The sequence below is a fragment of the Bufo bufo genome, chromosome 9 (assembly GCF_905171765.1).
Source record: "Bufo bufo chromosome 9, aBufBuf1.1, whole genome shotgun sequence".
NCBI classification, from domain to species: Eukaryota; Metazoa; Chordata; class Amphibia; order Anura; family Bufonidae; genus Bufo; species Bufo bufo.
This window is the reverse complement of record NC_053397.1, coordinates 164,380,449-164,452,537: the sequence shown is the minus strand read 5'-3', so window position 1 is coordinate 164,452,537 and position 72,089 is coordinate 164,380,449. Positions and strand designations below refer to the sequence as shown.

Here is a 72,089-nt window from a genome sequence, read left to right as displayed (position 1 = left end):
CCACCTATTATCCAAAAGATCAAGGGAGACTTGCAGAGGTGGATGCAATCGCTGCTGTCCTTAGGAGGTAGAGTACAATTAATAAAAATGATGTGCACTCCAAAGCTTCTATATCCGATGCAAACGATCCCCATCTTGATCAAACATAAGGATGTATTGGAATTGGAGTCAGCATTCAGAGCTTTTATTTGGAGGGGACGCAAACCCCGCATTGCTTTTCCGAAACTCCAGCTGCCAAAAGGATCAGGGGGAATGGCATTACCTGACTTACGGTCATATAACTTGGCCAGCCTATTAAGACACTGTATTGATTGGATCTTCAGATCCAACTTCTACACTAATACACAGCTGGAGTCCCAATTAGCTAGACCATGGTCCTTGGGAGCACTTCTCCACATAAAATTCTCCGCTCTACCTATTGTGGCAAAGCAAAGCACTCTGTTGACAGACACTATTGCGGCCTGGAAGGGGGTGCAGAAAATTTTCAAGCTCCCATTCATGATTTCAAAACTTATGCCAGTCTGGGGACACCCGGAATTCCCTGCAGGCACCGAAGCAAAACACTTTGACTCATGGAAGCGAGGTGGTGTGAGGAGGGTTCAAGACTTCTGGGATAGGCAAACTAATACCTATTTGTCTTTTACTGAGTTACAAAATAGATTCCCACAAGTCAAACCACAGCACTTTCTGGCGCATGCTCAACTGATGAGCTTTCTCAGACCTAGAGTGAAAAACATGGTTGGGGAGTTTTCAGTCAATGCTTTTGATCGTTTGGTGGGAGATGGATCCAAAAAAAGATCACTTTCAGAGCTATATTACGAGTTGCGGGATAGCAAACAAAAGTGTCTGGCTGACAAGGTTTTCTCCCATTGGAAAAAAATATTCCCCTCTCTAGATGCAGATACGTTAGTACTTCAAGGATGGAATATAGTCAATAAAGTGATAATTAACCAAGTCTGGAGGGAATCTCACTTTAGATTAATCCATAAGGCTATCTATGGGTTCCAATTCTCTTCACCCCTCCTATCCTCAGATAGGTTAACTAAATGCCCTATAGGTCTGATTTGAGCCATGGAATGTGGTCCTGTCCAGCCTCTCAGAAATTTTGGAAACTAGTTAGATCTCAGATTAAAAGATATCTGAAAATCTCAATTCCTTTGTCTCCTGATTTGATGCTCTTCCATGCCCAGGTGAACGGGACCAGTGTACAACCAGTTATCCACATCTTACTACTGGCAGCCAAACGCTGTATCCTTAAGCATTGGCTCAAACCTCAATTACCATCAATGATGGAGGTCCTCAACCATGCTAAACTTTGCCTGGATATGGAGAGGGTTGAAGCGGAGCAAATGGGGGGGGAGATTCATAAACTCCTTTTTCAGGAGATGGGACTCTTTTATAGGAGTGGTATATTCAGACAGAGATATGCGCACTTTAATGTCCCCATTCATTCTGTCAGAATGGTACTTAAAGAAAAAATTAAGCCAAACCTTGGGGAGACTTCAGATTGACTGATAGCAATGTTGGGTGCATTTGAGAAGTAGAAAGAGAGGGAGGGGGGAGGGGGGGTGAAATGGTGTTCCAGGAGGGGGGAAGGGAGGGGGGGGGTGGGTAGAGGAATTGAATTTATTATATTGTACTGTTTATGAATATTGTGCATACTGTCCCTTTTGTGGAGACGAAAAAAGCTGTATTGATGCTGTACAATTGTCTAATTAATTGAAAAACTCAATAAAAATTATATTACAAAAAAAAAAAATGTGAATTTACGCACTTTGACTTTCTGAGCACCTGTCATGTTTCCTGAGGTTCTACAATGCCCAGACAGTAGAAACACCCCACAAATGACCCCATTTCGGAAAATAGACACCCTAAGGTATTCGCTGATGGGCATAGTGAGCTCATGGAAGTTTTTATTTTTTGTCACAAGTTAGCAGAAAATGATTTTATTTTCTTTTTTTATTTTCTTTCTTACAAAGTCTCATATTCCACTAACGTGACAAAAAATAAAATTTTACATGAACTCGCCATGCCACTCACGAAATACCTTGGGGTGTCTTCTTTCCAAAATGGGGTCACATGTGGGGTTTTTATACTGCCCTGGCATTTTAGGGGCCCTAAAGCGTGAGAAGAAGTCTGGAATATATATAAATGTCTAAAAAAAAATTCTGCATTTGGATTCCGTGAGGGGTATGGTGAGTTCATGTGAGATTTTATTTTTTGTCACAAGTTAGTGGAATATGAGACTTTGTAATAAAAAATAAAAAAATAAAAAATTTCCACTAACTTGTGGCAAAAAAAAAATCTTCTATGAACTCACCATGCCCCTCAAAAGTGATCTTTATAGCGCCGCAGCGATTTTAAAGTGTTTTTGCAGTGATCAGAAAAAAAAATATTTCTGTCACTGCGGTGGGGCGGACTGAACGCAAGTGTGCGCACAAGATCAGGCCTGATCGGGCGAACACTGCGTTTTTTGTAGAGCCTATAGAACATGTCCTATTCTTGTCCGCAATTGCGGACAAGAAAAGGCATTTTCTATATAGTTCTGGCAATGTGCGGATCCGCAAAATGCGGAAAGCACATTGCCGGTGTCCGTGTTTTGCGGATTCGCGGATCCGCAAAACACATACGGACTACTGAATGGAGCCTTACAGGGGGGTGATCAATGACAGGGGGGTGATCAGGGGTTAATAAGTGACAGGGGGTGGTGTAGTGTACTGTGGTGATTGGTGCTACTTTACAGAGCTGCCTGTGTCCTCTGGTGGTCGATCCAAGCAAAAGGGACCACCAGAGGAGCAGGTAGCAGGTATATCAGACGCTGTTAACAAAACAGCGTCTGATATACCTTTCAGGGGTTAAAAAAAATCGCATCTACAGCCTGCCAGCGAACGATCGCCGCTGGCAGACTGTAGATCAACTCGTTTATCTTGCGATCCTGTGAACGCGCGCTCCTGTGTGCGCGCGTTCACAGGAAATCTCGCGTCTCGCGAGATGACGCGCCGATGCGTCAAGGAGGAACAAACCGACCGCCCGCAGGATGCATCCCTGCGTTAGGCGGTCGGGAGAAGGTTAAAGCACATCTTGTTCGTTTCATTTCAAATCCATTGTGGTGGTGTATAGAGCCAAAAATGTTAGAATTGTGTAGATTTCCCAATATTTATGGACCTGACTGTAGCTCAGGGTCAGAATGGAGATCAGGCAGAGGTCAGGCAGCAAAAGGTCAGTCCTGGAAATAAGCAAAAGTGAGTACGCAGACAGATAAACAAAGAGATAGCACAGACCGGACGTTTAGCGTCTCCCACTCCCGCACCACCTCCTCGTCTCATTCCCTCTCTGTTGGTGTCCCACAAGGCTCTGTCCTAGGACCCCTGCTCTTCTCTATCTACACTTTTGGCCTGGGACATCTCATAGAGTCCCATGGCTTTCAGTATCACTTTTATGCTGACAACACACAAATCTACCTCTCTGGCCCAGATATCACCACCTTACTATCCAGAATCCCACAATGCCTATCTTCCATATCCTCCTTCTTCTCTTCTCGCTTTCTAAAACTTAAAATGAATAAAACCGAATTTATCATCTTTCCCCCATCTTGGTCAAACCCCCTAACAGACCTATCTATCACGATCAATGGCGGCACACTCTCCCCGGTCAACTCTCCCCAAGTCCGCTGCCTTGGAGTGACTTTGTTGGATTCTGCCCTCTCCTTCCGACCGCACATCCAAGCCCTTTCCACCACCTGCCGCCTCCAACTCAAAAACATTTCCCGCATCCGTGCTTTCCTCAACTTTTGAGTCTGCGAAACTAATTGTACATGCCCTCATCATCTCCCGCCTAGACTACTGCAACATTCTCCTCTGTGGCCTTCCATCTAGCACTGTCGCACCCCTCCAATCTATCCTCAACTCTGCTGCCCGACTAATCCACCTCTCACCCTATTACTCCTCTGCCTCTCCCCTCTGCCAATCCCTTTATTGGCTCCCCATTGCCCAGTGAATTCAGTTCAAAATACTAACAAATACATACAAGGCCGTCCATAACCTGTCCCCTCCCTACATCTCTGAGCTACTTTCCCGATACATCCCCACACGCAATCTCCGATCCTCACAAGACCTCCTTCTCTTCTCTCCTCTTATCGCCTCTTCCCACAATCGCCTCCAAGATTTCTCCCGTGCATCCCCCACACTCTGGAACTCGCTACCCCAACATATCGGACTCTCACCTACAGTGGAATCCTTCAAAAGAAACCTGAAAACCCACCTCTTCAGACAAGCCTACAACCAGTGACCCTGCTGCCTCTATACCGCCATGACCAACTTAACCCGCACCTACTGTGTCCTTCTCCCATACCATGTAGATTGTAAGCCCTCACGGGCAGGGCCCTCTCTCCTTCTGTACCAGTTTGTAACCCGTCTTGTTTATGATTAGTGCAATTGTCTGTATTATGTATGTATACCTCTTCTCATATGGAATGAATGGCGCTTTAATAATAAATAATAACAATAATAATAGCACACCTTTGCAGGAACCTTGCAAACTATAACCTTTTGCTCAGGCACTCTTACAGAGGAAGGTGCCCTAAGTATGCCTAGATGGTCAGCCATTAGCTGGGGAAGATTAGAATGTGCGCACTGGCCCTTTAAGAACCAGAGGGAGTACACATATGGTTGTATGGTTACAACAGAAGCAGGCCTCAGTGGGCACAGGCTGGTGCTATTAACCAGGCAACTTTCATTCTGACACTGTGCTTCATTATAGATGTGCACCCCCAACCCATGGAAAATGTATGGATCCGTTTGGAAAAAAACACAGATGTGAACACAGCCTTAACAGGATGCATAAACGTGATGTGAGCCTAGCTCTGTTCGGAACACCTGTTTTCCTGCCTGTCCCCACACAGCTTTCTTTCATTTCTGACCTAGTACAAGATGTACCTCGTCTGCATGATATCAGTAACACAATAATAAATAGCTTCTTTCTACATAGCAAGTCTCAAGAGGTTTCCCTCTACCAAACATGTTCTCAGCCACTTCCTTTTAACAGTTTAGCTTGTCTACTTTATTTACAGTGAACTTTGCCAGTTTTAGCAATTTTTTGTAATACATTTGATTATTTCTTGCCCTTTTCTAGTTAGAGGTGGCAATTTTAATACAAGCATTTTCACATTACGTGTCATTTAAAGGGTTTCCGTAGAAAAAAAGAAATTGGAAAACTAGTGGTGTCTCAGTAGGGCAAATTCTTTAGAAAAATTAAATCCTAATCAGCCAAGATAGCAAATGAAGGCAATGGTGGCTGTATTCGGCGCATGCGCAGAGAATGTCTGGCCGCTTCCCTGCTCAGATATCTCCACTACGCCTGCGCCGATGACGTCATAGTGCTCCAAGGAACAGGCGCAGTGGAGATGTCTGAGCAGGGAAGTGGTCAGACATTCTCTGCGCATGCGCCGAATACAGCCGCGCACGGCGCATGCGCGAGAATTCGTCCGTTGCGTCACACGGAGGATCGCATTCATCCGGAGATGGGCGGGCTGGAGGGACGCGCTGGGCGGTGGCTGTGTATGAAGGTAGACGGAGCCTCTAGGTGCTAATGACGCCCACCTAGCACCTAGAGGCTCATTAGCATATTCATAAAAGTTATTTTTTTAGCAAAACGGCTGCCCAAAAAGCTCTTATATTAGGATGGTTGGCCAGAGCAGACACTAGCGGATCGCTAGTGTCTGAGAGCTAATTATGGCATACGAAGTGATAGAAACCCTTTAAGGGATTTGGTACGCTAGGAGTGCAAGACCGTATCTCCTTATATGCGGACGATGTTCTTTTTTTTATAGACCATACGGAAATAACTCTTCCCAGAATTATTCAAATGGTTAAATCATTTGGTGAGGTGTCCGGTCTTCTTATAAACTGGTCTAAGACCAGTTTGATGCCAATAGACCCCCTGCCACAGAAAGAGGTTCTTGTGACATAGTTGGACATTGTTGACACTTTTCAATACTTGGGTTTGATTATATCACCCAGGGTTGAAAATTTTGCTCAACTTAATTTGATCCCCATAATAACAAAAACTAGAGCTAAAATAGGGATCTGGCTGAGACTTCCCCTATCTAGAGCTGACCGAGTTTCACTGGTCAAAATGGTGATATTACCACAATTTCTTTATGTGCTTAGGAACACACCTATTTGGATAGAAGATAAATATTTTAAACTCATGGAAAGAATAATTAATGATTTAATATGGGGAAGAAAACGAGTGCGAATAAAGTTGGAATATCTGTATAAATCATTGGAGTGCGGGGGTTTAAATCTTCCTTACCTTAAAGGGTATTTCATTGCTGCCCAGCTATTGATGTGCTATGAATCAGAAAACGGTGCACTTTTAGGGAAGTTAGTAGGGAGCTACGCTCATAATAATATATTTACCCTGTTGGAATCCGGGCTACTGAAGAGCCATGAGCGGGGTTACAGAGGGACTATAAAACTATTCCTGAAAGTGTGGGCTACTACTAGGACATGGTTGAAGGTAAAGGGTTCACTTACATTCACGCCTCTTTGGCATAATGCACACTTACAAAGATTAGATGGTATTGCAGTGGACACATTCTGGCAAAAGAATAGAATTTTGTATATTTCACAGGTAGTTAAGGATAGAGAGATTAAGCCATTTATAGAGATATCACATAATATAGAAAACTTTTCATGGTTTAGGTACTTTCAATTGCGTTCAGCATTATCTAGCCTGGACGATAAACTGGTGTTGGATATAGATAGTTCATCCTTCCTAAATGACTGGGCAGGGGGGACACTGCCTAGAATGAAGATTTCAAATATATATAAGCTAATACTTAAGGCACGGTTTAGTGATATACAGTCACCAGGACAAAGAGCCTGGGAGATGGATTGTCCGAATATTCAAGTAGAAGGGTGGGAGAATATTTTTGGGAATCTAGGTTCACTATCCCAGAACTTTAACCATGTTCTAGTACATTTTAACATTTGCCACAGACTATATATTACCCCTATATGGATGAATAGATGTGGGCTAAGAGACACGTCTAACTGCCCTAAATGTGACACTCCAGGTGCGGACTATCTCCATATGATCTGGACCTGCCCAGAACTTATAAAATACTGGAATAGCATCAATAACTATATCACCTACAAATTAAAAATACGAATCCCTTTCGAACTACAAGTGTTTTTGCTTAACGATCTTTCCAAAATAAATAGCCATAAATACCAAAAGATCTTCCTAGGTAGGATACTGCTGTTGGCCAGAGTCCCGGTTAGTCGGACCTGGTTCGCTCGATATACTCCAGAGATAAATATATGGATAAACCTAATTAATAAGGTAAAAAACTATGAGCAAATCATGTATAAACAGAGAGAAGCTGATGAGAAGTGGATTAAGATATGGGGTGGTTGGAAGACTTGACTAGTTGCGATAACTGTTTCTTTTCCTTTTTTTTTTACGCACCACAGGTATGGGGAGGGGGGTGGGTGTAGGGAATGGGGATAAGGGAAAAAAAATAATAAAAAAATACTGAAGTTGGGGATTATTTATTTAATCCTTTTTGTATTGTAATCTGTTTTGATACACCAATTAATAAAGATAATAAAAAAAAATAAAAAAAAAGGGGCCATCGCTGCATCCCACTGTTGCGCGGTTTAAAACATCCGGAGACGAGGGCAGCCAATAGCAGGCCACCACGGGGACCGGTCTTCCTAGCGTCACCCACGATGCTAGGGAGGCTTGTCCCCGTTGCGGCCTGCTATTGGCTTCCCACCGACACTACCTGCCTGTCGCCGGATGTTCTGATCCTCGTGACAGGGAGATGCAGCGGCAGCTGTGATTGAGGGGCCCGGACATTAGAGGGGGTATTGTAGGGGTTGGATAACCCCTTTAATGCTGGGAGCATCAGGTACTTACCTGGCACGCAGTTGCAAATATCCTCCTGGATTCAACTGTATGGCTGTCCTCAGGACGGGGATACAGTTGAATACTGTGGCAGGACATGGGTCCCAAGGCTCCATGCCCTGCTGTTCACCCTCATAGACCACAGGGTACAAATGGCACAGGGGCATAGGTGTCCCAGGCCGCTGTCTGGATAAGGCCTGTGGCCTGCACCGGAGACGGCCTCTTGGAATTGCACTCAGGTATTTTATTTTCTTCTTTTTTCCTTGGCCTCTTGGGGAGCATACTACTGGGGCCCTATAGGGGCGAGCCGGTCTGAAACAAATGCGGTCACCGGGAGCAGGCAGTTCCGAGAACAGCCCGATGAAGGCCCCCGGTGGCTGTTCTCGGAACTGCCTGCTCCCGGTGACCGCATTTGTTTCAGACCGGCTCGCATCGCCTGACTTGTGATTTAAGATGGCAGTCCGCATGTGTTCGCGGGCGAACTGGCCATCACTGATAGGGGTAATTACTAGGGGAAGTCTAGGCAGCATGCTGAAGATAGGGCTGGCTTGGTGCTGTGGCCCACAACTAGGCTCCTAAGCCCCCTGCTCCATATCTTAATTAGAGACAATTGGAGGAGGAGGACAGAATGTGGCAGGTGCTGGCCACCACAGAGGGACCGCTGCTAGGGCAGTATATTGTGCTGGCACTGCCTACTTGCTCTGCCCTGCCTTCTGTCAGCTTGAACCTGCCTACAACATAGGGCCACTTTTTTTTTTTTTCCAGGGCCAATTTAAGTTCCCAGCCCATCCCTGACTGTAGAGAATTTAGTAAAACATAGCATTTCTTTAAATTAATTGGCAACCATGGTGGGGTGTGTCCCTGCCACCTGGGAGAACTGCCACATGTTGCAGCGTCTTGGATGCTGCAAAAAATAATGCATAAAATAATTGAGTGCGGTTTTTGCAGCAACATATCTGCCTTTATGCTGTGTTTCCTTCTGTAGTATCCTTGAAAAAACACTCAAAAAGCTTTTGATATTAGAAACATAGATTGTGTCAGCAGATAAGAACCATTTGGCCCATCTAGTCTGCCCAATATACTGAATACTATGACTAGCCCTATCTTATATGAATAATGGCCTTATGCCTATCCCATGCATGCTTAAAGAGGACCTTTCATCAGCATCAAGTATGTAAACTGAATATACATACATGGAGAGCGGCGCCCAGGGATCCCCCTGCACTTACTATTATCCCCGGGCGCCGCTCCGTTCTCCGGTTACAGGCTCCGGTAAAGTCATAGTTAGGCTCCACCCATTTGAGACTGCCGGCGTCTCTTTCTCCTATGTTGTAGCGCTGGCCAATCGCAGCGCTCAGCTCATAGCATGGCTAAGAGCTGAGCGCTGCGATTGGCCAGCGCTACAGTATAGGAGAAGGAGACCGCGGCAGGCTCAAATGGGTGGAGCCTAACTATGACTTTACCGGAGCCTGTAACCGGAGAACGGAGCGGCGCCCGGGGATAATAGTAAGTGCAGGGGGATCCCTGGGCGCCGCTCTCCATGTATGTATATTCAGTTTACATACTTGATGCTGATGAAAGGTCCTCTTTAAACTCCTCCACTGTATTTGCAGCTACCACTTCTGCAGGAAGGCTATTCCATGCATCCACTACTCTCTCAGTAAAGTAATACTTCCTGATATTACTTTTAAACCTTTGCCCCTCTAATTTAAAACTATGTCCTCTTGTAGCAGTTTTTCTTCTTTTAAATATTCTCTCCTCTTTTCCCAATAAAAACATGATTTTATTATTAGTATAATTAAAAAGTAATCAGAAAATGTTACAGGGACCCAAAGAAAATGCCTGCGATACCAATAGGGCGGTGTAAATATATCCAGTAAAAAACTTACCGTGAATACAAATTCATCAAAAGTTCATCTAACGTCTGTTAATATTTTAGAGGATATAGGACATGGCCTCCATATTTATATGGCTTGGTGCGCCATGTAACTACCTTCCCCCATGTATAATACATAACCCGGCACTCTGATAAGCAGCGTAGCTATAAACTACAGATGTAATTATAAAAACAACCTCACCCTATGGGCTCGTTCACACGACCGTGCCATTTTTTCCGGATCCGCAAAAAACGGATGCCACCCGTGTGCCTTCTGCAATTTGCGGAACGGAACAGGAGGCCCATTATAGAAATGTCTATTCTTGTCCGCAAAACGGACAAGAATAGGACAGGACTCACCATTTTTGCGGGGCCAGGGAACGGAGCAACGGATGCGGACAGCACACAGAGTGCTGTCCGCATCTTTTGCGAACCCATTGAAATGAATGCGGAACGCAGAAAACGGCCTGTATACGAAATGCAAAATACGTTCGCATGAACGAGCCCTATAGCAGAGGATTTTCTGCTTTCTTGCCGAGCACTTAGCATGAGCTTCGTGAAAATTGCAAGTTTCCCCCAGATATGACCCAATATGTTCTGCTCAGCGCGTACCATCTGAGACACACCGTGTCAGGCAGGTTCTACTGGTTACTGAAATGCCATAAACGTGGACGTAAACTGCTGTGTGGGCACTCTGCAGGGTTCTGAAGGGAAAGACCGCCATTTGGATCTGGCAGCTCAGATTTTGATGGATTGGTTTACGGGTGCCATGTTGCTACTGAACAGCCTCTGGACAATTCAACGTTTATTGTTCTCTCGATTGAGCTGTGTGACTGCGTGTGACTTACTTTTTTTTTCTTTGTGGTATGAGTTGTCATTACCATTGGTTCTATTTTGGGGTACATACGATGTTTTGATCACTTTTTATTTTGCTTTTTGGGGAGCAGGATAAAAAAATGGCAGCAACTGCAACATTATTTTTTGGGTTTTGTTATTGCGGTGTGCACTGTGCAGGAAAACCGGCATGTTATCTTTCTTCTGCCGGTCAGTACGATTACAGAGATACCAATTTTATATAGTGATTTTTATATTTTACCACTTTTACACAAACCATTTAAAAAAAAACATGTTTTTGTATCACCTTTTTCTGAAAGCCATATATTTTTAATTTTTCAGGCAATGCTCTTGTAGGATTAGGTGACATTTTTATTGGTACCATTTTGGGGTACATATGGCTATTTGATCACTTGATATTTGGATTTTTGGAAGGTGAATATATATGTATATATGTACAGTATATATTTATAGTGTTCCATAGTTGCCAACTTTCCTGAATTTGCCGTGACTGTCCCTGATTTTCAGAGACAGTCCTGGCAAATTCGGGCTTCCTCGGGCCAAAAAATAGGTGGGGCTAATGCACATCCTGAGCACAAATGGGTTTCTGGGCAGATCTGGGGCGTTCCCCAGGGGCAGGGCTTATATGCCCCAATGTTACCGGCCTTAAAGGGGTTGTCTCATCTCAGACAATGGGGGCATATCATTGTCTGATAGGTGCATGCCTATATCGAGAATGGAGACCCGAAAGTGGTGGAGCTGCGCATGTGCAGCCGCCCCTCTATTCATTTCTATGGGGCCACCGAAAATGGTCGAACGCTGGCTCGGCTGTTTTCGTTGGGCCCCTTGAAGTCAATGGAAGCAGTGGTCATGCGCGGTGCACTCCCATTCACTTCTATGGGGAGAGCGGTTGGTGGTGGCCGGACCGGAGTTCTCCAGCCACCACTTTCGTGACTCCGTTCTCAATATAGGTGCGGGTCCCAGCGGTGGGACTATGGGTGTATATCCTAGCGATATGCCCCTATTGTCTGAGATGAGACAACCCCTTTAACCCCTTAAGGACCCATGACATAGCTGTATGTCATGGGTCCGATCCCTAAACATGGCGCCCACTCGCATGTGCAGCGGGCTCCTTAGCTGCGGGGTCTCTGCTATTTTAAATAGCAGAGACCCGCGGCACATGTATTTGATCAGCCATAAGGCTGATCGCATACTACTTACCTTTCAGATGCCGTAGTCAAATGTGACTACGGCATCTGCGCAGACCAGAACCGGAAGTCGCACGCTTCCGGTCCGGTAACAGTGTTCCCCGGCTGAGAGCGGGGGACCTGTTACCTCGATCTAATTGACCGAAGCCCCAAGCCGACTTCAGAGTCAATTAGATGTATATATCAATACAGGCCACTAGGTGGCAGCCTTGTATTGATATATTATAGTGCAATTAAAAACTTCAATGATGGCTATTTAGCCATCTCTGAATACTATGGGCAATTGAATGATTGCGTTATTGTCACCCAAGGTGACTTAAAAAAAAGTAAAAAAAGTTTTTACAAATATAAAAAAAAAAAATGAAAGTTCAAATCATCCCCCTTTCCTTAAAATAAAAATACTTAACCAATAAAAAAAATAAACATCATGGGCATCCCCACGTTCGAAAATGCCCATACTATTAAAATATAACCATGTTAAATCGCATACAGAAAATGGCGTAGCGGAAAAAAAAAAAAAAAATGCCAATTTGCTATTTTTTGTCACTTCAACTACCCAATAATTTTTTCATAAAAAGTGATGAAAAAGTCGCACACACTTAAAATTGGTATAACTGAAAAGAAAAGATTGTCACGCAAAAAATGAGCCCTGACACAGCCCCGTACACATAACTACAAAAAACTTATAGGGGTCAGAATATGGTTATGAAAAAAAAATCTGTGTTAAAACGCAAGAATTTTTTTTTGTGTGGTATCGTTGGAACCGTACTGACCTGGAAAATGAAGATAAAAGGACAATTTTACCGCATAGTGTACAGTGTAAAAAAAACAAAAAAACCTTTATCAGAATTGCATTTTTTCCCAATTCTACCCCATTTGGATGTTTTTTCCCGCTCCCTACTACATGGTATGCAACCGGAAATGGCAACATTAGAAAGTACAACTTGTCCTGCAAAAAATAAGCCCCATAGGGCTATGTGAACGGAAAAATAAAAAAGTTAACATTATGGGAAGCCGAGGAGTGAAAAACGAAAACGCAAAAATGGAAAATCCAAGGGTCCTGAAGGGGTTAATAAGGCCTCTTTCTTTTGTGCTATTGATTTACATTACAAAGGCAGATGAACAAAAATGATGGAAGTGCTGATTCGGCAGATAATTGACCCCAACAAAACCAAACAGATCCCATGGACCAGCAGCTGTGAAACTACAACTCCCAGCATGCACACTTGCTCAGCTGTTCTTGTAACTCCCATAGCAGTCAAAGGAGGATTCTGGGAGTTGTAGTTTCAGAACAGCTGGAGTGGAAGATGCTGATCCCGGCTATAGACTGTCATTTATGGAGGGAGAATAAAAGAAAGCAGCAGAGTGTAATCTTAGCCTGGGTTGAAATGTAACATAAATGAAGGAAGACTGGGAGGAGGCTACAAATGGCGCATGCGCTTCAGTATTTTTCTCTGCCGGGACATAGAGCGTGACGTCAACCAATCAGCTGCGCTTTCACATCCACAGCGTTCCTCCGTCCTATCAGATGATTGGGGTTTATAATCTGTTCGCTGATTGGCTGCTCGCTTCTTGTGACACTGTGGCCGCCAAAGCATGAGTGGAAGTAGTGGAGAGCAGGCCGGGCCCTGAGCCCTCAGCCCGGGAGCTCTGACAGGTACCGGGGCGGGTGAAGCATAGAACCGCACCGGTAACCTGCCGGTCGTGACTCCACTTTACAGGTTGTTTGGTTAGATGGCAGGAGGACATGCTGTTAGTGCAGCTCCTTCAGTCACAGCCTTCCGTGTTATGTCCGTGTGCACCCAGTGTGAGACCTGGGGCAGAGTGTAGCCTGCACAGCCGGTGGGATTGGGCGGGTTTCGGTGTGGCCAATAGCAGAGAGGGGTTTACTAACGCCTCAGACACACACTTCTGACCAGCAGGAGACATGTTTGATGCGGTTTCCCCCCCTTCAGTAAGGAAACTGAGGAAATAGTCTCAATTATGTATCACTCTATGAAGCAAAGGTCTTAAAGGGACCCGTCACCGCTCCTGACATGTCTGGGCACCCCCCATGTAATAACGATTCTGGAGCCTCCATTCTTATGGCTCTGTGTTGTGCCATTCCTGTGTTATTCCTGCTAGAAGTTATGAATGAATGGCTAGCAGTCTGCAGTAAGGGTACAGAGGGGAGGTAACCAGTTGGGGGGTGTACCCGCACAGTGTGACTCTATACAGTCAGCGCTGCCATTGTCACAACTGGTTACCTCCCCTCTGTACCCTTACTGCAGACTGCTAGAAATTACTTCATAACTTCTAGCAGGAATAACTCAGGAATGGCACAACATAGAGACATAAGAATGGAGGCTCCAGAATCGTTAGTATGTTGGGGATGCATGAAGCTATTAAACTGACAGGTCCTCTTTAATCGTGGCCATCTTGTCGGTGGCCATTATGTACGGACAGGTCTTACATTTGGTCTGGTTGCAGGGGATTGCTCCTGTTATTGGCGAGGACGGTGAGCTTTTGTCAGTGATGTTTTAGGCCAGGGCTACAGGGGGACGTGTTGCTGAAAAGTCACACAACACTTTTTAAAATAATGATAGCCAATGGTGTCGCACTGCAATATGCTGCGACTGCGACATGACTGTTGCAAAAAATCCATTCAAGTTGGATTTTTGTGTGACTGTCTTGTCGCAGTGCGACTCCATTCGCTATCATTACAAAAAAATGTATCCTCTGGATAAATCATCAGCATCTGATCGGCGGGGGTCCGACACCCGGGACCCCCACAGATCAGCTGTTTGAGAAGGCAGCGGCGCTCCAGTATCGCTGCGGCCTTCTCACTGTTTACCGCTGGCCCAGTTACATCACGGCTAGTATCAATGGCCTGGGAGGGGCTAAGCGCTGTTCCCTTGAATGGAGCTTAGCCCCGCCCAGGCCATTGATACAAGTCGTGACGTCACTCTGCCAGCGGTAAACAGTGAGAAGGCCGCGGCGCTGCTGGAGCGCCGCTGCCTTCTCAAACAGCTGATCGGCGGGGGTCCCGGATGTCGGACCCCCGCCGATCAGATGCTGATGATCTATCCAGAGGATAGATCATCAGATTAAACAAAGTGCAGTACACCTTTAAGGAAGATTTATGTCCTCCTATATACAACTACCACAATGCCCTGCTGTAGGCTGTCCTGGCAAGCTGGGAGTTGTAGTTTTGCAACAGCTGAAGGGCCGCAGGTTTCGCATTGTGTCTTAAAGAAGTTGCCCCTCAGACCATTCATGGACTGGATATCTATCGGGGGCAGCACTCTGCCTCTTACTCCTCTTGCTGCTTGCTGTGATCTGCTTTACAGCACTCGTCTCATCTACAGGGAGTGCAGAATTATTAGGCAAGTTGTATTTTTGAGGATTAATTTTATTATTGAACAACAACCATGTTCTCAATGAACCCAAAAAACTCATTCATATCAAAGCTGAATATTTTTGGAAGTAGTTTTTAGTTTGTTTTTAGTTTTAGCTATTTTAGGGGGATATCTGTGTGTGCAGGTGACTATTACTGTGCATAATTATTAGGCAACTTAACAAAAAACAAATATATACCCATTTCAATTATTTATTTTTACCAGTAAAACCAATATAACATCTCAACATTCACAAATATACATTTCTGACATTCAAAAACAAAACAAAAACAAATCAGTGACCAATATAGCCACCTTTCTTTGCAAGGACACTCAAAAGCCTGCCATCCATGGATTCTGTCAGTGTTTTGATCTGTTCACCATCAACATTGCGTGCAGCAGCAACCACAGCCTCCCAGACACTGTTCATAGAGGTGTACTGTCTCCCTCCTTGTAAATCTCACATTTGATGATGGACCACAGGTTCTCAATGGGGTTCAGATAAGGTGAACAAGGAGGCCATGTCATTAGATTTTCTTCTTTTATACCCTTTCTTGCCAGCCACGCTGTGGAGTACTTGGACGCGTGTGATGGAGCATTGTCCTGCATGAAAATCATGTTTTTCTTGAAGGATGCAGACTTCTTCCTGTACCACTGCTTGAAGAAGGTGTCTTCCAGAAACTGGCAGTAGGACTGGGAGTTGAGCATGACTCCATCCTCAACCCGAAAAGGCCCCACAAGCTCATCTTTGATGATACCAGCCCAAACCAGTACTCCACCTCCACCTTGCTGGCGTCTGAGTCGGACTGGAGCTCTCTGCCCTTTACCAATCCAGCCACGGGCCCATCCATCTGGCCCATCAAGACTCACTCTCATTTCATCAGTCCATAAAACCTTAGAAAAATCAGTCTTGAGATATTTCTTGGCCCAGTCTTGACGTTTCAGCTTGTGTGTCTTGTTCAGTGGTGGTCGTCTTTCAGCCTTTCTTACTTTGGCCATGTCTCTGAGTATTGCACACCTTGTGCTTTTGGGCACTCCAGTGATGTTGCAGCTCTGAAATATGGCCAAACTGGTGGCAAGTGGCATCTTGGCAGCTGCACGCTTGACTTTTCTCAGTTCATGGGCAGTTATTTTGCGCCTTGGTTTTTCCACACGCTTCTTGAGACCCTGTTGACTATTTTGAATGAAACGCTTGATTGTTCGATGATCACGCTTCAGAAGCTTTGCAATTTTAAGAGTGCTGCATCCCTCTGCAAGATATCTCACTATTTTTGACTTTTCTGAGCCTGTCAAGTCCTTCTTTTGACCCATTTTGCCAAAGGAAAGGAATTGCCTAATAATTATGCACACCTAATATAGGGTGTTGATGTCATTAGACCACACCCCTTCTCATTACAGAGATGCACATCACCTAATATGCTTAATTGGTAGTAGGCTTTCGAGCCTATACAGCTTGGAGTAAGACAACATGCATAAAGAGGATGATGTGGTCAAAATACTCATTTGCCTAATAATTCTGCACGCAGTGTATCTCTTTAGATACTTTATACTACGCCTGATGAGGCTTGAACAGTTGTCATCTTTTCAGTGTCAAGCAGTAAGAAATCTCATTGGTTAATACAATCTTCTATGTGTTGCGCCTCTATCAGATGGGGCGTTTCACCCGCTTCACATCTGAGAGAGGTTGTAATTTTTATTTTATTTTTTTCCCCAGAAAACCACTTTAAGGAATTTCTACTTAGATCCACATTGGTGCCATTTTTTTCGGAAAATAATAAAAACTTTCAGCCTTCGTAGAGTCTAAATGTTTGGCTCTGTTCTTTCTTACAGGGGAACTGCGGGCACATTATGTCAATAAACCCCCTGTTTACAGCAAAGAAAAGGGATTTCTCCATGTTATACAGTGCTCATAGGGTTAATGCCATCTCCTCCCCTGCCGTACACCAAAGTCTCCATTCTTCCTGCAGTGATCGAGGAGCATATCCTCCATCAAAGCGTTATCGATCGGCCAGCGGCACGGAGTCTGAAGCCATGGAGGATGTGTTTGCTGACGGGGAAGACTTCACAGCTGATGATTTGGAGGAGATCGACATCATAGCCTCTCAGGCCTATACACAGGACTGTGGGGCTGCAACCAGTCATACAGATCCTATCCAGGGCAATCGACCGCCATCTACCTTCCTACAGCCACAAAGACCTGCACCGCCAAAACGAGGAAGAGATATCTCCAGTATGTATTTAATTATAAAATATAAATTTTCATTTCCATTTGTAAAAAGTGAATCCATGATCCTGTTCCTGCGGCATTCTTCTATAAGCTGCGATCAGTCGACCACTTCAGTCTGGTATAAACGCACCCGCGACCTCCCATCCAACTGTTTGTATAGTCACATAGCTGTGGTTAATCTGATTAGAACATTTTGCCTTTTGCTGATCCGAGGCTTAGTTCCAGAGTTATGATACTTTTCTTTATGCAAATTAGGCTTTTGGTGCAATGGGGGTTTTGCTGTTTATCTTGTTGCACCCAGGCTCCACTCATTTCTATTAGGGGTCGACCGATATTGATTTTTTAGGGCCGATACCGATAATTTGTGAACTTTCAGGCCGATAACCGATAATTTATACCGATATTCTGGGAATTTTCAATTTTGAGGAAAAAAAAAAATTTCTACACAAATCTGCTGAAAATTAATATGTTTATTGTTAATGTGTATTTTTTTTTGTTTATTGTTAATGTGTATTTTTTTTATAAATCTTTTTCATTTATACTTAATATTTTTGTGTTTTTTTTTTTTTTTTTTTTTTTTACTAACTTTTAGCCCCCTTAGGGACTAGAACCCTTGTCCTATTCATCCTGATAGATCTCTATCAGGGTGACTAGGATCTCACACTGTCCCTGCTGCTCTGTGCACACAGCAGCATGGAGCTTACCATGGCAGCCAGGGCTTCAATAGCGTCCTGGCTGCCATGGTAACCGATCGGAGCCCCAGGCTTACACAGCTGGGGCTCCGATCGGAGGAGGAGGGGAGAGGGGATCCTGTGGCCACTGCCACCAATGAGTAATACTGGGTGGGGGGGCGCACTGCGCCACCAATGTTTTTACTATTGGCCGGGGTTGGGATGGGGGTGGGGGGCGCACTGCGCCACCAATGAAGATAAGTCTCTCATTCATATACAGGAGGCGGGAGCTGGCTGCAGAATCCCATAGCCGGCTCCCGACCTCTATGAGCGTTAGCTGCGATCCGCGGCACCTGAGGAGTTAACTACCGCGGACCGCAGCTATCGCTTATAGAGGTCGGGAGCCGGCTATGTGATTCTGCAGCCAGCTCCCGCCTCCTGTATATGAATGAATGAAAGGCTTATCTTCATTGGTGGCACAGTGGCCACAGCCCCGCCCCTCCTCTTGTCCTCCCTCCTCTCATTGGCGGCAGCAGCAGCACAGGGGGAGGAGACACTGCTTCCTTCTCCCCTGTGCTGCTGAGGGAACACGGAAAGCGCTGAGAGCAGCGCGTTCTGTGTTCCCCATACGTTATCGGTATATCGGCAAAATAGATGCCGATACCGATAACGTTCAAAATCCTCAATATCGGCTGATAATATCGGCCAAACCGATAATCGGTCGATCCCTAATTTCTATAACCAGCCCCTCCTTCGCTGCTTTGCACACTGCCTGACCTGGTCGATTAAAATGGCCAGGCAGGGTCTGGCCACTGAAATGAGTGGAGCTTGGATGGAACAAGAGCAATGGTGACACCCTCTTTGCACCGAAGGCCTTAATATGCAAATATCATAACTCTGGAACAGAGCCTTTAGATTAACAAAATAAAAATGTTTTTAACAGGAGAACCACGGCTGTGTCTATGCAGACTGTTGGATAGGGAGGTCATAGGGATATACTAGTTATAGAAATTTACCCTTTGGAGCCCCCCTGAAATGGATGGAGCAGCTGGTCGGAAATGCACAGCGCTTCTCCATTCATTTCTATGGGAGGGCACGAGATGGCAGAGAACAGTGCTCGGCTATCTATGGGGCCTCCACCCATCTGCTGGTTATCCCCTTTCCTGTGGATAGGGGATAAGCTGTTAGAACTGGAATACCCATTTAAGGCCTTATGCACACGGCTGTGGCCATATTGCGGCCCACAAACAGGTCTGCAATATACGGACCCCTGCTATTTGTTCCGGTGTGGAACGAAAGCAATAAACCCCACGGAAGCACTACGGAGTGCCTCCGTGGGGTCTCTCTCCGTGCCTCCACAACGCAAAAAAACTGAACCCGTTTTAATTTTTGAGGTGCGGACAGATCAGACCCATTTAAATTGTATGGGGCTATATCCGGCTGCTGCAGTCGCACAGATAGTGCCTCTGCTTTTGCGGTCGCCATTGCACAGAACGGCCCGGTAACGGCTGTATGCATGGGGCCTAACTAATCTGCGGCCAATTAAATTTTTCTGGGGTGCTGATCCTCTTGTTCTCGTGTACACAATTGCTTTTCGCTCACATTTCCCTACACGCTGCCAATATCTTGTTTGCACTTGCGTGTGCTTGATTTCTTTCTGGTCTCTGTACCTGTGTCCTATTGTCACACACGTTGTTGGGAAAACATCCTAGATTTGATGTGCACTGGTTGTCATTTATGTTGAAAGCGTCCCAATTACAATTAGGATCACACTTGGTCCATGCAGCTAAACAGTGATCTGATATGGATTCAATAAAAAAAAAGTAAATAATAAATGCAAACTTGGCATTATTTTATTTTCATAGACTCCCGTACTAATAATGAGACCTCTGTGCTTGAAGTTTTGCAGTCTCAGCATGAAGAACTAAAGCAACAGGTAAGAATTGCTCCTTACCCCCTTCCTGACCAGGCCTAATTTTGCAAATCTGACATGTAACTTTATGTGGTAATACCTTGGGATGCTTTTACTTATCTAAGCCATTCGGAGATTGTTTTCTCGTGACACATTGTACTTCATGTTAATGGTAAATTTGAGTCAATATTTTTTACCTTTTATGTATAAAAAATAATGTACCAAAAATTTGGAAAAATTAATTATTTTTTTCTAAATCTGAATTTCTCGGCTTTTAAAGGGGTTCTGCACTTTGTTTAAACTGATGATCTATCCTCTGGATAGATGATCAGCGGGGGTCCCGGGTGTCGGACCCCCGTCGATCAGCTGTTTGAGAAGGCAGCGTCGCGGCCTTCTCACTGTTTACCGCTGGCTCAGATTTTCCATCTTAATCAAATATTTTTTATTTTCCTGTAACACATCAAGGATTAACAACAAAACAAACCTCAATATTTATTACTCTGATTGTGCAATTTACATAAAAACCCCACATATAATCGTAAACTGCTGTATGGGCACACGACGGGGCTCAGAAGGCAGGGAGTGCCATATTGTTTTTTTGGGGGCATATTTTGCTGGGATGCTTTTTGGGCACCATGTTGCATTTGAAGTGACCCTGACTTACCCCTACAGTGGCAACCCCAAAAAAGTGACCATTTTGGAAACTATACCACGCAAGGAAATTTAAGGGGTGTATTGAGAAACAGACTTTTTGTCACGAGGGTGTCACGACCTATCGCTGACCCTGTTGTGCCTGGGGTCAGGAGGTAGCAGCGGATGGCTACTCACTCGGTTTCAAAAGATCGCTCCATGACCTAGTGGTGGGAATGGATTCTGGTCCAGGTTTTGCTGCTTAGGTTTGCGATCCTTTTTGTCCCAGTTAGGCATCTGTAGCTTTTCCTTTCAGCTGTTCTGTCAGCCACCCCCAGCTACTATGTATTCTCCCCTTCTACTTCACTTGTTGCCAGATATAGACCTTCTTTCCAGGTCTTCTGACCTCAGGTGGAGTTGGAACTGGAGCTGTTGGATCTCCGTTTCACTCATGTTGTCTCCCTTTTAGGGATTGTTTGTGGTGTTGGTCTTTTCCCTGTTGTTACCACAGGTAATTAGGTAATTTATTTTAAAAGCCATTGATTTTATTTTAACTCACAATTATTTCACTTTTAACGAAAATTTTTATATCCAAATTCAAAGGACCGCAATGGGCACAAAACTTGCGCCGTCCTATGCAAATCTTTTTACCGGGCACTTCGAGAGTACCCTCGGCTTTTATCCCACCCAAACATCAAATTTTATCGAAGATTTATAGATATTATTTTAATTTGGTAATAATAGCCTAGAAGAGGTGAAATTATTAAAAAGTCAGCTCAACTCTAACGACAGGGGCCTAACATTCAGCCCTGAATTTTACCCAAAAGAAGCCATCTTCCTTGACCTACAGCTTACTATTATCTCCAACACAATCATCACTAAAACCCACTTTAAGAAAGTAGATTTAAACTGTTATCTTGATTACACAAGTTGTCACCACCAGAAATGGAAGCGGAATATCCCGTACAGTCAAATGAAAAGAATTAGAAGGAACTGTACAGATGATTCAACAGCCTGAGAACAACTCGAGATTTTAAAACAACGAAAAGGGATATCCAAAGAATTTAATAACTGAATCTACCAAAAGGGCCCTAAAAATGAACCAAAAGGAAGCCCTCAAACAAACAGAATCCATTGAAACACAAGAGACCACTCTCAAATCCCCTCAAAAAAACTTCCATTACAGTCTGACGACAAGAAATAACTCGGAACACACAAAAGTCTGGCAGATATTGAAAAAACACTGGGGCATACTCAAAGACCCCATCTTAAAAAGAGATTTACCCCCCAGCTCATTGTTACATACCGGAGAGCCCAGACCCTCAAAAATTTAATTGCTCCATCCTTCCCTCAAAAGAAGACTCCAAAAGAAAATCCACAACCTACTCTTAAAGGAAAAATAGATCCAGCTCCGAAGGGGGCCTACAGATGCAAAAATAAAAAAATGTAAATGTTGCAACATAATAACTCACAATAAGAAAGATGTAAACATCTTCTCTAATGAAACGTTTCACTTAAATCACAACATGAATTGTGGCACCAGCAATATCATTTATCTATTACAATGTCCGTGTAATCTATTATATGTCGGCAAGACCACACAGACTTTCCGTGAAAGAATAAATGAGCACCGCTCTAACATCAATAGGAAAGTTCTCACTCATAGCGTCTCAAGACATTTCTCCACTCAGCACAATAGTGATCCCTCTCTACTCCGTGTTACCCCACTGGAATGGATCCCCCAATCATATCAAGACCTGTGTAGGAAAGACATGTTTTCGATTTTTCCGGTTGAACACGCTATACTATTTTGGGCTGAATGAGTCCCTAGAATACACCAATTACTAGCAAGGGAACCACTACAACAATGCCCTTGGCCCCATGACTACACTTCTAAAACATATATAAAACTTGTAGAACTTTTTTCATTATACTCCCGTCATCATGGTCTTCCACCATCATATAGGGTCTCCCATCATCATCATCTCAGTCTTCAGATCATGGCTTTCCTAACCATTCTTGCTTTTCTTTTGATGTCACTAGGATACACTAAATAGTTCCAAACCCTTATGATAATAACCCGACAATCAAAGTCAACGATTGAGCCCCGTGTCCATACGCTAGCTGGGTTCGGGGATATATAGATATAGATATAGATATATATATATATATATATATATATATACACACATACAGTGGGGGAAATAATTATTTGACCCCTCACTGATTTTGTAAGTTTGTCCAATGACAAAGAAATGAAAAGTCTCAGAACAGTATCATTTCAATGGTAGGTTTATTGTAACAGTGGCAGATAGCACATCAAAAGGAAAATCGAAAAAATAACTTTAAATAAAAGATAGCAACTGATTTGCATTTCATTGAGTGAAATAAGTATTTGAACCCTCTAACAAAAAAAGACTTAATACTTGGTGGAAAAACCCTTGTTTGCAAGCACAGAGGTCAAACGTTTCTTGTAATTGATGACCAAGTTTGCGCACATTTTAGGAGGAATGTTGGTCCACTCCTCTTTGCAGATCATCTCTAAATCCCTAAGGTTTCGAGGCTGTCTCTGTGCAACTCTGAGCTTGAGCTCCCTCCATAGGTTTTCGATTGGATTAAGGTCCGGAGACTGACTAGGCCACTCCATGACCTTAATGTGCTTCTTCTTGAGCCACTCCTTTGTTGCCTTTGCTGTATGTTTTGGGTCATTGTCGTGCTGGAACACCCATCCACGACCCATTTTCAGTTTCCTGGCAGAGGGAAGGAGGTTGTCGCTCAGGATTTCACGATACATGGCTCCGTCCATTTTCCCGTTTATGCGAATAAGTTGTCCTGTGCCCTTAGCAGAAAAACACCCCCAAAGCAAAATGTTTCCACCCCCATGCTTGACGGTGGGGACGGTGTTTTGGGGGTCATAGGCAGCATTTTTCTTCCTCCAAACACAGCGAGTTGAGTTAATGCCAAAGAGCTCTATTTTGGTCTCATCAGACCACAGCACCTTCTCCCAGTCACTCTCTGAATCATTCAGGTGTTCATTGGCAAACTTCAGACGGGCCTGCACATGTGCCTTCCTGAGCAGGGGGACCTTGCGAGCCCTGCAGGATTTTAATCCATTGCGGTGTAATGTGTTTCCAATGGTTTTCTTGGTGACTGTGGTCCCTGCTAATTTGAGGTCATTAACTAACTCCTCCCGTGTAGTTCTAGGATGCTTTTTCACCTTTCTCAGAACCATTGACACCCCACGAGGTGAGATCTTGCGTGGAGCCCCAGAGCGAGGTCGATTGATGGTCATTTTGTGCTCCTTCCATTTTCGAACAATCGCACCAACAGTTGTCACCTTCTCTCCCAGCTTCTTGCTAATGGTTTTGTAGCCCATTCCAGCCTTGTGCAGGTCTACAATTTTGTCTCTGACATCCTTGGACAGCTCTTTGGTCTTTCCCATGTTGGAGAGTTTGGAGTCTGCTTGATTGATTGATTCTGTGGACAGGTGTCTTTTATACAGGTGACTAGTTAAGACAGGTGTCCTTAATGAGGGTGACTAATTGAGTAGAAGTGTCTAACCACTCTGTGGGAGCCAGAACTCTTAATGGTTGGTAGGGGTTCAAATACTTATTTCACTCAATGAAATGCAAATCAGTTGCTATCTTTTATTTAAAGTTATTTTTTCGATTTTCCTTTTGATGTGCTATCTGCCACTGTTACAATAAACCTACCATTGAAATGATACTGTTCTGAGACTTTTCATTTCTTTGTCATTGGACAAACTTACAAAATCAGTGAGGGGTCAAATAATTATTTCCCCCACTGTGTGTGTATATATATATATATATATATATATATATATATATATATATATATATATATATATATATACACATACACACATTCACTGTCCCTTTTTTTTATTTAATTTTTATGTATTTATATTATGCATTCATGTATGTGTGTATATATATATATATATATATATATATATCTATCTCTATATCTATATCTCATTGATTATTATTATTTTTGTATATAGTCACCTCATTTATTTATTAAGGTATTCCTATAATTTTATATATTTTTATTTTTTATATATTATGTTTTTAACCAATGAGCTTTATCTATCACAGGACACACCATCCAGAAACCAGAGAATGAGCGACAATTTTAATATTATTATTTAATATGACTTGCTTTCCGCCCTGAAAATAACCCCATTTTTCAGGTACTATGAGATTCCATTGCCCTTAGAATTTTGCCAACACCTGGCGACGACCTGATCCACTCCTCCGTAAGCCTAGACATAGAAGGATAACTCTGTGATCTGATGCGTCTCACTGGTGCGTTCCACCCACCGGAAACGCCCAGATCTCAGCCGACAGGAGCGTTCCTCCACCGGAAATCGAAAGTGGAGGTGCGTTCACATATGCGTGCCACCACACTCGTTTGATTATATTCAAGGATGATCGCATCACTATACCCCCAGATCCATTCCCTGATCACAACCACCACCCCCAGCCTAACACCACTGAACCCCTAATGTATGTATTCTTTAAATATTTTATTTTTTAGCAAGACTACAACATTTAAATGTGCGTTCCAGCGTGGAACACACACTTCAGGCCCCAAACAGGATATGACATCATTCTCACTAAACACATGGCATGTTTCAGACAGATATATAAAGCTCAATGGTAAGTCATACCTTTATACTGCTTGTAGCTGTTTTTAAACTTACTTGCACTGCTCCTGATGAAGGGGGTTATATTCCCCCGAAACGTGTTGAGCTCTCCTGTGATTTATTGAATAAAAAAAAAAGAAAGGAAAAACACCAGTGTTCGACACGGCCGTGTTTATTTCCTACAAAACTACAAGCGATCCTGGCGGGGGAGGTTTTGGTCATTGAGTGTCTTGAGCTTCATCTCATTGACCTCCTCCTCAGTGAAGTAAGTCTCTTTGATTTGATCATTTTTTTTATTGATACAGCAAGAATATCGTATTCCTTTCATCTTCTTTTATTTTGATATTTATTCATCATCATCCTTTGGCACCACACGAGGTTGGCACCGTTTGGGTGGTAGATTTCTATCCCCCCCCCCCCCCTTATTTTTTTTAATGATTTTACTATTTGATGCAGTAGCTGTCTACGCATCCAACCGCCCTTGGCAGCCCCCTCGTCCATCCTTCACTGCATATCTTTTCCTCGTGGTGCCCTGCTTTGTCGTTTCACAAAAATCCTCCCTCTAATTTCTAGAGGGAATATTTTTTTCGGACCAACACTTGTATTCAGCTAAAGAAGTGCTGTGCGCTAGCTTTCTTTAGATCTCAATCAGCCATGCAGTGAGGCTGTGCAGCATAGTGTGTATGGGGAGTGTGTATTTTCCCTGTAAGTGGGGCTACTATGTTAAATGTCCCCTATAGGTCTTGTATGACCTTATGGGGAACATAAAGTGTTAAGTGAAAAATAAAAAAGCGTTATAAAAATAAATGTTTTACACGAAAAAGGGCCCTTTACTCAAATTAAGTAATTTAAAAATTGTTAAAAATAGACATATTTGCTTTCGCCGCCTCTGTAACGAACGGCTCTATAAAAACATCACATGATCTATCCCATCAGGTGAATGGTGTGAAAAAATTAAATAATAAAAATTATTTTATTTTTTTTGTCCCCTCACTTTCCAAAAAACATAGGGGGTTATTTATCATTCTGAAATACTCCTAAATTAGGCGCATTTCAGGTGCAGATTGCCAGGTGGGAGTGGTGTGGGCAGGGAGGGGACGGGCCAATAGGCCCGTCTCATTTACCATTTCCTACGCCTGGTTTAGGAGTAGAAAATGGTCTAAATGTAAGCCAGCAAGGAAGCTGTATTACATTTAGAACTGGCAGCGATTAGCATGCAGCTGCAATCTCTGAATGGATGTTCTTAAACGTCTATTCAGAGGTTAATCCTGACCCCCAGGACTTTTATAGCCTATGGGTGGTTGGGAAGCGGTTAAAGAAGCACTCCAGGAAAAAATACATGTTCTCTGGCCCATTAGAAAGGTACATGATGTAAGTTGCAGTGAAAGTAATCTTCTTACTGGTGGCTATAGTTGTGACTTATTCAGTCCCTTCAGGTTCTCAGCTGTGTCATGTAATCGACTCTGACTGTATTTGTGGGTCCGCATCTGTTCCACAATTTTGCAGGTTGGATGCGGATCCATTCATTTCAATGGGGTTGCAAAAGATCCGGACAGCACACCAGGAAGTAAGTTTTTCTATTTAGTCCTATGAGACTGCCATTGAGGTTCCCATAGGAATGGAGATGCTGGATTTACACAGCTCAATAGAGCAAGCAATTATTGGGAAGCGTTCCATCCTGATAATTGCCTGCTTGTCAGTGGAGGTGAAGAGCGGCATTTTACATGCACGGCTCCTCCTCCATTGCATGGGAATGAGCGATGGCTACTGCCTTTGCTCATCCCCATACAGATTCATAGCTTCTGGGCAGCAGAATTCCACGTAGACAACACAATCTGCTGACCAGAAATGATGATTTAGTTGTCCGCATGAAAGATTGTTTTGCTTGTTCACTGGATGATCTGTGGCACCTGTGCATGGACAGATTATCAGAAATGAGCGTTCATAGGAATGTTCATCCCCGATAATCTGCTCGACAATCTGGCAGTGTAAATCCATCTTAAAGAGGACCTTTCATGCAATTTTATTAAGGGATATATATATACCTGTACTTGCGGGGTACATGATGCTGATGCTACCACCCTGCTTTATTTTATTTTTTTTAATATTCCTCATATGCCCCGCCGGATTTCTTCCGCTCCGTATGTGGATACTGAGCATCGGAGCAATGAGGAGGAGACTGAGTCTTTCTCCGTGGGCGTCTCCTTCTCCCCTGGCTGAAGCGTTGTCCAATCACAGCTCAGAGGGAGAAAAAAACCTTCAGGGAGAAGGAGACGCCCACGGAGAAAGACTCAGTCTCCTCCTCATTGCTCCGATGCTCAGTATCCGCATACTGAGCGGGAGAAATCCAGCGGGGGATATGAGGCATATTTTAAAAAATCAAGCAGGGTGGCAGCATCAGCGGGGATGTACCCCGCAAGTACAGGTATATATCTCCTGTAATAAAATTGCATGAAAGGTCCTCTTTAAGATGGATTTACACTGCCGGATTGTCGAGGCTCAACGCTCATTCCTGATAATCTGTCCATGTACAGGTGCCACTTGAAATCGCATGAAAGGTCCTCTTTAAGATGCTTTGTCAGTTTGAGATGCAGCTGGGGCCAGAATTGAGTGCAGAACTCCCCAATACAGCGAAATAGTAAGAAGATTACCTTCACTACAATTTACATCATATACCTTTCTAACAAACTAGAGAACATACATTTTCTGGGCGTGCTTCTTTAAACATGGCTTTATGCGGATACGATGTGCGTAGAATTGGCTTTCTATTTACTGTGGATTGTTACCCTTGGGTGAAATGCGAATGACTTAGTGAGTCTGGATAAGTGATTCAGAACCTCCATTTTAGGCTTCATTCACACGTCCATGGAACACGGTCCGTGACATACCGGACTGGCATCCTGCTTAGTGCAGGCGCGCACGGCGTCATTGGTTGCTATGATGATGTGCGCTTTGTGACGCAGTACAGTAATATACTTGTATGATCTATAAGAGTGTATTACTGTACTGCGGTGGCACAAAGCGCACAGCGTCATAGCAACCAATGACGCCGTGCGCTCCTGCACTAAGCAGGATGCCAGTCCGGTGTGTCACGGACTGTGTTCCACGGATGTGTGAATGAAACCTTAGGGATTGGTTGGCGTCCCAACAGCGTTGCCCTCAACAATCATTAATTTAACCAGATTGTCAGCTGGTAAATCTGTCATCTTGGACCACCATTGCGCTCCCTTATCTGGAAATCAAACAGTGAAGCTGCTCATGGATGTGTTCTGGGAAATTGATTAGCGTGGTGGTTTGTTTCGCCAGGTTTTCCAGTGGGATACCTTCATATGACGTATCAGAAGACCATCCCTCAGTGATAGTCTGACTGTTATCTCTCCCGATCCTCCCATATATTGGCCCAGCATGCATACGCGTATGTTATGATTGTGGACAGGCTTCTGCTGTCGGGCTAATGCCCCTTACCACTGGGACCCCCACTGATCATGAGAACGGGGGGGCCCCGTGCCTCCTGCAGGACTCTGCTGCTCGACTGGAATGGCTGGTTGCACATGTGTGCAGCTGCTCCATTCATTAATATGGTAGTTCCAGAGATAGGTGAGCGCTCTACTTGGCTATCTTCAGGAACTCGCATAAAAATGAATAGGGCGGCCGTGTGCATGTGCGACTGGCACACTCCAGGCATTTCAGGGGAGCAGCAGGGGGTACGTGGCCCCGTTCTCATGATTGGTGGGGGTCCCAGCAGTAGGACTCCCACCGATCTGATAGTTATCCCCTATCCTGTGGATAGGGAATAACTTTTACCTACTGTAATCCGGAATACCCCTTTAACTTACCCCTTTAACTTTCCCCTTTGTTTAGATTTTTTTTTTTTTTTTTTTTACTAAAGATGGGCATGAATCTTATTTAATGCCCGTTTATAGTGAACCTGAGGCTACAGCGTTTCACCAGGAATGTTATTAAACCTATTTATTAATAAACTTAATCTGTGACCAGCCGGCCACGGTTTAATAATACTTTACTTATATAGCGGCAACATATTCCACGCCACTTTTTATATAAGAGGGTTTATGGACAAACAAAATCCTACATTACACAGGAACAGGTCAACGATTAAATCAGAAGACATGAGGGCCCTGCCTACAAGAGCTTACAAACTCGGGGGATAGGACTGACACAAATACTAAAAAGAATAGGGGAGTATATACAAAACCGCGTGAGCCAGTCACGGTTTTGGTTGGTGTCTGGATGTGTCTATTCTTGATGCATATAAGGGAAAGATCTGCACCTCTTCTGTGTTTAGAGCCGCGCCTGACCTTGGCTCTCAATAATTGATGAAAATCACTGACTTGTGAATGAGGCTTAAGGCTTGGGCTTTTTCAGCAAAACCAGAAATCTTGTTTATTTGCAGAAAGTTGGAAAATATGTTTAAACTTTTAATAAAGGTAATGTATACAGCTTTAGGATATACTTTTATACTTTTGTTTAAGGTTGTTTTTTTTTTTTGTTTTTTTTTTTTTTTACTTGCAGTTGAAGGGGCTACAGGATGACATTATTGTCAAGAATGGCGAAATTAAAGTTTTGCGTGATGGCTTGCATCAAACAGAGTCCCGCCTTGAGCAGCAAAGAATTGCTTATTCCTTGTCTGAGAAGGAGAAGACACAAATACAGTGTGAGAAGGAAAAAGAACTGATGAAAAAGGTAATTGTTTTCTTAGACAGTAATAGTGATGGACCCATATCTTGGGATGGTAAGGCCTTATATATATATATATATATATATATATATATATATATATATATATATATATATATATATATATATACATGCATATATACGCTTGGTTCAGTGTGTTTTTGTAGCTTTTTTGCTGCATTTGTAACATTCAGATTTTGTTTCCGGTTTCCAGGGGGCTGCGTGGGGTATGGGACTTTCATTCGTTATCTAATTTCCTCCTGTGGATAGGATAGAGGATAATATGAAAATACTGGAGTACTCCTTTAAGATTAAAAAAACGTAAAAAACATACGTTATTTGATCAGCTGATGAAAAATGCTAATTTAAGTGTAAGACAAAAAGAGGAACAGGAGGCAGCGCCTCATACGCGGTGTAGTCTAGATATATGAATAAACAGGTGTAATAGTTGTGCTAATTGTCCGGAGGAAGAGGGCGCTGAGCCTGCGAAACACGTTGACAAAGAAATAAAAGTAACGTTCTTCACCATCCAGTATGCTTCACTGATTCCTGCTGACAACGCCGATCCAGCGGTTCTACTTCTATTTTTCACGCTTAACAGAGTAGGGGCATCCTTTAGAACACCATTAAGCCACGCTTTGCATAAGCTGCTACCATTCCATAAAGAGGATCTGACCTGCAAAAAGTCATCTTTTACATTGCTGGTGTTATAGAAGGAAGGCTGTCAGTTCCTCAAAGGACAGTTTTTTTTTTTTTTTACACTAGGGTTGTGAGATGCAGCCGGCTGTTCCGGCAGGTCACTCTGGAGCAATATTTCTCCGGCTGATTCTCTGCATGTTTGCCAGGTTGCGGCCAGATCTCCACAGGTCCCCCATTATAGATTAATGGGGCCAGATGGGAACTCAGTGGCTTCCAGCAATGCCGGACCAGGCAGCCTACTGGAACTCACAACACTAGTGTAAAACTAGCCTAACCTGAAATGTTTATTTCTATTTTTAGTGAATAAATGTATTCCTCATGAAATAATATTTCCTTGGTCTTCATTGTGCTGGTATTCCTCCTGGAAAAAAATGTATGAATGAATTGACAACTGGGTGTTACCTGACTGATTCAGAGTGCTATCAGACACCTATTTCTACCAGCTGAATTGCTTCATACATAACCTTAGATATTACTTGTACTTTGCATATTCAAGGGTCATGAAATGTATACAATAAAGAGTTTTATCTAGTTTGATCCTATTGCATTGACAAATGAAAAAAAATGTTTGCTCTTGTTGTGAGAGATGGTCTAAATTGTACTTTTATTCTAAGCCATGTATTGTGATTTAATGTTACGATGTATACTTTACTTTATATCCCAGATTCAGTCTTTGCAATCACAGCTACAGTTCAAAGATGCAGAAATGATTGAATTAAAAACAAAACTTCAGAGCGGTGAGCGGAGAACACTGGTGCCACAGGTTAGGTATGTATGGTTTTAATATGACATTATGTATTCTTGATTCTGCAGGTCATTGATGAAAATGAACATTGCTCGTCTAAGGAAAAACAAAGCCACTTGGCCTTAGGACTTATGTCCATGGCTGTATTAGCCTACCTGTGTGTGTACATATATATGTATGTACACACACTGTCATATATCTTCTATATAAAAAGAATCTTCATATAAAAGAGGATCGCTAAAAAAAAAATAATTATATGATCTTTCAGGCGGACATAAACACCTCTAAGTTCTTTTATCGAGTATCCTAATTTGATTTGTGCAAGCAGTGAAACAAAGGGATAATTGTCTATGCAAAATATATATGTTGTTTATTATAAAACAAAGAATATAAAATCAATACAATTGCAAAACAAACAATGACGTTACAAAATAATACCCAAAATATGCCACACGGTGGTGCTAACACACCCCTATCTCACCAGCACAGTACAACTTAGTTACTTATGACAACCAGTGTCATACCTTTTAACAAACAGACCAATAATTTATATACCAGGAGAAACTTGGGATCTTCTGTTTATCAAACAGGCTATAACAATAAAACACGGATTATACAGGAAAGTAAATGTTATCCCTTGACTCTGTTTTCCTATGACCAATCAAAAATATGATATTAATATGATAAAATATTCAGCCCGGCAATCAGACTATGGAAAATAACTTTCCAAGGATTTAGTCCTCTTTTCAAATAATGTCAGATCTTCCATTACCAATATGCATCTTTGCTAAGAGAATAATCAGCATTATGGAGGCGCCTAACACTATATATTCCCACAGTATGGGGACTCTTGGCTATATACCGAGAGAAATATCTTATTATCACGAGCAATAAGCACAGTATACCGAGTCAGAGGTAGACAGAGTTCAGATGGGACCAGTTCTCAAGAACTTTCCTAGTAGTCCAAAAAAATAATCCAAGTTTCTTCTGGTAAAGTTTTCTTTCTGAGTTTTCTTTTTTTTTTTTTTTTTTTTTTTTTTTATTGAATGGACCCCTGATGTTCTGCACACGAGTAATTATTCCCCACCTTATCTAGGAATCATCCCCTTCTGGATTAGGGATTTCCAATCCGGTTAGGTGGGTGTATTCGCATGCTAATAGCACAATGATGTTATATTAACTCTGGACATGGTATAAAAACAAATGGTAAAATATAATATTGTCCATCTGTCTCCAGATGGCACTGCAGATGAATATCGCAACCTTAAACATTAATTCTAAATAACTAATAATACGTTCACATGACCTTCTTTACCTTTTTAATATACATCATTGAGGAAGGTCTTTTCCTGACACTTTTAATTACCTATAACCTAGACTTGTTGGAGTCACTGTCTTTTCCTATCTTTTTGAATATATGTTAATTGATAACGATATATATAATGGCCTTGATACCCGGCATCGGGACATGTATACTTTACTTATCTACATGGATGAATAACTACCGTCTGTAATAACATTTAACTCTTCTCAGAAATCCAATTACCAGAAACTTACTTCAGCGTTTCTGTACAATATATATATATATATATATATATATATATATATATATATATATATATATATATATATATATATATAATCTCTCAATACATTGTTACACATAAGTGACACATTACATGAATTATTGGTTAAAATATGTTGTAAAACTAAATATACCATACATAAAGATATATAATATAATTATGAATGTGAATTGGACCTCACACAGCAGGTGTGCCTTAAGGATATGAATTCTTATCTCGTCATGGCTTATCCATGAAACATTGTTCCCTTCAGACAGACATGTCTGAAGAAGCTAGTATACTCCCCATAGATAAACCCATATCTTTAGCAATAACTTTTAAAATACAATGTCCGTTCATATTCACAATTATTCTTATATAAACTGAACTTGCCATGAACTCATCTTGGCTTCTTCAGCCACATAACAGAACTTTGGTTCAAGCTGATTTCCTCTTAAAGGCAATGAGCATTCATTTTGGCTCTAATATCGTTAGATAATATTGTATACTTATGAAAATGCACAACAACACAGGTAGGCGAATACAGCCACGGACATAAGTCCTAAGGCCAAGTGGCTTTGTTTTTCCTTAGACGAGCAATGTTAATTTTCATCAATGTATAAAAAATAAGTGATAGTTTGGATTTGTGTTTTTTATTTTATTTTTTTATGCAGATTTCATATAATATATTACCGTTATCACAGAATACTGCTGTGCTGTTCATGCTCTCTCGAAATACTATATATATATATATATATATATATATATATATATATATATATATATATATATATATATATTCACCTAAAGAATTATTAGGAACACCATACTAATACGGTGTTGGACCCCCTTTTGCCTTCAGAACTGCCTTAATTCTACATGGCATTGATTCAACAAGGTGCTGATAGCATTCTTTAGAAATGTTGGCCCATATTGATAGGATAGCATCTTGCAGTTGATGGAGATTTGAGGGATGCACATCCAGGGCACGAAGCTCCCGTTCCACCACATCCCAAAGATGCTCTATTGGGTTGAGATCTGGTGACTGTGGGGGCCATTTTAGTACAGTGAACTCATTGTCATGTTCAAGAAACCAATTTGAAATGATTCGAGCTTTGTGACATGGTGCATTATCCTGCTTGAAGTAGCCATCAGAGGATGGATACATGTTCTCATTCTGTTTACGCCAAATTCGGACTCTACCATTTGAATGTCTCAACAGAAATCGAGACTCATCAGACCAGGCAACATTTTTTCAGTCTTCAACAGTCCAATTTTGGTGAGCTCGTGCAAATTGTAGCCTCTTTTTCCTATTTGTAGTGGAGATGAGTGGTACCCGGTGGGGTCTTCTGCTGTTGTAGCCCATCCGCCTCAAGGTTGTGCGTGTTGTGGCTTCACAAATGCTTTGCTGCATACCTCGGTTGTAACGAGTGGTTATTTCAGCCAACGTTGCTCTTCTATCAGCTTGAATCAGTCGGCCCATTCTCCTCTGACCTCTAGCATCAACAAGGCATTTTTGCCCACAGGACTGCCGCATACTGGATGTTTTTCCCTTTTCACACCATTCCTTGTAAACCCTAGAAATAGTTGTGCGTGAAAATCCCAGTAACTGAGCAGATTGTGAAATACTCAGACCGGCCCGTCTGGCACCAACAACCATGCCACACTCAAAATTGCTTAAATCACCTTTCTTTCCCATTCTGACATTCTGTTTGGAGTTCAGGAGATTGTCTTGACCAGGTCACCCCCCCTAAATGCATTGAAGCAACTGCCATGTGATTGGTTGACTAGATAATTGCATTAATGAGAAATAGAACAGGTGTTCCTAATAATTCTTTAGGTGAGTGTGTATGTAGGTCACATAGGTCATCAATATCAGATCGATGGCGAGCGGGTAAACAGCGAAACTCGTATGAGCGCTGCATTCTCTTCAAACAGCTGATTGATGGGAGTTTCGGCAGGTGGCCCCGGCCAATCTGATATTGATGACCTATCCTAAGAACAAGTCATCATCTAGCAAAAGCAGACAACTCCTCCTTTAAGGTACAGTCAGGAAGACACATTGTGATCTGGATGGAGTGTGATTGCTCCTGATGAGGGATGTTTTCAAGTTCAGCGTATAAGGTTTGGGTTCGGGTTATCTAAGAATTCCGGTCTGGTCTGTGGTAGCGGAATCCATAACGAAATTCTTGGATAACCTGAACCTTGTACGCTCATCCCTACTCCTGATTGCACAATTATCCATTGAGTCGTTCAGGTCTCACTGCATCCCGCCAGATAATGTCCCACCATGGCCAAGCATGCCCCCTCATACCCTGATGGCCTCTCTTCCCTCACTTCCTTCTGCACTGACACAATTACTAAAAACAGCATCCCAGTTCTAGAGCAACTTGCTTATTACTAGCACCACTGTGCCGGGAGTGTTCACTTCCCAGTAAGTAAAGTGAATGCTTGTCCCCCAGTCCTCATGCAGAGGTGCTAGTAAGACAGGAAAGGCAAGCTACTCTAGCTTCTTTACACTGCTAGCTGAAGCTTCCTCCTAGGATGAGACGGCTTGTGGCCGGGTCCCATAGCACTGCGTGGACGTACACCACTGCATGTGTGCAAGAACGCCACGTCGCTACTGAGCCAGGTTATATAGATTTGTGGCTCATGTGGACAGTCCTACCCAGTGACTGACAACTATATCTGTATCAGTGTGTGTATATAGATAGACCTGTCACTGATGGAGCCGCCCACTAGACTCCTAAGCACCGAATGAGCAGAGGCTTAAAGGGAACCTGTCACCGGGATTTTGTGTATAGAACTGAGGACATCGGTTGCTAGATGACCACTAGCACATCCGCCATACCCAGTCCCCATAGCTCTGTGTGCTTTTATTGTGTAAAAAAAACCGATTTGATACATATGCAAATTAACCTGAGATGAGTCCTGTAAGTGAGATGAGTCAGGGACAGGACTCATCTCAGGTTAATTTGCATATGTATCAAATCGGGTTTTTTTACACAATAAAAGCACACAGAGCTATGGGGACTGGGTATTGCGGATGTGCTAGCGGCCATCTAGCAACCCATGTCCTCAGTTCTATACACAAAATCCCGGTGACAGGTTCCCTTTAAAGGAATGAAATACAAGGTATGCTAAATATTTTCCCTCTAAACTGTATATCAATCTACTCGGCTCCTCCTGTAGTAAACCATGCTACCTGCGTTGTCAGCATGATGAATTCCATTTGAATTGTTCATTTAATTCAGTATTAAAGGGGTAAATTCTAGCATTTAGACAACCCATGGAAGGAATATCCGATCACCACTACTCACCGTTCCGTCATGCTGCTGATTCTGCAATCGGGGCTGTGCTGACATAACGGCCTGACTGGCTGCAGGCTCTTCTGCTGATGTCTCCACCGGATCTGCTCCCATTCAGCTGCCTAATCTACATGTAACTGAACAGAGACACAGGGGCAGATCCCATCAAGACATCCGTGGACGGGCCTGCAGCCAATCAGGCTGTCACAGGAGCATAGCCCAGATTGCAGAATCGGTGAAATGATCTTCCTTCCACAGGTACTTTGAAAGCTAGAATTTATTCATGACCTAGGAGAACAGCTGGCCCTAGAGCGGCAGGGCAGCAGGGACATCTGTGCTAATAGCTGCAGAACAAGGCAGGGTGCTGCTGTCCCTGAGCTCAGCAGCAGCGGTGGTTTCCTCTGTAGATAGCTACTGGAATAATGAACATACAAGGCAGGTCTAATGAACCACATGGGTCCATTTTAAATGTGGACACATTGATCTTTGTGAAAAAAGGAGGGAGGAAGTTGAGAAGCTAATGAGCCTGTCAGTCCACCAGGGCATACAGGAGAAGGTAGACCAGAACTCCAGCCACAGGACAAACGGCAGGGGGCGCTAGCTGAGAGGAAAATGTACAGAAATAAACCCAAAAAAATGTAATTCTACTTTTTCTTTTGCCATGTTCATTGGACAGTAATACTTTGTGTGGGTAACCATTTTATTAACTGACATTTAGCATGTATCATTACTAAAGGTACCATCTGCAGTGTGTTTCCCAATGGCATCACTAAGTCATTCAGAAATCTGATTGTCAAACTGAATCCGTTCTTTAAATGGGTTTTCCAGTGTCAAGGTATTGGTGACTGATCCTCTGGATAGGTCATCAATATGAGATCGGTGGAGATCCGATTTCTAGCATCCCCTGGCACCAAAGACGGTGAATGGAGCCGGAAGCAGACAGTGACGGTGTAGTGCGGCTCGCATTCATACAGTAAGCCTGCAGGCCGCTGCACAGCGAATGCAGCTTTTTGCTTTGGCTCAGCTTTCTGATTGGTGGGGATTGTGGATGTCTGGTCCCACCGATCTATTATTGATGACCTATCCACAGTAATCCATATCTGCGCACTGGAAAACTCCTGTAAAACAGCCATTAATGCTTGGAGAATTTGACAAGGCAATTTTGGGTTATTCTAGAAGTTTAGCCATATACATAGGAGGTCCAGCTACTGCAGCATCACAACCTCTTTGAACTAGATCTGCTGTTCGTTGTGTAAATCTGTGTATTTTTGTTTGCAATTCAGCCCCAAAAAGAGACCTTCTGTGACAGTGAAGCTTGAATCGTGTCCTTCACCACAACCAGGAAAGGCCAGCTTCCCCACCAAGGAATCCTTTAGGGCCAACAACAGTTTTAAACCACACGTGCCTGTCTCTCCTCTGCAGGTGCATCTTCCGGTTAAAACAGGTAAGATTATATAATGGTACAACATCCTTCATGCCGTCCTGCTGTACCTTGCTTGCTCCTTCATGCTGTCTTCCGGCCCCTGTCATGTCAACTTCCAGACAGATGCGGCCACCTTGAGGACTAGTTTGGTGATCTGTACAGCACTGGCCGACAACAGCAGAGGCTCTGAGGTGAAACAAAAAAAAAAACTTCCATGAAATGGCCCCATTTTAGACACTACATCCCTCCCAGAATTTACCTAGGGGAGTAGTGAGCATTTTGATGCCACAGGTGTTTGCACCATTTGCAGAGCATTAGTTGTTGCAAAAGCAAAAATTGCATATTTTCTAAAGATATGCCACGTCAGTTACCAATATGTTGTGCCCAGCGTATGCCAGTGTGAAAAATCAGCCCTCTTATAATTATGCAGCTTTTCCTGGTTTTACAAACGCCCTACATGTGGCCCTAATCTTTTGCCTGGACATAGAACATGTGCTTTTGAAACCTAATGTGATTCACACCGCTTGTGCTGGTAACTGTACAGGCTTTGGGGAGAAATAACTGGAATCCCGAGAAATTACCTTTTATCGGAAACTACCATCCCCAAGGAAATTGAGGGGTGGAGTGGGCATTTTGACGCCACCCTGAAATTAAAGCACAGGGGACCTTGCAAAATGGAAATTTCTGTTTTTCCACAAATATGGCATTTTAGTGCCCAATATGCTGTGCTGAGCCTGGACCATCACTGACTCGCACCCCTTACATTGTTAGTTGAATTCTACTGGGCACAGAAATTCCAAATGTGAGCTTAAACTGCTGTTTGGGTACACTGCAGGGTTCAGAAGGGAAGGACCACCTTTTGGCTTTTTCAGAGCAAATGGATTGGTTTGCGGGCGCCATGTTGCTATTAAGCAGCCTCTGAGGCTCCAGTAAAGCTGTGTGAGAGCGTATCTTTTGTGGGATGTCTTCCCATTGTCATTGGTTCTATTTTGGGGTACATGCAAGTTAACGTTGTTCTGTTTATTTCACTTTTTGGGAAGCCAGATGAAAAAAAAGAAGCAAGTTTATTTATGGGTTTTTTGGATATTTTTTTTTTATGGGGTCTACTGTGCTGGAATTTTTTTTTATCTTGATTCTGCTGCTCAGTACGATTACAGAGATACACATTTTATATATAGTTCTAACATTTTATTACTTTGACACAAAAGCATTTTTTTTTTTAATTTGTGTTTTCCATATTTTAATTTTAATTGTTTTTTGATTTTATTTTTTTGGGTCTGCTGATTCACTTATGAAGGCTTGCTTTTTTTTTTTTTTTTTTTTTTTTTTTTTTCCCCCCTTATAATTCATACAGCTTTTTGAGTGTCTGAAAACTGTAAATCTCAATTTTACACAATGTTTGCCTATGATACCCTGCCTATGGCTGTGCCTCATAGGCTTTTGTAGCTAGCAGACCTGGAGGTCTTTGTAAGGCCTCAGGCTACCGTAACCACCATCGTCGCCCCACAATCTCTGATGAGACCTTTCCCTCTGTAAACCACCTTGATGTGTCTGTCTTTTGTCTACTATGCACATTTTATCGTAATGTAGTCATTAATTTAAACCCTAAGGCTGCGTTCACACGGGCGAGATTTCCGCGCGGGTGCAATGCGGTAGGTGAACGCATTGCACCCGCACTGAATCTGGACCCATTCATTTCAATGGGGCTGTTCAGATGAGCGATGATTTTCACGCATCAGTTATGCGTTGCGTGAAAATCGCAGCATGCTCTATATTCTGCGTTTTTCACGCAACGCAGGCCCCATAGAAGTGAATGGGGTTGCGTGAAAATCGCATGCATCCACAAGCAAGTACGGATGCGGTGCGATTTTCACGCACGGTTGCTAGGTGACTGTCTATACACTGTATTATTTTCCCTTATAACATGGTTATAAGGGAAAATAATAGCATTCTGAATACAGAATGCTTAGTAGAAGGTCAATTGAGGGTTAAAAAATAAAAAAAATTAACTCACCTTGTCCTCTTGTTCGCGTAGTTCTCCCGGTCTTTAGTTCTTTAAAAAGATGAACTATGGGCTAAAGGACCTTTGATGACGTAAGATCACATGCTCCATCACCGCGGTGATGGACCATGTGATTGGAGCATGTGATCTGACGTCACCAAAGGTCCTTTAGCCCATAGTTCATCTTTTGAGAAGTAAAGAAGAGATCGGGACTTATGCGAACAAACGGAGAAGGTGAGTTAATTTTTTTTAATTTTTTTTAACCCTCAACTGATCACCTACTATGCATTCTGTTTTCAGAATGCTATTATTTTCCCTTATAACCATGTTATAAGGGAAAATAATAACATCTACACAACACCGAACCCAAACCTGAACTTCTGTGAAGAAGTTCGGGTCTGGGTACCACAGTCGGTTTTTTATCACGCGCGTGCAAAACACATTGCACACGCACGATAAAAACTGAACATCGGAACGCAATCGCAGTCAAAACTGACTGCAATTGCATTCCTACTCGCGCGGGTTTGCCGCAACACACCGGGACGCATCCGGAACTAATCCGGACACGCTCGTGTGAACCCAGCCTAAAAGCGGGCATTGTAATTTTTCTCTGTAGAAACTGAAGCTTTGAATACAGCAGTGAAGCAAGCACGAGTATTTTCTTCTTCATACTGCAAACACAGCATGGACAGACAAGGTATGTACCTAGCAGGTCAGCCAAGTGAAAAATGTGCACCTTGTCAGCACTACAGTTTGTATAATTCATGTATGTGATTGATTGTTGTCATGAGGTTGTGTTTACAATGAGTTTATAAACTACGTTCTAAGAATGTGCTGGGAAAATTTCAGTTGCACTCCTCAGACGTATGTGTGGGTCCCCATTCACCCGGTGTATAGCAGAAGGTGTCCTTTTGTTATACCCAGGGCTGGTATGCATTAGTATGTTGTGAAAAGAGATTGTGCTACCAGAAAAATAACAAGTCATCGACTACCATTTAGAATTCCATGCAGCCATCCAAATGAATTGGCATTCATGTAATACTGCATTTCACTTGTACTTGGCACTGCAGGGGAAATGAATGGCTGACAGCAGCTCCACTTTGCACTTTGTTGGTGGTCTCTAGCTTTCAAATGAAAGAGGTGGTTTAGGTTCTAGATATTGAGGACCTATCCTCAGGGGAGGTCCTCTCTGTGTTATCCACTGTGTCCTTTCCAGCACTGGTGGCTGCTGATCGGTGGGGGTGCCTCCAGCAGTATGATATTGATCACCTATTCTCAGGATAGATCTTCAGTATCTAGAACCAACCCCTTTAAAAAAAACTTTGTAAGCTATCAGGTGTAGTGAGTTGTACATGTGTTTTCAGAGTGCAGCAGATATTTTTCGTGTATGCAGTGCCTGATTAATACACCAATACTGACATAGTGCTCAATTTAGCACAGAGCTGTATGATCAGAAGATAATGCCCTGACTGTACAGCAGCCTATAATCTGAGGCCACAGTGTATAATAAGTGTGTGAGATTGCTATTTTAGCAGTCCAATATAAAATGTAATACATTTTTCTTTTTTTTTTTCTTCAGTAGGTTCGGTTTTATTAAGTACTTTAATGCAACAGTCGGAACCTCTTGGTCTACCTGGTCTGTACTACCTTCTCAGCAGTAATCTGAGTGGTCCGGCAGTATCTTCCGTACAACAAGCACAATCGACTAAGTGAGCATCAAAAATTGATATATTGTCTATAACAGGAAGTGAATCTATAAGTGTATGTTCTCACATTGCGGTTGTACTGCAGTAATTGTTGCCCAGAAAAATCCACCTTGTGAGGGAGAAGTAAACGCTACGTGATACACTGTAGGTGACCATCCCAGTGAGTCTGGGCATGCTTCATGAATTTGCAGTGGGTGTGCTCTGTATGTTACATTACAGTGATCCAATTAAGTCACACTCCAGAATTGATCTCTAGATTCAGATAGGCTATAATTATAGATGTGGTGTTTTTGGTCAAAACTTGAGATAAATACTTAATATGTGATTTTAACTGCAGACAAAGCTGTTTTTTGAAACATGTTGGGTAAGGAGGGTCCTAGGTGGTTAAAGGGATATTGTCATTTAAACGTTTGTGACATATCACTAAATGTCAGATAGGTGCAGGTAAAACAACTGTAACCCACATTTATCTCAAGAATGGTGACTTCGAAGTGAAGGGAGAGCATCCATGTACGGCCACTCTCCATTCACCGCTACAGGAGTTCTGCTATTTCCTGCTGTCCCATAGTGGTTAATGGAATGGAGCAGCAGCTATGATTGTGTCTTTGCTCTCCATTTACTTCTATGGGACCTCTGAAAATAGCCAAGCGAGCAGTGAATGGAAAGCACGCTGCACGTTCACAATGCAATTACCTGCACTAACGTTATCAGCAGAAATATCTGTTGCTGTCCACAAATGATGGACTTTCTACAGAATGGAAATTGAGAAATAGATCTGCTGATTACAGCAGGGCTGTGGAGTTGGTAGATAAATGGTCCGACTCCTCAGTTTTTGGTAACTCCGACTCCTCTGTATTTAATATGCAAATGTATTTTATAGTATAAAATACATTTGCATATTGAATACAGAGGAGTCGGAGTTACCAAAAACTGAGGAGTCGGACCATTTATCTACCAACTCCACAGCCCTGGATTACAGGCAGTCTGTATGGAAGTGGCTGATAGCTGTGCTATGTAACAGGATGTGTGGGCAGGGCAGCAGAGCTTGTGCTGGTGCATGTGAAATCCACAGGAACACCCACAGAGCTGAGGAGACATGAGAAACAGTGAGGGAATCTCATAGAAGAGCATTTCTGAGAGCATGTGATGCAAAGCTGATACCAGTAAACAAACAAGTTCAATTTTATTATGTGCTGCATTATGGTAAGATATGGGGTTATTGATGTTTAGTGCACAAAATCATCCATGGCCTTTAAGTGACGGACTAACACGCTCAGTAGCTTCTCTGCTCCCATCTCTAGTGCTGGTATAGTGATCTGCTAGAGAAGCAGCCCATACACCTCGTTAATTCATCCCAACGGATAAATTCATAGATGTATTTACTGTTGCTATATATCCCTAGACAGTGGAGAAGTTGTGGTTATTCAAGAGGTTGTCTGGGTTCAGAGCTGAACCCGGACATACCCACAATTTCACCCAGGCAGCCCCCTGATATGAGCATCGGAGCATTTCATGCTCCAATGCTCTCCTTTGCCCTGCGCTGAATCCACAGGGCAAAGGCATTTTATGGAGTTCCAGTGAATTACAGGCTTCCCCACCAGCAGTGAGCCTGGTGACGTCACCAGCTCTAATGGGCGGAAGCCTCTTCCCAGCAGTGTATTTTATAAACAAACAGCGTCCGTCTTTTGCCACCTGGCAGTAACCACAGCACACTTCCACATGTGCAGGTAGCCTTAGTGCCCTGTCCTAATAACTCTATATCCAACCCATTTAGAAAACCTTTTACCCTAGAGGCAAACAGTGCTAAAGAAAGACGGTTGAATCCCCTGAAGGTACTGCTGCAGCAGGTCTGCTTCACTGCAGCTGATCATGTGTTTTCTACCCACGTGACTTTGCAGGCAATCACAGGCCTAGCTGTCTTGTGTGTAAATGCAGGCATCAGTGCTGCAGCCATAGATTGACTGCACTGCTCAAAATCGTAGACCGCATTCCATGTAAACTATATTTAATTTTCTTTTTGTTTAAGATTATAGCTATTCTGAGTCCAGGAACCCATTTTCAGATGGCCAAGCAGGGTTCAAGAATTAAAAAAAAGACTCCCATGTCACCGAGGCTCTGGGTCCACCACTTCTGGTTCCCACTGGACTTCGCCGCTGCCAGCTATTCATTTCCTCAGCGGCTGTTCGTGGACATGTCACTGCTAAGGCTGGCAGCAGTGAAGTGAATGTAGATGGCACCTCACGCTTCCAAATCAAGTAGGGATCAGAAGCTGAGAATAAGGGAACTTTGCGCTGGATCCAGATTACAGTGAGACTTAGTATTTGCATCTTGCCAGTGTTTCTGATCTTGGAAAAGCCCTTTGATGGTAACATTAGTGCACATCCCCCCTGCAATATTTGGGTGCGTCCCCACAGTGTAAATTGCCGCATATTTACCAGGGTTTTCACTCTATACATTGTAAAGAATGAAATCTAGAGCACAAATTGACATGCAGATTTCAAATCCACCCAGATTCTTTGCAGATTCTTTTTTTATTCACAGCACATGGATAACATTTGATAATATCTCATCCACTTTGCTGCTATGGTAATATGCTGTGGATTTTCTTCTGCAGATTTCAGGCTGAGGATCCATAGCAAATCGGCCAGGTGTGAACTTACCCTTTACCTGCTAAAGGCAAAAACAATGTTTTCAATGTGAAATGTAGAAAAGTGCCTGCCGCGTGTCTTACCATGACTGTGCTATATATTGTGTGTGTTCTTGTCTGTGTCCTAACGGATATCTGTCACTAAGCTCTGCAGGCACATCAAGCTCCAATGTTATGTCTCCATCACAATGTGAAGCCCTTAAAGACTATCAAAAAATGGCAATATCTGGACTAAATTCAATTGCCTTGGGTGAGGAAGGCACAGAAAAGAGAGGCTCACAATGCCCGACAGGACCAGTGCATCTCAACAAGATGTGTCGGCTTCCAGGGGCCCTGCAAATATTGCCTCTCGTAGAGTATCATATTTCGGCGTACTACCAAGCCCTGCAGACCATGGAGAAATCAGAAGTTGGTACATCTGATCAGTCCATGTCGTCCTCCAGCACTGACAGCAGTTCAATGGCCAGTGCTAAGGACACGGTCTCGAGACTTACAGAGCCTGCACTGGCCTCACTCAGGACCCTGTATAACCTGGTGTTTTATAGCCTAGATGTTGTAGAGACTTTGCTGCAGAAACGTGGAGTGGGAAAGACCCCATCAGAACCCGAGCGAGAGTCTAGTACCGTGACTAACATAGAGATGGACAGTGATGAACAAATGCTGCATCCGCTGTTTAAAACGATTGTTCTGCTCTTGGCACCGAGTGTCACATGTAAGAAAGAAACTATCCGAGAGCAGGTGCTCCATGTTCTGGTGAAATTGGCGGAAAATGCTTCCATTGAGCAGTTAACCAGGTAATACACTATGTTACTATGTTACATTTTGAGATTGAGGCAAAACCCCTGTATACTAGAAACGGGCAGGGAGGTGATCCAGAGAAGATGGGGGGGAAAAAACTAAACATTTTTACTTGAGTGCCCACTTTTGTAACTATGTCTAACCTAATACAGTCGGAGGTATGGGAGCATACGTTCACAGCGGCCAATGACTGATATATCTGATTGTATGGCATACAGTTGTATATAATGCAAGACCGTAAGGCCCCTTTCACACAGCGAGTTTTCCACGCGAGTGCGATGAGTGATGTGAACACATAGCACCCGCACTGAATCCTGACCTATTAATTTCAATGGGTCTGTGTACCTGAGCGTTCTTTTTCACGCCTCAGTTCTGCGTTGCGTGAAAAAACGCAGCATGTTCTATATTCAGCGTTTTTCACGCAGCCCTGGCCCCATAGAAGTGAATGGGGCTTCAGTGAAAAACGCATTGCATCTGGAAGTAAGTGCGGATGCAATGCGTTTTTCACTGATGGTTGCTAAGAGAGGTTTGTAAACTTTCAGTTTTTTATCACACACGTCAAAAATGCATCAAAACGCATTGCACCCGCAATCGCAGACAAAACTGACTGAACTTGCTTGCAAAATGATGCGAGTTTCACTGCATGCACCCTGAACGCATCCGGACCTAATCTGTCACACTTGCCTAAGACCTCATGCACATGACTAAGTATTTTGCTGTCCATAAACCGCACATCTGAAAAATACAGAAACGTGTCCCACACTTAACCGTCCTGCCCTATTGTTAAAAAGTGCCTGTTCTTGTCCACAATACAGACAAGAAGTTGAGATACTGATACATCCGTGTGCTGTCTGCATTTTTTGCATACATAGAATGTGTCGGCAGATAAGAACCATTTGGCCCATCTAGTCTGCCCAATATACTGAATACTATGGATAGCCCCCGGTCCTATCTTATATGAAGGATGGCCTTATGCCTATCCCATGCATGCTTAAACCCTTTCACTGTATTTGCAGCTACCACTTCTGCAGGAAGGCTATTCCATGCATCCACTACTCTCTCAGTAAAGTAATACTTCCTTATATTACTTTTAAACCTTTGCCCCTCTAATTTAAAACTGTGTCCTCTTGTGGTAGTTTTTCTTCTTTTAAATATGCTCTCCTCCTTTACCGAGTTGATTCCCTTTATGTATTTAAAAGTTTCTATCATATCCCCTCTGTCTCTTCTTTCTTCCAAGCTATACATGTTAAGGTCCTTTAACCTTTCCTGGTAAGTTTTAGCAGCCCCCTAGAAATAAATGGGTCCGCGTGCAATCTGGAAAAACATGCGGATTGGACATGGACTGAAAATATGAGGCCTAAGGTGGCCTTCGCAGAAGTAGTGTCATCTCCACCATAAGGTGTGTTTTTTTTATTTTTCCATAAAAGATTAGGATTGGATCCTAGTGTAAACATTTTTAAACATTTCCTTAGGGAATGTTTATGGCCTTTCTACTACAAGCCGCCACCATTTTTAAAGAAAAAAGAAATATGGGAGAACTGATCTCCTGAATGTCATGTGGTGGCTACCTCAGGATTATTATTATTATTATTATTATTATTATTATTATTATTATTATTATTATTTCTTGACTGCTGATATTGATAATATTATAAGTGATGAGGAGTGAAGTTGTTTTACTCCAGTGAAATTGGTTAAAGTAGGCAACGTTCTCTTAAGGCTGGTTTCACACGGGCGTTGCGGGAACATGCGCGATTTTTCCGCGCGAGTGCAAAACATTGTAATGCGTTTTGCGCTTGCGTGAGAAAACGCACATGTTTGGTACCCAAACCCGAACTTCTTCACAGAAGTTCGGGCTTGGGATCGGTGTTCTGTAGATTGTATTATTTTCATAACTTGGTTATAAGGGAAAATAATAGCATTCTGAATACAGAATGCATAGTAAAATAGCGCTGGAGGGGTTAAAAAAATAAATAAATAAAAAAAAAAAAACATTTAAAGGGCTTCTGTCACCCCACTAAACAACAGTTTTTTTTTTTTTGTGTACTTATAATCCCTATCATGCGATATTGCTATACCTTATGTTATTAATAATTTTTACTCAGTAGATTTTGCAAAAAACTTACTTTTATGATATGCTCATTACCTTTCTACCAGCAAGTAGGGCGTCTACTTACTGGTAGCAGCCGCAGAAAACCGCCCCCTCCTCTTGTTGATTGACAGGGCCAGCCGCGATCTCCTCCTCCGGCCAGCCCTGTCAGCATTTCAAAAATCGCGCGCCTGTGTTGATTCGGCGCAGGCGCTCTGGGATAAGGAGGCTCGCCTCCTCAGCACTCCCTCAGTGCGCCGATGACGTCTTCTCTTTCGGTGACGTCATCGGCGCAGGCGCACTGAGGATGTGCTGAGGAGCCGAGCCTCCTTATCTCAGAGCGCCTGCGCCGAATCAACACAGGCGCGCGATTTTTGAAATGCTGACAGGGCTGGCCGGTGGAGGAGATCGCGGCTGGCCCTGTCAATCAACAAGAGGAGGGGGCGGTTTTCTGCGGCTGCTACCAACAAGTAGACGCCCTACTTGCTGGTAGGAAGGTAATTAGCATATCATAAAAGTACGTTTTTTGCAAAATCTACTGAACGAAAATTATTAATAACATAAGGTATAGCAATATCGCATGATAGGGATAATAAGTACACAAAAAAAAAAAAAAAAACAGTTTAGTGGGGTGACAGAAGCCCTTTAACTCCCCTTAATCCACTTGTTCGCGCAGCCCGGCTTCTCTTCTGTCTTTAACTGTGAGCAATAGGACCTTTTGATGTCACTGCGTCCATCACATGTGATGAGCGTAGTGACGTCATCAGAGGTCCTATTGCTCACAGGTAAAGACAGAGATGCCGGCTGCGCGAACAAGTGGATTAAGGTTAGTTACGTTTTTTTTTGTTTTTTTTTAACCCCTCCAGCCCTATTTTACGTAGCATTCTGTATTCAGAATGCTATTGTTTTCCATTATAACCATGTTATAAGGGGAAATAATATTGATCGGGTCCCCATCCCGATCGTCACCTAGCAACCGTGCGTGAAAATCGCACCGCATCCGCACTTGCTTGCGGATGCTTGCAATTTTCACGCAACCCTATTCACTTCTATGGGGCCTGCGTTGCGTGAAAAACTGGAAACCGGGCATATATATATATATATATATATATATATATATTAGGGCTGTCGAATATAATCGATGCATCGATGCATCGCGATTCGACCCCCGGCGATTCTGCATCGATGCGGTTGCTTTAAATAATCGATGCATGTTGACAGGGCCGCTGATAGGTACAGCTGGCCCAGTTGTACCGGGCCCGGCCCCCCCCCCCCCCCCCCGCTTTCTACGTTTTTTTTTTTTTTTTAAATCGCCGCTCAGTACTACCTGCCTGCTTGCTGTGCCTGTAGGGACTATTTCCTCTGTTTCGGGCGCGGAAGAGTATCTCTTCTCTTCTCTCTCCCGCGCCCGCTCCTCTGCTCTGCTCAGTCCCGGAATCAAGTCCCGGCCAGCTTGTCGGCTGTTTTTTTTACCGCCGCTTCCGGGTAGGTCTTCTGCGGGACTGGGCGTTCCTATTTGATTGACAGACAGGCTTCCGACCGTCGCATACTGTGCGTCACGAGTTGCCAAAAGAAGCCGAAGACCGTGCAACATCGACTGTGTCAGGTGGGGGTCAGCGTCTGTGTCAGGTGAGGTGGCCAGGTGGGGTCAGCGTCTGTGTCAGGTGGGGGTCAGCGTCTGTGTCAGGTGAGGTGGCCAGGTGGGGTCAGCGTCTGTGTCAGGTGGGGGTCAGCGTCTGTGTCAGGTGGGGGTCAGCGTCTGTGTCAGGTGAGGTGGCCAGGTGGGGTCAGCGTCTGTGTCAGGTGGGGGTCAGCATCTGTGTCAGGTGGGGGTCAGCGTCTGTGTCAGGTGGGGGTCAGCGTCTGTGTCAGGTGGGGGTCAGCGTCTGTGTCAGGTGGGGCCCCCTGATCACCCCCCTGTCATTGATTACCCCCCTGTCATTGATCAACCCCCTGTAAAGCTCCATTCAGACGTCCGCATGATTTTTACGGATCCACTGATAGATGGATCGGATCCGCAAAACGCATCCGGACGTCTGAATGAAGCCTTACAGGGGCATGATCAATGACTGTGGTGATCACCCCATATAGACTCCCTGATCACCCCCCTGTCATTGATTACCCCCCTGTCATTGATCAACCCCCTGTAAAGCTCCATTCAGACGTCCGCATGATTTTTACGGATCCACTGATAGATGGATCGGATCCGCAAAACGCATCCGGACGTCTGAATGAAGCCTTACAGGGGCGTGATCAATGACTGTGGTGATCAAAGCTGCATTGACGGATCCGTTCTTCCGATCTGCGCAGACCTTTAAATCTGTGAAAAAAATAAACACCGGATCCGTTTTTCCAGATGACACCGGAGAGACAGATCCGGTATTTCAATGCATTTGTCAGACGGATCCGCCTGACAAATGCATCCGTTTGCGTCCAGATTGCCGGAATCCTCTGAAAAACAAGGGGACTTGGGTAATAATCTTGATGCATCGTGATGCATCGCCGAATCGAATCGAATCGAATCGTGGACTTGATAATCGTAATCGCATCGAATCGTGAGACGAGTGAAGATGCGCAGCCCTAATATATATATATAAACCGGGCAGCACTCCAGATAAAAAAAAAAATATATGGGGGTTTATTCACCCATGTGGTGTAGGCAACGTTTCAGCTCATACAAAGAGCCTTTTTCTAGGCTTGAAAAAGGCTCTTTGAGCTAAAACATTGCCTACACCACATGGGTGAATAAACCCCCATATTTTTTTTATCTGGAGTGCTGAGAATATATATATATATATATATATATATATATATATATTTCATATTCCAATACGGAGAATAGCGTAATGGATAAAGGGTCAAAATGGCCAATCTGCCATTTTTTTTTCTTAGCTTCTCTTACCCAAAAAAAGTGATCAAAAAGTCACATGCACTCCAAAATGGTATCCATAAAAACTACAGATTGTCCCACAAAAAATGAGCCCCCACACAGCTCAGTAGATATAACTATAAAAAAGTTGTTAGGATATGATAATGTAAAGTAAATTTTATTTATTTTTTCCCCTCAGTTTTAATTTATTTTTATACTATTTAGACATAAACCTATACATATGTGGTATTGTTGTCATCATACTGACCCAGAGAATAAAGGGCACATGTAAATTTTGCTGCAAACGGAACACTGTGGGGAAAAAAATATATATTTAAATGGTGGAGGAATTATTTTTTTTTTTTTTCTCCCCCCAATCCCTCCCCGTTTAGAATTTTTTGCCACTACATTTTATGTCATATGAAATGGTGGCGTTAAAAAGTACTACTTGTACTGCAAAAAAGTTATGGCTCAAGGAAGATGGGGAAGAAAAATCAAAACGCAAAAATGAAAAAAAAAAAACTCTGGTATCCTAAGGGTTAAAGGAGTTTTCTAGATATTGATGACCTAAAGGCAGGTCATCAGTATCAGATGAGTGGGTTATTGCCTGTGCTCAAGTGATTTGTTTTCTCGCCCATATTCATTGGGGGACACAGGAACCATGGGTATAGCTATGTCCTCTAGGAGGCGTTGACACTAGTAAAAGCTGTTAGCTCCTCCCCCGGCAGCTATACCCCCTCCAGCCTGGAGAGAGAGCTTCAGTTTTTTCTAGTGTCAATAGGAGGCAAGACCTCCCTGTCTGCAGGGATATCCTGAAGATTTTTTATAAGAGTTCAGCGCTCCGGAATTCTCCCCTTGAACTCTTGCGGGAGATGTAACTCCGACTCCTGTCCTGGAAGGTGGTCTTTTTCTTGTGGCTATCACATCCATCAGATGGGTGTCCGGGTTGGGGCGCTCTCTTGCAGAGAAGCTCCTGGTTCTGACAGGGATAAGCGGTTCCCCGGGCCGTTCATTCCTTTCTCTTGATTTCCATTTTGATGAAGAAATTGTCCTTCCATCACTGTGTCCCTTCCCTTCGCACCCTAGGGAAAGGGAGGCAGATCATTTGGACGTTGTCAGGGCTCTGATGATTATTATTTTTTTGGCCAGCCTCCGGTTCCTTCCGGCCTGCGGTCTCTCCTTTTTGTCATTCCGGAGGGTCCTCACAAGGCATTGGTGACCTCCCAGGGTGGCAATGGCACATCTGAATTTGCTTAAGCATACTGCACCTGGGGCAGGGTTTCGCCCTTCGGTGTCACGACTCATTCCACCAGAGCGGTGGGCGCTCTTGGCTCGGAGGATTCAAGGTTCGGCAGCGCAGTTGTGCAGGGCGGCTACGGTCCTCCTTACGCACGTTCACTAAATTTTGCCAGGTGCATGCTTAGGCATCGGCGGGCGTCGCCTTTGGGCCGCATGGTCTTGCAGGCAGCAGTTCTTAGTGGCCTGCAGGGACGCTTGCTTCCATGGGTCTGTGGTTTTCCCTCCCTGTGGACTGCTCTTGGACATCCCACGGTTTGTGTGTCCCCCAATGAATATGGGCCAGAAAACGAGATTTTTGTAAAACTTACCAGTAAAATCTCTTTCTCGCTCTTCATTGGGGGACACAGCATCCACCCAGTATTGTTGTTCGGCCACAGTTGTGGCTGTTGCTGGTTAGAACCCGGTTCGGTTCTTCACATTGTTGCTGTTCCACGTTTTTTCGTTCGTTTACTTGCTTCTCCTACTGCTTCTCACAAACTGAAGCTCTGTCTCCAGGCTGGAGGGGGTATAAATGCCAGGGGAGGAGCTAACAGCTTTTACTAGTGTCAACGCCTCCTAGAGGACATAGCTATACCCACGGTCTCTGTGTCCCCCAATGAAGAGCGAGAAAGAGATTTTACTGGTAAGTTTTACAAAAATCTTGTTTTTTAGGTTTCAGGGATTACTCAGCTCTCATGTGCTGCTCCAGTGCTTGTGTCCAAATGCTTCTCTTGATGTGGCCCTCAAGACTGTCGCTTTGCTATCTCTTCTTGCAGATGATGAAAGGCTAGTCAGGCTCTTGTGTTCATGCTCAGGTTAGTGATCCTTTTCCACTTAAAAAAATAAATAAAAAAAGCCATGTAGTTGAAGCATTTGGTAATTATCATTATTACGGGCGTATCTAGTACAGTACAGCTTGCCTAGTTACTCCTTGGCATATTAAAGCCCAGAGTCTTAGCTTTCAGAGTTCAAGGTGCAATATTCAGGGAGGAAGTGGCTTCTTTGTGACTGTAAGGGTGCTAACACTCATTCAGGCTCTTTGATGCAGTTTTTGAAGCCAAAATCAGGTGTGGATCATAAAAGGAGAGAAAAAGTATTAAAGACAGATAAAACTGCTCCACTTTTTCCAATCCATTCCTGGTTTTGGCATAAAAAACTGTATGAAAAAAATAAATAAAATGAATTGAGTTGTAAGAGAGTCCTCATCATAAGGAAAGTTCACAGCCAGTTAGCATTATCTCTTTCTGTACAGCATTTGTGTGTGTGTATGTGGGGGTCAGGAATTATTTATGTTCTCACCCCTCCTTATTAAAGGAGTGAGTGAACAGATGTCATCTCCTTATGTAAAAATCATGACATTTCTCAGCATCTGGGATGCAAATGTTTATCTGGATTTCAGAGAATTTTGGTCTTCTCAGTTTGCTTCTGTATGGCATCAGTCGCAGGCATCCTGGAGACCTTGAGCATGATGTGAACACATCCCTAATAGCAAAAGTTGTACAGTACAATCTGCTGTGGGGAACTTGTGTTTACAGATGTCCTAGCTGCACTGGGTGAGTGTGTGGTCAATGTGTAACTATACAAAAGAAAACGCAAGCTAAATAAACATTCTCACGTGAAAAGGTTAGAGAGAGAGAGCTTGTGATTTATGGTTTCTATTTTCTTTTCTCATTTCAGTTTGTAAAATCTAGTGATGAGCGAATCAATTCATTCATCCAAACAAATAAAAAATTTTAACCGTGTCCCCACAGCTCGGGACATTCCCTCTGCCGGGAGATTAACATGGCCGCACATCTCGTGCAACCTTGTTGATCTTGCGCATGCACCTTGACTACAAGTAATGGCTCATGCGCTATGACATTTGCTTGTTCCTTGGAAATTGTCACAACTGATTCTTCACACTCTAAATGTCCATTTTATTTCTATGTAGAAAACTGTCTCCTGCTTTCCTTGTATACATACATCATCTCCAGGCTGGATAAACGAGCATCAGGGAAGGGCTGGCTTCAGTTAGATCACGAGGTACATAACATTTTTGTGTAATAATTGCAGTCTGAAAGTCAGGCCAGTTTTTATATGCATTTTTATATATATATATATATATATATATATATATATATATATATATATATATATATACATACAAGGTGCTCCACAGACTGCTGCCATAAGCCGTTTAGGAGAGATCTTGCAAATAACTTTTTCTTTCCCCCACTCTTCTCAATCTTCGTCTCACACACACTGAGCAGGTATTTCAGGGGAGCAGCAGGGCTTAAAGGGTTTCTGTCATCCAAAAAATCGTTATGTTCTGCTGACGTTAGCGATGTGCTAATGTCAGCAGAACATAACTGTGACTTTTATCTCCCTGCCTGCCACCGTTCCTGCTAAATAATGATATGCAAATGAGCCTCTAGGTGCTAGTGGGGCGTTGCTGCAGCACCTAGAGGCTCCATCCTCTCAACATTTGGCACGTCCTTGTAAAGGTGATTGACCTACTTGGTCTCCTCCGTGCCCTGCAAATCCTGCGCCTGCGCCGTCCGTTTTAGTATTGGGCACAGGCGCAGGGAGTGCGCCTAATACTAAAATGGACAGCGCAGGATTTGCGGAGCACAAAAGAGACCGAGGATGTCAATCACCTTTTACAAGGGCGTGCCAAATGGTGAGAGGACGGAGCCTCTAGGTGCTGCTCAATAGGCTTCTTCTCTGCGTCCTGGCTGTAGCGTGGTCCAATCGCAGCGGAGAACGTCACAGCCAGGGAGAAGGTTAGTGTTGTGTTTTTTTTTTTGTTTTTTGTTTTTTTTTTAGCACGGAGCGCCGGACAGACACACTAGTAAACGATATTACATCCATGAACTATGCCCTACACAACCCTCTACTTATTTCATAATGTCTGGACCCATGCATGGAAGGTCCTCTTTAATTATTTTTCATGGTGTACAATTGTGATAGTTGATGAATCTCAACACAACTTGACCACATGAGAAATGTTTGAAACTAGGAGCAGGTTGTAAACTAAATATCAGGGTGATAGAAAATGAAGGAAGGAAGATTGCAGACTGGATCTTGGTGAAACTTTTTTCATTTCAATTGAAAAGTTATTTTTTGTGATCTATAAGAAAATATAATATTTGTAGGACATCCTCTTTAAGGCACTATATTATAAGAATTTGTTTTCTGGACTGTATGCATGCTGATTATAATGATTTTCTTTTGCATATTGTTTGAGTTATTGGTTTAAAGGTGTTGTCCAAGAGTTACCTGGTCCACACCACAGGGCCGGATCTTCCTCTCCCTGCCTTGCTGAGATCACCATCTGTTAAAGGGGGGACATGTGACAGCTGCAGCCATTCACAGGCCACAGAGGGGATTTTTCTCCCCTTGTGTCACGACAGATCGTCATGTGATCAGTCCGACAGGGAGAGGTAGAGCCGGGCCTGGAGCATCGGACACTGAACCCAGCGGCATGTTGCTCACTTTGGGAGGACTGTCTTAGAGGGGTATTCCCATCTCAAACAATGGGGTCATATCGCTAGGATATGCCCCCATTGTCTGATAGGTGAGGGTCACCGCTGGGACCCGCACCTTCAACGAGAACAGAGCGCGGAGTGCTGTGGCTGGAGGACCCTGGATTTCCCCGTGTCCGTCGACCACCAAGAGCTGCTCCCATAGAAGTTAATGGGAGCGCATCACGCATGCGCGGCCCCTGCTCCCATTCATCTCTATGGGGCAGACGGAAATAGCCAAGCCAGCGCTCGGCTACAGTATTTTCGTCGGCCCCATAGAAATGAATGGAGGGCGGCTGCGCAGTGCGCCCTCCGTTCATTTCCCCGCTACGTTCTTATTGTAGGTGTGGGTCCCTGCGGTGGGACCCACACCTATCAGACAATGGGGGCATATCCTAGCGATATGCCCCCGTTGTCTGAGATGGGGAAAACCCCTTTTAGGGCTGTTAGACAGCCCGATTCTGCCGGTGATTGTCAGAAAGGAAGTTTTCTTTCCCAGCAATCGCCTTCTCACTAGCGGAGGAGACTGCTGCAATCTCTTCCTCAGTACAGGGAGGAACGATCATTATGCCATGCTCCTTATACTGAATCATTGTTTGCCGGCAGCAGATTGTGATTAGACACCACCATCTGCTGCCTGAAAATGATCATTTTTAAACATGTCAAATGATTTGCATTGCCCTATGAACGAGAGTTTGCTCATTCATTGGGTATTCGGCAGCAGTATTACACTGCCAGATGATCGCTAACGAGCATTACTACGAATGCTTGTTAGTAATCATCTGGCAGAAACTCTGCCCAACTAATACAGGCCTTACTTTTGGATAACCTGTTTTTTAGACTGATCTCTTGCAATCTATATCCATTCATTTTTATAGGTGGTTCGGTTCCTAAACAAATTGATCACCCAAGGCTGGAGCCCACCCTCTGCCAGATCGGGAGCAACATGTCTGTGTAGCAGAGAGGTATACATGCTTGGTTGTTCTGCTTCTGAAATAATCTAATGGTCTCTTTTGAAATATGTGTATTGTTTATTGCATATAATGGAAAGCATCCTATGACTTACAGCAAACAGATATCGAACAATGCAAATTCTTTTCTCTCAAGTTTTCTTGACTTGGAAAAAAAAAAATTGTTCGTTTTTGATGCAGTATTTCTTGCCATTTTTAAACTGCATTTTCAGCTTGAGGTTTTTGGAGCGGATCTGTACCAGAAAACGTAATGGGTTTGCCATGGCATCTGGGGATGTATCAAAGGTCCCTGGGCCTGCGACGGCTGTATGACAAAAGCCACAGGTTCCATTTACCACAAAATACAGCAAAATGAAAACTACATCTTGTCCTGCAGAAAAACAAACGTTCATATGGCTACATCGACGTAGAAATAAAAAGTTATGACTTTTTAAATGCAGCAACGTAAACCGTTTTCTTCATGAGATGTGCTACTGTTATGCTAATGTTGTAAAGCACAATGAAAATGACACTTATTCGGTATCATAGTAATCGTGCAAAACCATAGAATAAAAGTTATTCATGCCACATGGCAAATGGCACAAAATCAATGGCAGAATATATATATTTTTTTTCCATAGACTCCCAAAAAGAGTTAACAAAATTTAATAATTAAGTTAGATGCAACCCAAAAATGGAACTAATAAAAATGTACTACTCCCCCTGCAAAAAAGCCCCCATAGGGCTATGTCAGCAGGAAAATAAAAAAGTTGTGGCTAGCTGAATGTTTTGCAATGCAAAAGCGAAAAACTATTCCTGTGGGCCTAAATGCTTCAAAATATGTTTGGTGCTTAAGGGGTTAATCTTAAATTAAACCTTGACTACTTCATATGATGTTTAACCTGCATTTTACTGCACTTTATTAATAAATGGTGTTAACGGACCATAAAAAAAAAAAAAAAAAGATGGAAGTGTTCACATTATCCTAATCTTGCCCTCTTAAAGGGAACCTGTCACGATTCCTGACATGTCTGTTTCCTATGAAACAATAATTCTGGGGAAAAAAAATATCTTTTAATTCTGTATTGTGCTGTTCCTCTATTGTTGGATCTAGAAACGTATGAATAACTCGCCAACTAGTTGTTCCTACTTCCCTTGCCAAACGCGTATGTCCCTACACAGTCTGACAGTGACAGCACTGATTGTACTGTGTGATAGAGTGCAATGACATACCCCCTACTGGTAACAGTTAGCAATATATTCAATTTTTTTTTAGTAGGAGTAACATAGGAACACCCCAAATTAGAGTTCTTAAAAAAAAAAAAGATGCAGTTTTATTATGGGGGATATAGTTATTTACTAAAACGGACATGTCAGCGTGTTTATAGAGCAGGAAGAGCGGAGTAGATTGATTTATTGTGGTGTGTTTTGTTTTGTTTTTTTGTTAGTTTTTTTAGGAAATCTCCAGTATAATTTGTAATTTATTTCATTTTAAATCTCTGCTTAGGCTCCATTCACACGTCTGCAACACATTTTGCGGACCGCACATTGCCGGCACTAATAGAATATGTCTGTTCTTGTCCGCTAGAATAGGACATGTTTTATTATTTTTGCGGAACGGAAGTACGGATCCGCAATTCCGTGTCCGTGCAGCACATCGTGCTGCCCCATAGAAATGAATGGGTCCGCAATTTCGTTCTGCAAAATGCGGAACGAAATTGTGGACGTGTGAATGGAGCCTAATTCTGAGGTTAGGAGTCTAGTGGACGGTTCTGCTCACAGCACGAAGGTCATTCCTCCATGACGTATTAGTATGTCATGGTGATGGAACGGGCAGTTTGCGTACTTTTAAAATTAATTTTTCTAGTCAAATAACATCATTTCTGCTCACTTGAATGGAGCTTAGCCCCGCCCACGCTAGTTGATACTAGTCGTGATGTCAGTGAGCCGGCGGTAAACAGTGAGAAGGCCGTGGCACTGCTGGAGCGCCGCTGCCTTCTCAAACAGCTGATCGGCAGGAGTCCCGGGTGTCGGACGCCTGTCGATCAGAAGTTGATCATCTATCCACAGGATAGAGCATCAGTTGAATGAAAGTGCAGAACCCCTTTAAGCATACTACAAGCCAGTCCTACGGACAAATTTATTCCAACTGTCTAAAAGAAAGTCTTTGTCGTTAGCAACTTATCACAGCACAGCTTTCATTTTACCAGAGCTCTAATTGGTTGGTATAAGCAATAAAGAGGTGTTCTTTAAGTCAGTTTTGATAAATGAAGCCCTTTTAGCTATTCCCCACTGCCATCAACACCTCCTATGAAAAATGTAAAAGATGAAAATCGGACATCATTTAGTACTTGACAAGCTCTTTCTAACAAAGCTGGAACCAGCCCTGTACCTCACATGGATCCAGAGATCTCCCCATTCATTGCTCTGCTAGATTTATATCAAGCTGACAGCTCAAGAGGAGTGTCTGTTCTGCTGCAGATAAGGGGGCGTGTCTCAGCTCTGCCTATCACAGCTCAGGAGGCAGTTAACCCCTTAGTGACCACCCATAGGTGTTTTTTTTTTACGTCAGTTACTAAGGGGCCATATGGCGACCCAGTCTAAGCCGTGCAGCGTGAAGCGCGGACCTGGCTCTCACATGAGAGCTGTGGCCCTGCTCTAACAGCCGCCCGCCGCATGTAAAGTGCTGACAGAGGGAGCGGACTCCCTTTGTCTCCCACAGACATCACGCAAATGCGATTGCGAGGTGCCAACGTGTTAAGTGTACCTGGCATCTGTTGTAGGCCCTGGTCCCGGCTGTAGTAATTTCCAGCAGCATTCTCTGGCGCAGCCTGCTGATCAATGTTAGAATAGCATTGCCATTAAAATGCAATGCACTATAGCAGGTGATGCCCAACCTATGGCCCACGGGTCACATCCGGCCTGTGCTTGCGCACAGTTACAGCACTATTATTAGTTTTGCGCTGCAAGTGTTTTAATGGCCAGTCGGGTCGGGCCCGGCCTCTGTGCCTGGCCGGCGGCGAAGCACTGCAAAGTTAGTTACGTAACCTCACCACCAACCCCGGCCCCGCCTTCACCCATCTGGTGCTGCACTATTCTTGCTGTGATGTAGGGAAGTATTTTAATTTTTTTATTTTTTTGTATGTGAAAATGTGCACACACTGCTGGCTTTATACTCACAGGGGGGGAACCTGGTAGGTCGGCACTGCACTGGGGAAAAATCATAAAATATGTAGGTGAAAAAAAAAAAGATAAAAATTAAATATATGCAGAGGGAGAAATGTAATATATATATACAGGGGACGAATGGGATATATATACTGATGGGGCAAAATGGATATAGATATATATATATATATATATATATAATATATAAAAATAAAATTACTGAGGGAGCAAAAAATGAACCCACCCGCTCGTACAGACCCCTTCTGGACTTTCAGCCAGGCATCAGAGCACGTCGAAGGAGAAGGTGAGGACAAGTCAGATGGGAGCAGGAGGTCTATGAAGAATGTGACTGGCGAGGTGTGGTAGTGGTGGAAGTGATTGGACCTGAGGCTATTTCTTAATATGTAATCACTATGTCTGGTGCCCATGTGGGCCGCCTGTGTTGCTCCTCAGAATGCGTTTAGCAATGTTAATAAGGGAGAGAGGACTCATAATATTGCACCACAAGGCATTTCTAGAGCGGTTTCCTGCATTCCATTCCTTAGTCTTGCTATGTCCAGAGATGTCACCTTCACAGTAGTAATGCCCAGAGATATGCCCCCTTCCCAGTAATGCTCACATACTCCCTTCATTGTAGTAATGCCTACGTGTGCCCCCTGCACAGGTTTAATGCCCACATGTGCCCCTTCACAGTAGTAATGCTCACATGTGCCCCCTTTGCAGTAAAAATGCCTATATGTGTCCTTTCACAGAAAAAATGCCCAGATATTTGCCCCTTCACAGTAGTAATGCTCACACGTGCCCCCTTACAGTGTTTGTATTTCTTTCTGGCAAAGCTACCTGGTTCTGGCCCAGCGAAATTTACTGTATACCATGTCTACTGCGGCCCTCAGACGAAAAATGGTTGGGCACCACTGCACTATAGGGATAATGCCCTGCATTTTAAAAGCAATCAAAATACTGTCTGTTATAGTCCCCTTGTAAAACTATAAGGTGGTAAAACAAAAAAAACAAAAAAAAAAACCCTTTTTTCCAGGACGTCCCTCCATGACAGTACCCACTGGAGGATGTCCTATTGGATCTCTGTAGGGACAGGAAGCGTGAGAGGTTAAAAGGCCCCTCCCCTACCCTCCCACCAGTGTTCTTCCTGTCCCTACAAGGATAGGAGCAGTGAGTGGATCCCTGCTTAATGTAGGGAGAAAACACTAGGCCGAGGCTGGTCGGGGGGCTCTTGCCTCTCCTCTTCAGCCTCCGTGGGGCCTAAAAGCCAGCACCCCTCTGGGAGGGGTCCCCTAGCTTGTCCGGTACCTTTTTTTCCTGGGCAGGCCGCAGGTACCCGGACGCTGAGCGGCTTCTCCGACGGAGCTCTGCGCTCAGCAGCGGCTCCGCCCTCCTCGATGATGCGATCGGCGTCTCTTCCTGATGACCCGGAAGTGACGCGTCCAAGATGGCGGCGCGCATACATGCTGGAGGCCTCGGTTTGGGGCCTCGCATGTGGGGTTGATTTTTCTATGGAAGAGTCCCCCAGAAGAGGAGGCGGTCCCGGCGGCGATGAGGGGAGGGCCTGTAAGGTAGGAACCTTATTTAAATGCTATGATGTATGCTTATGTGGCGGTTGCATCATGGAGGGCCAAGGTGTGAGCAAGCTAGATGCGGTAGCTGACCCCCTCGATCAGAGTAATGTAAGTAGTATCCGGCTGGCAGGTGTATAGTTCCCCCTAGGCTGGTTTTTATATCTCCTTCTCCCCCTATTAAGGTGGAAAAAGAGGCGGGACATAGACCGCATGGAGACACCAAGAAAAAAGCTAAGAAGTGTGCGACATGCACAAAAAAGCTGTCTGAGTCGTATAAAAAAGCCCTCTGCATGGATTGCTTAGCAAGGATCCTGAAGGAAGAACAACCCTCCTTCCTGGAAGAGCTGAGAACCATCGTCAGGGAGGAAGTACAGGCGGCCGGAATGAATCAGCCCCCTTCTCTTCCAGTTCCCGCTTCCCCTCCGTCCAAGCGTACCAGGGTACACTTAGTATCGGATTCAGAGGAAGAAACCGGGTACCCTTCAGACGATCGGGAGGATCAGATCCCCCCTTCAATGTCAGAGGAGCCAAGGAAATACCTGTTTTCCTCGGATCAGCTGGACTCGCTCCTTACTGCAGTAAGGCAGACCATGGCAGTGGAGGAGGAGGAGCCGAAACGTTCTATACAGGACGAGATGTTCGGCGGATTAAGGGCCAGGAAAAGAAAGATTTTCCCGGTGAATTCTTACCTTCAAGATCTGATCAAAGAGGAATGGGAAGAAGGTGACAAAAAGCTCTATATTCCCAGGGAATTCAAGAGCAGACTGGCCTTCAATCCAGAGGAGACTAAACTTTGGGATGAAATTCCAAAAGTCGACATCCAGGTGGCCAAGGTGGTGAAGAAGACATCTATTCCATTTGAGGATTCTTCACAATTAAAAGACCCCATGGACCGGAAAATGGATGGACTCCTGAAGAAGGCCTGGGAATCCTCAGCGGCCACTATTAATGCTAACATTTCAGCAACCTCAGTGGCTCGAGCTATGTGCTTATGGCTGGAGCAACTGGAGGAGCATCTCAAGATGAAAACCTCCAGGGAGGAAATTCTTGAGTCCTTACCCTTATTAAAATTTGCTGCATCCTTCATGGCGGATGCCTCAGCAGAGTCCATTCGTTTCGCTGCCAGGAACGACGCTCTTACGAATACTGCAAGACGGGCCCTCTGGCTCAAATCCTGGACAGGAGACATTGCCTCTAAAAACAAATTATGCGCAATTCCCTTCACCGGAACATACCTTTTCGGCCAGGTCCTTGATTCCATTCTGGAAAGCGCAGCCGATAAAAAGAAAGGGTTTCCGGAGGGAAAAGCAAAAAAGCCTGTGCAGCCCTTTCGTAAGACCTCCAAACAGTATACACCCTCAGAGAGAGGGAAAGGTAAAACAGGTAGATGGAGCTACCCTAAAGGAGGGAGAGGTAGGGGGTTCCTCTTCAATCCCAACTCAGGCCCAAGTAAGCAATGACATCAGGCCAGTAGGGGGCAGGCTCCGCTTATTTTGGGAATCCTGGACTCGGATTACCCAAAACCAGTGGATCCTAAAAACCATCCGAGAAGGGGTAAAATTAGATTTCCGTGGTCCTCCCCCGGAAAGATTCCTGGTTACAAAAGTCCATTCAGTGAGTCAGCAGAATCAATTAGGTCTGGACGTGCAGAAGCTACTAAAATTAAATGCTATCGTCCAGGTTCCGGAAAATCAGAAATTTCTAGGTCATTACTCAAGTCTCTTTCTAATAAAGAAACCAGACGGATCCTTCAGGACAATTATCAATTTGAAGTCCCTGAACAAATCATTAACCTATCACAAATTCAAAATGGAATCCATAAAGTCGGCAATTCCGTTAATTTCAGAGGGAGACCTTCTATGCACCTTGGACCTGAAGGATGCGTATTACCACATCCCGATTCACCCCCTACACCAGAAATATCTCAGGTTTGCAGTCATTCAGGAGGGGACGGTTCTTCATTATCAATTCCAGTGTCTCCCCTTTGGAATCTCTTCAGCCCCTCGAATCTTTACAAAAGTCATCACGGAGATTGTGGCGCATTTGAGAAAGCAGCAAATAAGGATTGTTCCATATTTGGACGATTTTCTTCTTATAGCCAACACAAAACAAGATCTAGAGGGCAGTATTCATCAGACCCTAGCCCTCTTCAAGGATCTAGGTTGGGTGATAAATTACCCCAAATCCGACCTGGTACCAAACACCAAAAAACAGTTCTTAGGGGTTCTCTTGGACACAGAAAGTCAGTTCTCCTTCCTTCCAGTATCCAAACAGGAGACGATAAGGAGAAAGATTTTGACCTTCCAGAAACAGAAGGGTCATACTTTAAGGGAGGCAATGAAGATCTTTGGCCTAATGACTTCATGCATCTCAGTGATCCCGTGGGCCCAGTTCCATTCCAGGGGCCTACAGTCCGCAGTGCTGGCAGCTTGGGACCGGGATCATCAGTCCTTGGACTCGAAGGTAACACTTACAAGGCGGTGTCTAGATTCTCTATCCTGGTGGACCAATCCCGGAAACCTAAAGAAGGGGGTTGCCTGGAACCTCTCTCCTTCTATAATCATCACCACGGATGCAAGCCAGTGGGGTTGGGGGGCCCATCTGGAAGGACATGTCTTCCAGGGCAAATGGTCCACCCTGGACAGCCGCAGATCATCAAACTACAGGGAGCTGAAGGCGGTATGGAAGACACTAATATCAGCCGAATATATTCTCTCCGACCACCACATCAGAGTGCTGTCAGACAACATAACCACCGTATGTTACCTGAAGCGTCAGGGGGGTACCAGGAACCCTCTACTTCTGGAGTTATCCGGAAAAATATTTCACTGGGCAGAGAGGAAAGTCCTCTCGGTGACAGCGGTCCACTTAAAGGGGACAGAGAACTCCACGGCAGACTTTCTGAGCAGACACTGTCTCGATGCAGGCGAATGGTGTCTAAACCGGGAAGTTTTCCTTCAAATATGCCATCAATGGGGGTTCCCACAGATAGACCTATTTGCCTCCAGAAGGAACACCCAGGTAGATCAATTCTTCTCCCTGAACCCCAGAGACAATCCGAGGGGGGTAGACGCCTTATCCCACAAATGGGACATGGAATTAGCTTATGCCTTTCCTCCGTTTCCTTTAATTCCGCTGGTCCTGAAAAAACTAAAGGCTTGCTCAGCGACCCTTATCCTGATAGCCCCAGCCTGGCCAAAGAGAGCCTGGTTTCCGCTCTTGACGGACTTACTCCTAGAAGACCCAATAGCCCTTCCAGCAAGGAAGGACCTTCTCGTTCAGGGGCCCCTGGAACACCCGAATCTCGAGAAGTTAATGCTAACAGCCTGGATCCTGAAAGGCAGATCCTGAGAAGTAAGGGCCTTTCGGATAAGGTAATCTCAACCTTGCAGCAGAGCCGAAAACCGGTAACCTCTGCCATATACTTAAAGATATGGAAAAGGTTTTTATCATGGCTCGCAGACACTCATCCAGGAATCTCGGTCCCATCTATAGGCTGCATTCTGGACTTTTTACAGGCAGGGTTCGACCTGGGCCTAAAGCCCAGTACCCTTAAGGTCCAGATTTCGGCTTTGAGTAATTTTCTTGACACCCCTCTGGCCGACCACAGGTGGATTAGGAGGTTTGTTAAATCGATTTCCAGGTTAAGACCCACTGTTAGACAGACGGTTCCCCCATGGGACTTAAATGTAGTCCTAGAGAGTCTTTGTAGGCCCCCCTTTGAACCTATTGACCAATTATCAGATAAAATGCTTTCCCTTAAAGCTGTTTTCTTACTAGCTATTACCACAGCTCGTAGAATTGGGGAGATTCAGGCCCTCTCCATCAGAGAACCATTCTTGAGGATTCTGGATGACAGAGTCATTCTGAAATTAGACCCATCTTTCTTGCCAAAAGTGGTATCACCGTTTCACAGAGAGCAGGAAATAATTCTTCCCTCCTTTTGTACCTCCCCCAAGAATACGAAAGAAGAAAGGTTCCATTGCCTCGACGTAAGAAGAACCATTCTCGCCTACCTCCAAAGGACGGAGCCGTGGAGAAGATCACAGAACCTCTTTGTTTCCTTTGGGGGAAAGAACAGAGGCAACAAGGCCTCGAAACAAACTCTAGCCCGCTGGATCAGAGACTTGATTCGAGAGACTTACTCACAAAAAGGACTTCCTTGTCCGTTTCCCTTAAGAGCCCACTCCACCAGAGCAGTCGCATCATCGTGGGCAGAGAAAGCAGATGCTTCTGTAGAGCAGATTTGCAAGGCCGCAACCTGGTCCAGTTTCTCTACATTCATTAAGCACTATAGATTAGATTCCCTGGCCAACCAGGATCTGGCATTTGGTCGCAAGGTCCTTCAGGCTGTGGTCCCCCCCTAGTTGTTTAGCTGGTAGTTCTCCAGTGGGTACTGTCATGGAGGGACGTCCTGGAAACGAAGGTTTAGTCTTACCGGTAAACGGTTTTCCAGGAGTCCGACATGACAGTACCCGTTATTTTCCCCCCCATAATTCTTTTCAGTTATTGCCAGGATCCTTAAAATTTATCTTTCCGATGTGTGTCTAACATGGAAGTTTAATAAATACGTTGGATCCTATCTGGTGTAGTAATTGGAAAGAACACTGGTGGGAGGGTAGGGGAGGGGCCTTTTAACCTCTCACGCTTCCTGTCCCTACAGAGATCCAATAGGACATCCTCCAGTGGGTACTGTCATGTCGGACTCCTGGAAAACCGTTTACCGGTAAGACTAAACCTTCGTTTTCCCATTGAAAATACGCTTTTCTATTAAATAAACTGCAAAAAAAAATATCCCCCATATGTTTGGTATTGCCACGTCCGTAACGACCCAGACTACATAAATATCACATAAATTATCCCCTACAGTAAATGGCGTAAAAAAAAAAGACAATTACTAATTTATGGTATTCTTAGCTGCCACCGAAAAAACGTAATAATAAGCGTTCAAAAAGCGCCATTTACTTGAAAATGATACCAATGAAAAATACAAGTCGTCCTGCAAAAATCAAGCCCTCGCACAACTCTATAGAAAAAAAATTAAAAAAAGTTATGGGTCTTGGGAAGCGGCAATGCAAAACATTTTTTTCTTATTGCCAAAAAGTGGTAAAACGTAAAAAAAAAATTAGGTATTTGGTATCGCTGTAATCGTACTGACCCAGAGAATAAAGATGTTATTTATACCAAAAAATGAACGCCGTAAAATTTATAAAGTAAAAACGCAGTGGCAGTATTGCTTTCTTTTTTTTTTTTTTTTTTTCCCCTCCATCTCCCTCCCAGAAAGAGTTAATAAAAGTTAATCAGAAAGTTATGTGTACCCCAAAATGGAGCCATTAAAAACGACAACTTGTCCTGCAAAAAAACAAGCCCATTAAGCCCACAAGCTATATAGACGGAAAAATAAAAAGGTTATAGCTCTTGGAACGTGACGATGAAAAAAGCACGAAAAACGCTTTGTCATAAAGGCCCAAACAGGCTTGGTCACTAAGAGGTTAAAGAATGCAACTGAGCGTGTGCGGCCTTCTCATTGAGCAGGTCAAAGAAATAAGAAGAAAACCGACAGCAGGTGGCGCTATACAGATACATTTTATTGAATAGCTCAGTGAATGTTATATTTTTTTTTAAATACATGCAATTACAAAAGTGTGCAGGTTTAAAAACTGTAGAATATTTTTCATGGGACAACCCCTTTAACAGGTACATGTGTCAATAATTGTGGTGCAACAGTGCAGGTCCATGCTCCAAAACGGAAATATACACGAGCGAGGGAGCTGGTTTTTTGCTATAAACTATGGCAGTTTCCGGACATAGATTATAATAAATGTGCCCGGCTGGTTATAACCTGCTCTGACCACTTTTTGAAAATGTGTCGAGCAAGCTTTAAATCCTTAGTCATAGAATTTTGTGCACCAAACTGTGACGCTTTTCTGTTGTACAAGGGTTGAGAACTGTACCCCTAAGGCTACTTTCACACCTGCGTTCAGTGCGGATCCATCTGGTATCTGCACAGACCCATCCGCACCTATAATGCAAACGCTTGTATCTGTTCAGTGCGGATCCGTCTGGTATCTGCACAGACTGATCCGCACCTATAATGCAAACGCTTGTATCCGTTCAGAACGGATCATTTTGCATTATTCTTTTTAAAAAAAAGTCTAAGTCAAAACTGATCCGTCCTGACTTACATTGAAAGTCAATGGGGGACGGATCCGTTTTCAACTGCACCATATTGTGTCAGTGAAAACGGATCCGCATCACCAGGCGGACACCAGGCGGAACGGAGCCAAACTGATTCATTCTGAGCGGATCCTTATCCATTCAGAATGCATTGGGGCTGAACTGATCCGTTTTGAACAGTTTGTGAGATCCCTGAAACGGATTTCACAAACGGAATTCAAAACGCCAGTGTGAAAGTAGCCTAAGTACTTTTGATACTATTTTGATGCATTCTTATTGTGACATGTTTGCTTCAAAGTAATGCTCCAGCTTAAGAAACATTATTACTGCAAGATCTCCGACTAATGTGTGTTCTCTGCTCAGGTTGTGAAGGCGCTGGTCCTTACTCTTCATCAGGAATGGCTCAGTGTGCGGCGCTTAACCGTTCTTTTGCCCACTCCAAACCAAAATAAGTCTGTGTTGTTTCTAAGAGAAGCATTAATGGTTCTGCACAGCCTCTACCAGAAGGACAAAAGCTTCAGTGAACATTGTTTGGAGGTCTTTCACCAGTATGACCAAGCAGTGCCCGGAGTCCGAGCGTTTTTTAGAAAATTCAACACTTTGAATGAGAATGAAGGTCAGAATCAGCAATATGCTATGTATGATGGTATTTTACTCCTACACTCAGTGGGGAAACTGGCACCAACTGCATCCATGACATGAGGTTTTGTGTTCTTTTATTTTTTTTTTATCATTTTTAGAAGTGTGAGTTTTATTTCCGTTTCCAAAGTAGAACCAGCTGCCTTTCTAGGGGCAGCTGTTAGATACCCTAAAGTAAAGCGGTTGTCTGGTTATTTATAACTGGGCACAACCTGTTGAAAATTAAAGGAGTTTTCTGTGTCTTCTGTATTGATGGCCTATCATCAATATCAGATAGGTGGTAGTCCGACTCCTGGCATCTCCGTCAGTCAGCTGTTTTAAAGAGGCTGCAGAGTTCCGATGAGCACCGCAGCCTTGTCCTAGGTCAGTGACGGCATGTTCATAGGTGACATGGCCTGGTTGCAGCTTAGTCCTAAGCCTAAGCTGCAATACCAAGCACAGCCGCTGTACAGTGCCGTGCTTGGTAAGCTGCAAGGACACCACATCACTTTTTGGAGTTGCCTCTACAAACAGCTGATTGACAGGAGTGATAAGTCTGTAATTTCTGTTACTTTTGCATGAGTCACCTGCAAAACTGGATAGAAAAGTTCCAGGATCTCTAAATTTAGGAAGAAGAATTACTCCAAGTTTTGATTTAATAATACAGTGAAGCCTCCTCATAAAAAAAACCTCTGAGAAGATCACTTCCCCTTATCCTAACTACATTTCCTGTGACAGTTGTTCAAATCCACCATGTGTGATGTACTGACCATCTACTTTGAGAAAATTGTATGCTTGGGGGGGGGGGGTGGGGGGGTGGGGGGTGGGGGGGGGGGGGGGGGGGGGAGTGGGTAGTACAAGGCCACTTCAAGGACACTTTCTTATAGCCCGTTAGGGCTCATGCACACAAACTTATTTTTTTGACCACATCCGATCCACATTTTGTGTGTGTCTGATGCGGACCGGTGTGCTGTCCGCATGTCCTTTCTGTGGCATCCGGAAAATATAGAACATGTCCTATTCTTGTATACATTACAGATAAGGATAGGACTGTTCTATTATGGGCCTAATTTTCAGTTCTGCAAAATGTGGAATGCACACAACCGGTAGGTATCCATGTTGTGGACCGCAGGACAGGTGCTATGGTCGTGTACATGAGCCCTTAGATTAAATCATTTCAGATAGATCTAATATATTTTATTCTTTCTATTTTAGAGTTTGCACTTGATGAATTGTGTCCACCAGAAGTGGAGACAGAAGATGAAAGCATGGACTGCACATAGTCATTCTGACTCATCTGCATAGATATTTGCCTCTGTCCATGTGCATTTTAAGCATATGGAAATCCATTAAAGGGGTTATCAGTGAGGGTCCAACACCCGGGACCCCTGCTGATCAGCTGTTTGAAGAGAGCTGCAGCCTTCTTGCAGCTTACCCTAGGCTGGTGATATTACGTTCATCAGTCACGTGGCCAGGGTGAAGCTTAGTCCCATTCAAGTGAATGGAGCGGAGCTGCAATACTAAGCACAGCTGCTATACAATGGATGCCTCTGTGCTTGGTAAGCTGTGAGATAGCCGCTGTGCTCACCGGTCTCAAACAGCTGATTAGCAGGGGCCCGGGTGTTGGACCCCCACCAGAGGATAGATCTTCAGTGTAAAGAAGTTGGAAAACCCCTTTAATAATTGTAATATTGAACAAAATTCCTCACAATAATTTTGATATATTTTAAATTTGTCCTTACAATTTTGATGCGATGAAATAAATGAATTTTCATGTTTAAAAATACAGTGTAAATGCAAAAACATCTTGTAATACATGGTGAGTTTTCTGCATTTTCTGCTATTTTATATTGGATACTATATCACTAGATACATTTGTTTAGTAGAAGTTTACTTGATTGAAGAAGCTGCAATCTTATAGACTATTATATAGATTAATCCAATTTTGTATAGGGGCTCATTCAAACGGACACATTCATTTCGTTGGGGCTGCAAAAGATACGGACAGCACGCTGTGGTTCTGTTTCGTGGACCTTCAAAAACTATAGAGCAGGGGTCAGCAACCTTCGGCACTCCAGGTGTGGTGAAACTGCAACTCCCAGCATGCACACTTGCTTGGCTGTTCTCAGACCTCGCATAGAAGTGAGTGGAGCATGCTGGGAGTTGTAGTTTCACAACAGCTGGAGTGCCGGAGGTTGCTGATTCCTGCTATAGATCATGTCCTATTCCTGGCGGACAGGAATAGGCATTTTCTGTTATAGTATCGGCCATGTACGGTCCGCATATTGCTGAACGCACACTGCCCGTATCCATGTTTTGTGGATCCGCAAAACACTACGGTTGTGTGAATGCGGCCTAAAGAAGAAAAAAAGTGCATCATGAGAAAGGACAATGAAATGTGTATTACAGATAGAGGTGCTCTTACCTATCGGCATTGTGCTAAAGGCACAATACTTTAACAAGCGTGGGTGTTGTGTTTCCCTGGGCGCGTAGTCTTGGATCCAAACTGGCAGGCAGAAGCTGATACTAGAGAACAGTAATGCATTCAGTGGGGAAAGACAGAATCTCTATTGTTGCGCTGTTGTAAGCGATTCATGAAGAGCATACCGTTGCCATGTACTTGAGAGGTGGACCTGCATCTATCAGACTTTTCTGGCATATTCAGAATTAAGTGGCGAGAGAGACTGAACTGTGCTTGGTATTACCGCTATATGGAGGCACGGATAATTGTACTTGGTCAGAATGAATGTATAAATTAGTAAAAACATTTTAAAATGGTCAAAGGGACTAATACATGAAGGGTCACTCTTCCAAGTATGAAATTGCTATACAGTATTTGTAAAAAAAATAAAGCTGTACGTGGGAAGCCCAAGACACTATTCAGAATTCTACAGCAACCTGCAAGTTTAAAAACTTTAAAGTCTATTAAAAAAATAAATAAGTCGGAGCAACTGGACTTGAAAAGATATACAAGATCAACTGGACTTCTTGTATTACTACAGATAAAAAAAAACACAAAAAACTCTACACATTGTAAATCCACAAACCATAGACCTGTGCTGCCCATCAAGCAACCAAATTAAAAGTACAGTTAAAGGGGTTGTCCAAGATATATTTATTGATGACCTATCCTCAGGATAGGTCATCAATATCAGATTGGCTAGGGTCCGACACCCCCGCCGATCAGCTGTTTGAAAAGAAGGCGCGCGCCGTGCCAGCGATGCCTCCTCTTCATTGTTTACCTGCTCACCGTTGCATCTGCAGCGGTGAGCAGGTGTAATTACACCTAACAGTCACAATCATTTCAATGGGACGGATCGTTCCCATACACTTGTATAGGAGCGATCCGTACCATTGAAATAATTGGGACGGCTTGGGTGTAATTACACCTGCTCACCGCTGCAGATGCAACAGCGAGCAGGTAAACAATGAAGAGGAGGCATCGCTGGCACGGCGCACGCCTTCTTTTCAAACAGCTGATCGGCGGGGGTGTCGGACCCTAGCCAATCTGATATTGATGACCTATCCTTAGGATAGGTCATCAATAAATATAACTTTAACAACCCCTTTAATGCACACGACAAGGTTTTTGTCTGCATCCAAGCCGCATTTTTTGCAGGTTGGATGTGGATCCAGTCACTTAAATGGGACCGCAAAAGATGCGGACAGCACACAGTGTACTGGCCACATCCGAATGCCCATTATGTAGCACCCGCAAAAATTATAGAACGTGTCCTATACTTTCTTGTTTTTTGGACAAGGATAGGGCTGTTCCATTCTGCAAAATGCGTAACTTACACAGCTGGTATCCTTGTTTTGTGGAGCACAAAAACACCAAAGGTTGTGTGAATGAGCCCTAAGGCTAGTTTCACATACTGTATGCAGCAGAGCCTCTACCAGAACTGCCTGCCAGAGTTTTCTGAATTCTTTGGTGAAACAGCTGGCTTCAGATGTGGAACTAGCCTAAAAACAGACAGTTCTCAAGTAGTGTTTTTTTTTTTTTTTCTGATTAGTAAAATCTTTTAGAATGTGCATCTGCACCATATATCGCTAATCCTTCCTGGGCGCACTTAGAAGGAAACAGCCATCCAATAGTGAAGATGCCAGCCCATGGTATTTAACACAAGATTTATTCAACACACGGATTAAAAGTGAATCGGATGAATCGCACAAAACTGCCACTTTGGGTGCACCCAAATCAAGTTTTGCTCTCTCTTCTGGAGCCTAACTCATTAAGGCTCATGCAGACGGCTGTTTCCCGGCTGTGCCCGTATTGTGGCTCGCAAACAGCGGGTCCGCAATATGCAGGCACCGGCCATGTGCTTACCGCATCACCGATGTGGACCCAATAACTTGAATGGGTCCGCAATCCAGAAGGTGATGTGCAGAACGGAAACACTACAGAGTTCTATTTTTCTGCGGTGCGGATGGATCACGGACCCATTCAAGTTGAATGGATCTGGATCCATCTGCGGAATCCGCACGGATGTTGCCTGTGCATTGGGGACCACAAATTGTGGTGCCAATGCACGGAACGGCCGTGTACATGAGCTCTTACTCTGTCCACCCATCTCCCATGCTTGAGGGAAGTCTCACTAATCGAATGAACAAGAAGAACTAGAGGAACAAGAAAAACCTGTTTTGAACTGTACTTTTACTTTGGTCTACTGTGGGTCAACGCAGGTCAATTTTTTTGTGTATTTGTGACTTTGAGTTGACCTAGCATTATTGGGCATGTGTTGTGAATATCCCTTCGTTTTGTTAATATATTGTTAACACTAGGGGTCAATTAATTCTTTTAGTACAGGCATGCTCAACCTGCGGCCCTCTAGCTGTTGTTAAAAAAAAATAAAAAAAAAAATACAACTCCCATCATGCCCGGTTGTAGGCTGTCTGGGCATGCTGGGAGTTCTAGTTTCGCAACAGCTGGAGGGCCGCAGGTTGGGCATCCCTGTTC

At 43.7% G+C, this 72,089-nt stretch overlaps 1 protein-coding gene across 6 annotated transcripts; it reads left to right on the top strand.

Annotated features, from left to right (window-relative positions):
• Nucleotides 1–13,406: 13,406 nt before the first annotated feature.
• Nucleotides 13,407–68,566, top strand: LOC120978803 (ATR interacting protein). 6 transcript variants are annotated; one of them, XM_040407155.1, is made up of 14 exons: nucleotides 13,407–13,489; nucleotides 17,040–17,439; nucleotides 19,973–20,043; nucleotides 29,849–30,019; nucleotides 31,377–31,480; nucleotides 37,614–37,774; nucleotides 40,372–40,452; nucleotides 41,338–41,464; nucleotides 44,255–44,902; nucleotides 51,815–51,957; nucleotides 53,073–53,164; nucleotides 55,524–55,610; nucleotides 66,878–67,130; nucleotides 68,348–68,566. In XM_040407155.1, the coding sequence occupies exons 2-14, from the start codon at nucleotides 17,058–17,060 to the stop codon at nucleotides 68,413–68,415; spliced, it is 2,388 nt and encodes a 795-aa protein (XP_040263089.1). In that variant the 5' UTR covers nucleotides 13,407–13,489; nucleotides 17,040–17,057; the 3' UTR covers nucleotides 68,416–68,566. The 6 variants fall into 6 exon arrangements, with proteins under 6 accessions (XP_040263089.1, XP_040263086.1, XP_040263090.1 ...); XM_040407152.1 differs by having other exon boundaries at nucleotides 41,335–41,464; XM_040407156.1 differs by having other exon boundaries at nucleotides 13,415–13,489; nucleotides 17,177–17,439; nucleotides 41,335–41,464.
• The last annotated feature ends 3,523 nt before the right edge of the window (nucleotides 68,567–72,089 follow it).

Excerpts from the sequence above, each read along its gene's own strand:
- LOC120978803 (XM_040407152.1), top strand. The coding sequence starts at position 17,058 with ATGTCAATAAACCCCCTGTTTACAGCAAAGAAAAGGGATTTCTCCATG. Across the intron at positions 40,453-41,334 it reads ACACAGCATGGACAGACAAG|TAGGTTCGGTTTTATTAAGT; the intron begins GTATGTACCTAG and ends TTTTTTCTTCAG. Across the intron at positions 44,903-51,814 it reads TCCATTGAGCAGTTAACCAG|GTTTCAGGGATTACTCAGCT; the intron begins GTAATACACTAT and ends CTTGTTTTTTAG.